This window comes from Suncus etruscus, chromosome 9 (genome assembly GCF_024139225.1).
Source record: "Suncus etruscus isolate mSunEtr1 chromosome 9, mSunEtr1.pri.cur, whole genome shotgun sequence".
Lineage (NCBI taxonomy): Eukaryota > Metazoa > Chordata > Mammalia > Eulipotyphla > Soricidae > Suncus > Suncus etruscus.
Window position 1 is genome coordinate 47,298,642 of NC_064856.1, and position 71,083 is coordinate 47,369,724.

General features: G+C 48.6%; 1 protein-coding gene across 1 annotated transcript; it reads left to right on the top strand.

The window, feature by feature from the left end:
- Window positions 1–9,800: 9,800 nt before the first annotated feature.
- LOC126018417 (guanylate cyclase D-like) lies at window positions 9,801–54,239 on the top strand. The gene is made up of 19 exons (XM_049780558.1): window positions 9,801–9,826; window positions 11,889–12,541; window positions 16,871–17,154; window positions 18,225–18,579; window positions 20,299–20,383; window positions 21,645–21,741; window positions 21,935–22,063; window positions 23,037–23,117; window positions 24,223–24,399; window positions 25,563–25,719; window positions 25,967–26,116; window positions 30,279–30,427; window positions 34,167–34,330; window positions 34,679–34,871; window positions 45,878–46,052; window positions 46,722–46,820; window positions 47,739–47,833; window positions 50,241–50,326; window positions 54,131–54,239. Exons 1-19 carry the CDS (start codon window positions 9,801–9,803, stop codon window positions 54,237–54,239), a joined length of 3,264 nt encoding a protein of 1,087 aa, XP_049636515.1.
- Window positions 54,240–71,083: the final 16,844 nt, after the last annotated feature.

Genomic DNA, 71,083 nt, shown 5'->3' on the forward strand with positions numbered 1-71,083 from the left:
TAAAAGTATGTTTGTGCCAACTTTCATTCATTCATTTGTTCTGTTTCTTTATGTGCCAGGTGGGGGTGGGATCATATGTGGTTTTTGGGTTTTTTCTTCTTCTTTGGATTTAATTTTCTCTGTCTGATTACTCAGCTAGTGAGCCCCCTGCTGGTATTATCACCCCTTCTCCCTGCTATTGCAAAGACAGAGTTTCTTTGTTTTCCCTTCTGTTTTGAGGAGCTGGGAGTGTTCCAGTATGTATCCGCTCGTTTCTCGGTCACTGGGCACGTAGGTGATGGCTGATTTGTGCTGAATAACGGTTGCAAAGAACATGGGGCACAGACGTCTCTTCAGATGAGTGACTTAATGGCCTTCAGATGAATCTCCAGTAGCAGGAGAGCAGAGTCTCTGGCAGTTGCGGCCTTCAGTTTTGGAGAACTCTTGACCTTCTTTCCAGAGTGACACCGTCCATTGGAACCCTCACCCCAATGGAGAAGAATTGAGCTTTCCTGTTCATGAGCTAGCATTCTTGTTTCTTGCCCTTTCTTGTCCATGCTCTGGGTGTTAGCACATGGCAGTGTTGGCAGCCCTGACTTCAAGGAAGTCAGAGGGCCTGAGCAGCTCTGTATGGCTGGGCAGAGGTCTGGCTGCTGAGCTGATTGCAGGACTCATTGTCCACACCTCTGGGGATCTCCTAAGGCCTCCATATCTGCGTCAGTTTCCTGTGTGGGTTCTGCTCCCAGTCTCTGGGTCCTGGGTACTGGACAGTGACACACTACACTGTAAACTCACAGCTCATGTTCTTTGGAACTCCCCAGCTATGCAGCCTCACTTCTGCACTGAGTTTCTCCTTGCTATGGACTGTTCAGAGGAACTTTCTTGCTCAATAGTCTTGGCCAGCCTTCTTCTATTATCTCTGTCATGCTGCCTCAATTTGAGAGAGGTTAGTGGCGATGCCCTAATGGGCAGGAATACACACAGCCCAAGGGGGATCTGAGTCACAGGTTCTATTCCAAAGAGACTGCTCCCTATATTTTGAGTGTATGTACTCTGGGCCCTGAGTGCTCCCCAGCTCCTGTGTGTACTCTAGGCTGTGAGTGCTCCCAGCTTCTGTGTACTCTGGATGTGAGTGTTTTCCCATATCCTGTGTGCCCCCATCTCCTCCAGGCCAGGCTGCAGCCTTCTGCCTCTCCTCTAGATTCTGGCAAGGTTGCTGGCTTCATTACTTTTTTTTCCTGGTAGCAAGGTGTGAGCTGGCCTGGAGGAAGCAATTCCAGAGAAATAAAGGGAGAATCTCAGTCAGCTACTCCCCTGGGACTCCATAAAGCATGAACGTCTGGGGCCTAAGGATGAACCAAAGGACTAGAATATGTTCTTGGCCTGCTCGAGACCCAGGTTCCACCCTATAGTACTGTATAGGCAACTGAACATTACTAGGGGTGTCCCTCGAACAAACAAACCCCCCAAATCTAAAATGAACAAATGCACTGATCCTGTTGAACCTGGGACAGGGAGCGTGGGGAAACACCTGTCTCAAACCCTGGTGAACAATGCTGAGGGCACTGAAACCCAAAGGTGGTCTTGGGTGCCAGCAGAAGAACATGGCCATGCTCAGCTCCACAGTGACTGGCAGCACCAGGGAAGGTTCTAGATGCAGCCTTATGGGAAGAAAAGGGGAAGGCAGTTAATCCATATCCTCTCCCCCTACCTTGTAAGTCCCCTATTGGGTTCTTCCTGCTCTCCAAGCCTGCCTTGTGCAAGCCCCTTTTTCTGAGGGGAGCACTATGGGACGTTGGCTGACTCCTGAGGATCAGAGGCAATCAGAGCAGGAGCCAGGCCTTGCAGCCCACTCGTGGTTTTGTGGTCTGGACTGGACGCTGTCTGGGCCCAGCTAGGCTTTTGGCTCCAGTGTCACAGAATACTGGTGCTCCTTGCTGCAGCCATGGCCAACTAGATTCATTCTGAGTCAGTGGCCATACATCCTTGCCAGAACAGCAATAAAGAAACCACCAAGGGAATTCACACTCAGTCAGCAGGTGATGCAAGTCAAGTTCCACAAGAAAACGCTCATTTTTCCCCTTTGATCATAGCCAACTGGAGTGTTTGAGGGCTGCTTAAAGTGTGTTTGTGGAACCTTGATGAGCTCACTGAACTCCAAGAATCCCCCTCAGCCTCAGAGCAGTTGCCTTTTTTGACCAAAAATCACCTAGAACAGTCTCTCAGTGGGGAAGGCCTCCAGCCGTCCCCTAGCATATCTCACTGGGCCCTCACACAGCTTCAGAAGGGATATTTCCTGATCTCACATGAGAGAGCAGTTCTGGCATGGGAAGTACTCCTCCAAAGCTTCCAATGCAGTGGGCAGAGGCAATACCTCTAAATCTGTGTTCTTGATATCTTCCACAGAAACCCCAAGAATGTTTCCCCACAGACCCTGTCAGATCTCAGCGTCTCTCACCAGAGCCCAAAAAGGCCAAGCTACGGGCCAGGACCAGACTTTGAGCTTTTACCAGTTTTTGAAGCCTTAGTGACCTCTGCTGGATAAAGCTTAAAATACCAGCCTAAGGCCACATGGGCAGTGTTTTTCAGATGCTTTTCTTTTTCAACCACTTATCCTTCCTTTCATTTATCCACCAATCAAGCCATCTGCCTAACCATCTATTCATTTGTCTAACTTTCCATAAACCCATCCATCTATCTACTCATCTCTTTACACACCTATTTATCCTTCCACTGTTGTACACACCCTTCATCTATCCACTCATCCTACTCACCTACTACCCCCACCTCCTATCCATTTACCTGCAATCCACCTACCTTTTCTTCTATCCATCCACTCACTCACTGATTCACTCTTCCACCCTTATATACACCTATCATCCATTCATTCTACTGCCCTACTCATCCACTCACTACTATTCATCATCCAGCCAGCTACCCCATAACTTTCTGGCATATACCTCTCTTTTTCTTTTTTGGTGTTTTTTGTTTGGTTGGTTGTTTTTTTTTTTTTTTTTTTTTTTTTTTGGCCACACCTAATGATGCTCAGGAGGATTATTCCTGGCTCTGAGCTCAGAAATTACTTCTGGCTCGTGGGACCATATGGGGTGTGGGGGATCAAACTGATGTCCATCCTGGGTCAGCCCTGTGCAAGTAAATGCCCTACCACTGTGCTATCACTCCAGTCCCCTCTTTCCCTATTGAAGTCTGTCAGTAACAGACTTCCCCTAATGGTGAATTGCTACCTTTGGGCAATTGGAGGGAGTCTATATTAGGTTGGAGTGGGGTGGGGGGAATTCTAAAGCCTGCCTATTGGCCTACCAGCCGACCTACTTGCCAGCCTGATGCTGCAGTGAATCAAGTTCAAAGAAAACCTGCTCCTGCTGTTGCTATTACTGCAATAAATAATTACAATTATTTTATAATTATATATAAATACATAATATTATAATATAATCATATACCATCATACTAATCATATAATATACGATATAATTATCATACATAATAACATAATATAATAAAATAATATATAATATAATATAATTTCTGTGTGTTGCTCTCTTTCTCTCTCTGAAGGTCTGTGGCCTCATTAAATGTTGCTTAAGCCCTCTTGCTCTTGGTTTCTCTCTCTCACTTTCTGTCTTAGACCCTTTTGTTTTCATTTCAACATTTGTTGGGGGTGGATTTAGCCTCAGCACTACCCATTATCCACATTGCTTACTTTTCCATCTGTAATCTATATACCCATCATCTATGTATCTACTCACCTGCCCACCACCCAAAGATCCTCACATCTACACCAGGAGCAGAAACCCAGCAAACATACCTTTGTATTAAGTATTTTCTGCTTCTACATGAGAGAAGAAAATGAGGAAGCCCCATATCTGCATGCACTTTCCGTTCTGCATACTATCTTCATGTCACCACAACAACCTGACAGAGTCATAGGGTCCTTATTAAATTGATGAGAAACTGGGGCCTAGAGTGGCAGGATGACAGGTACAGTAGAAACAGTCTTTGGGCCCAGACACTAATTTTAAATCAGGGCTCTGTCAGGTTTGGCATGTTGAATGGACTAAATGAACAGGACTAAAAAGACCACAACTGCCCTGAACTTACACTGTGGATGTTTTAACCATCCATCCATGCATCTATTTATGAGGCTCAAATGAGATAAGATAATGTCACAGGGCCATTAGAGTGCCTTTATGTTTTTATCATTGTCACTTCCTATCTGAGGAAAGGAATTAGGAATGCATTTCTGGTGAAGAAGGGGGTGATGGGATGGCTGACATTATGCTTTGGATGGGGTGAAGCCAGGGATTAGTATATATTAGGGATGAATGTGAACTCTGGGGGTTGATTGGGCTGGGCCTTTCCCGGCGGTGGGGTGCACCTAGCAATGCTCAGGAGTTGAGTTTTTCTGGCTCTGCCTTCCTGGCAGTGCATGAGGACCTTACAGGATGCGGGGTTCAAATCTGGAAGGACCATGTGCAAGTCAAGCATCCTACCCACTAAACTATCACTCTCTCCCATTCCCTTTTTAAAAAAATATTTTTGGGCTACACTCAACAGTGCTCATTGCTTAGTCCTGGCTCTGCCTTCAGGGATCACTCCTGCTGGTGCTTGGGGGATCATATGGGGGTGCCAGGCAAGTGCTCTATCTCCTCTCCAATCCCTAGTCTGCCTCCTTCTAAAGCCCAGTTCTGACCCTTAGGAACCTCTCCTCCCTTAGAAGTCCTATAGGTGCAGTTGGAACCTATCTCTAGCTAAGTATTTCCTTTTTTGGGACAGATTGAATGGCCCCAGAGAGACCCCTGAGGTGGAGAGGAGCCAGCTAGGTTACACTGTGTCTTGATGATACTCACCAAAGCCTCTAGATGCCACCCCCAGCCTAGGCCCTCTGCCTGGTCTCTGTCCCCTAAGACTTAGGAGCTCTAAGTGGAGGCTCAAACCCCTTCCTTGGATTGTTATTGCCTGGCTTGCTAGGTGAGCTGACCCTGGCAGGTGTGATGTGAGCCAAATGGCCTTCCCTGCTCAGCCAGATCCAAATGTGGATTCCTGAGATACAGAAATAGCCAGAGTGATGGTACAGTGGGAAGGAGCTTGCCTTGCATGCAGGCGACCTGGGTTCTATTCCTGGCATTTTATACAGTACCTTGAGCACCTCCAAGAATGATCCCTGAGTTGAGCCAGGAGTTAGTCTTGAGCACTCCTTGGTATGGCCCTAAAACATAAAACAAAACAGAAAAAGAAACTATCACATTTACAATTGGCTCTGAACTGGAGTTGGTTCCCAGATACACTAACTAGAGCCTCACTTTGTTTTGCTTGTCTCCCCCAGAATGCAAAGCTGGAGCATGCTTTGAGAGTGGGTGCCCCCCCCCCAATGGAGGTCACTTGCTAAGTGACCTGAGTCTCCATTTCCCTATCTGCAAAGTGAGAACTGAGAATAATGTCTTGGGAGCACACATCTTTCTATGCATCTTTCTGTGCGCATACATTCTGGCCTTGCCTCTTTCAGTTCACAGATTGCTTGTGGTGGGCACCATAGATGGCAGAGATGCCAGGATTATTCTCAGCACAAGGGGGTACCTTGTGAGGTGAGGGAGACTCATCACCTCGTGTAGGAAGTGATCACTAAACCATTCACAGTCCCCTAATTCAAGATTTTCTTTTTGAAGTAAAAACTGGTTTTACTTGGAAGTTCCAAGTAAGGGAAGAAAGAGAGTGAAAGAGACAGACAGACAGACAGACAGACAGACAGACAGACACAGTGACAGACAGAGCACTCAAGAGAGAATGCAGGCTCCAGAGTGAATAGAGGGCCCTAGTGTTAAAGTATAAAAGTATACATCTCAAAAGGGGAGATGTGGTGACATGTGCTTTGGTATCATGTACCCAGGCAATACATGTATGTAGGCAACATGTGTGTCCCCAATTATACCCACCTATCTTGCTAGAAGACTTTCTCCATTGCTGGCTTTGAAGTAACAAAAATAAACAAATGCTACAGCCAGCAAGGCATCTTGGAAGAGAATCCTTCCCCAGTATAGCCTTTCAGATAAAATCTCAGCCCTGGCTGATATCTTAAATGTAACTATGAGTCCATCTCAGACCCCAGTTTCAGATCTACAAATGCTGTAATACAATTTCATGGTACTGTTTAAACCTCTGGTTTGTTTTGTTTTGTTTTTGCCATAGTTATTGTGTTTAGGAGATATTCCTGGATATGTGCTCAAAACTGCAGGCGTCTTGCATCTCAGAATCTCTAGTAGGGACGAAATCCTTCATAAGAGGGAAGCGGGAGCACGAGTAGCCAAATATGAAATATGAAATAATGAAACTACACAAAATAAATAGTATGGGGACCACATCTTCAATGTGAGACAATTTTACTCTTCACGTTGGTGACATATATACAAGTGTCTGGTATGAAAGGGATTTCCACGTTGACAAAAGGCAGGCCCTAAAATATACATATCAAAAACTAGCCAATACAGGTGAAAAGAATCCTGAGCTAAAAGGGAGAAAGTAACATAAGGAGAAGGGGGTGTTCTGGTTTAGAAAGGATGTTCTTATGACAAAGGATGAGAAACTTTTTTTGCTACAATTTGGGGACTAGCCCATAGCAGCTAGCAAGGAAGATAGGAACTGTTTGTTTACCGACTAGAAGCTGAAACTAGAAAAGCTGTTTTGCATTTTCACTGACCATTATGCATTAGAAATGCACATTTATCTGGCCAGTGGGGGAAACTCTTAGCAGACTTTTGGGTGCTGAAAATTTCTGAGTCATAGACTGAGGACTGTAATTTTGGCCCGTATTTTTGCAAGGGAGAGAATGTACCAGATAGTAAGAAAAAAATTGTAATGTCACTATCATGTGATGAATATCAGAAATATTGCCAGTAATCTATGTAGGGCAGAGGTCTCAAACTCAATTTACCTGGGGGCCGCAGGAGGCAAAGTAGGGATGATCCTTGAGTGCAAAGTTAGTAGTAAGCCTTGAATATTGGGGGGAGTGACCCAAACAACTAAAACAAAACAAAACAAAAAAAGAGATTTCTCTAGGGCAGGGCCGCAAAATGTTGTATGGAGGGCCACAAACAGCCGGCAGGCCGCAAGTTTGAGACCCCTGATGTAGGGGATATAATTAATGTCCACCAATGGGTCTGCTGGATAAAATATTTCTTGGGGAAAATATCAGCTCACTCCACCAGGAAAGTCAATAGACACATCTAGTGGGCTTGCTTCCCCTATAATGGAGACATCTATGGTGCATGGCATGGCATAAGCTCTGTCCCTCCTAATCTATCTCTCCAGCAATAAATGATTGCTTATTATAAAAGATAATGATTATTATAGTGTACGATGTTTGAGGAGAGAGGCCACTCTCAGAGGTGCTTGGGAGACCATGCAATGCTGGGGATTTACCCGAGGGCTCTCACATGCAAAACCTGTGCTCCAGCCTTTTGAGTAAGATAATCTCACATAATGCAATGTGATCTATAGTAACCATCAGCCCAGCCCCAGTGTCACTGCTCTGATGTCATCATCATTGGGAAACAGCAAGATTCTAAGAACTCTGGCTTTGGAGACAAATCAATGTGGATTTAAATTTTGACTCATATGGGGTTGGAAAGATATAGTACAGGTATGAACACACTTGCTTTGCTTTGCATTCAGCCCCTTCACTACCTTTTTCTTGGGAGTCCAATTAGGTTTGGGAGGTCATAGAATGAATCAAGGAGCAAACAAATGTGTGTCTGATACATCCAGAAGTAAGTTCTAAGAGCCAGAAGTTAAGATTTTTTGTTTTTTGTTTTGTGTGTGTGTGTGTGTGTGTGTGTGTGTTTTGGGCCACACCCGGCGATGCTCAGGGGTTACTCCTGGCTGTCTGCTCAGAAATAGCTCCTGGCAGGCACGGGGGACCATATGGGACACCGGGATTCGAACCAACCACCTTTGGTCCTGGACCGGCTGCTTGCAAGGCGAACGCTGCTGTGCTATCTCTCTGGGCCCCAGAAGTTAAGTTCTAAGAACTAGGATATGGCCCAACACCCTCCTACAAATGAAAATAGTTGTGCCACTAACACATGCTTGCCAGAAGGCACACACCTCTGTGTAAAATAAAAATATAAAATAAATCCAGGCACCGTTTTTCTAACCCCTCAGGCAGACAGGTCTGATGAAGCAGGGAAGCAGTGGAGAAATAATACATCAAGCAGTCAAAAAATATTCACTGAAATCAGCTTGCTTTATTTCTCATGACCTTTCTCTGCCATGTGCTTTTCTATCTGCTGTGTGCTCTCACTGCCTGGTGCTGCCTATGCCATGTGCTTTTTCTTTCACTTATGAGCTCATTTTTCTGAGTCCCAAGGCCAGACTCCTTTATTATCCAGAACTCCACCCACCAGAGTGGAGGGAGGTCCTGTAATCCAGGTGGGCTTTTATATACCAAAAGAAGTTAGGGGGAAAAAAAGAAGCTGGGGGAAGGGTTACATCTCTGTGCTGGCTGTGGTGCTCAAACTTTCTTTAAGGTGCACTGCTGGATGTGCCTTCTTTAATTTCAGCAGAGTTATCAGGACAGTACAAGGGGCATGTGAGTGGCACTTGGGATTAAACTCTCAGTCTCACATTCACAAGACCACTGAGCTTTCTAACCACTCCTGATTTCTAACATAAAATAAGAACCACTGATATGCCACATTGATTGCTGGTGCACACACACACACACCATTCCCTGCTCTTGTGAGAAAGTTACCTCTCTGTCAATATTCTGTGTTCAACCCTGGGTTCTTCCTGAATGTGTCTCAAATGCCCAGAGCAGCTGCAGAAGCATCAATGTCCAGATCCTGGGGCCAGAAACAGAGGTCTCAAGTGCCAAAAGCACAGTAGATGCCCGTGATGATTGGAGAGTGGATAAAGTGAAAAGCAGGAAGCAGGAATCAGCTCCCACTTGCAGGCTGGAACTACTGGGAGGTGAGGTTGGAGCATGTCTTTACACAGCATACACTTGCTTTATGGAGTAGGCCAGGTTTAGTAACCATCAATGGGAGCAGCAGCTGGAGGAGGGGTGCACACATTGTGAGTTGTGTCCCTGACAGGGAGCCAGAACTCTTGTTGCTATATTTCTTCAGACTCAGTGTAGATGCTGACAGGAACGGCTCACCCTAACCCTAACCTTGCCATCTCAGGCACCCTTCCCTGTCTATGAAGACAGTAATGACAGTTGTCCTGGAGGGCAGTGTGCGTAGTGCCCACGTGGGCTTGGCACTGAGTGGGGAGGGGAGGGCTAGGTCCTCTGGGTAGGTTCCTCCTCGCTTCCTCCCCAGGACCAGCATGACAGGAGCTGTCCGGGGTGCTGAAGGCATCCCCCCTCCCACTTCCCTTTCCTCTCTCCTCTCCCCTCCACATCCCCACTCTCCTTTCTCTTTCTTTCCTTCCTTCTCCTTTCCCCCTCTCCTCTCCTTTCTCATCTCCCCTTTCCACTTTCTCTCCCCTTTCCCTTCTCCTCTCAATCTCTTCTCTCTTCTCTCCTGCTTCCTCGCATCTCTTCTCTCCTCTCCTTTCCCCTTTCCTCTCCTCACTCCCCCTCAGTTCCACCCATTCCTCCTCTCTCTCTCTCATATCCTCTTTCCTTTTTGTGCATGGCTCCCCAGAGCACTGGGGTCTGAACAGATTAAATTTTCCAAGTGGCTTCTCTGGGCCCTTGGAGGCAGTGTGGGGATGAGCTGTGAATGAGGCACTCACTCCCCAGCCAGGAGACTTGGAAAGCTGAACAAGCATAGAACTGGGGAGCACACACTGCAACGACTATGGAGCCCTCAGGCAGCTGGCTCAGGTGGGCTGATGCCTGAGGATGCTGGTGTGGGAGTCAGAGGGGCCACTTGGAGGCAGGAAGCTGGTCTAGCAGTGCAGCATGGCAGGTAAGTTCTAGATCTTGCTCCAAGGAGAGGCAAGGAACAGACTTGGGGGCAGGGGATGATCCCCAATTTTGAGGCTGGGAGAACTTGGCTCTGAAGGATCCCCTATTACCCTTCCCTGGGTTACTAACATCCTATTTGTGCTGCAGCTAACTAAATATGTCCTAGTTCATTTAAGCCAGAATTTTATGGGGATGAGAAGCTCATGAACTCAGCTCCAAGTGTGTGTCCAGTTGCTGAGTCTCAAATGCTCCACAGGGGACTTGCATACACCCACGGTGCCCTGGAGGGACCTTGGCCATCCCCACTCTAAAGGAGGGGTTGGAACAAGGGACCTGGCCATCCTAGAAACTAAAGACACCTGTAGATTATTCCATTTCATGGGCCCTCCTGTACAGATGGTGAAACTGAGACAAGGCATTCAAGGGTATGTCTCCTCACAAGGATAGGGTTGGGCCATCTGGGTGAGGCATTCACATACCTCTCTGTGCCTCAGTTCCCTCATCTCCTCATCTGTCTTCAGGAGCAACTTAAGGCTTGAGGTCTTAGGGCTATTCATTTTGAAAGTGGGGACTCTTATCTTTAGCTGAAAGCTGTCTGGGTCCCCCATCAGCCTGATAAGTTCTGCTCCTCCATTTATTTCCGTCTCTGAGGGTGAGAGCCTCAGGGTCTGGGAACACAACAAAGTGATGACTTGCAGGAGCTTTGGGAAGCACCAGCTATGGAGAGGAGAGTGGGGGTGGGGGGGGCAGGGGCATTGACCACGGTGAACTCACCCCTCCAAGAGCCAGTGCTGTGGCCACAGAAGCTCAGCTGATGATAGGCATAATATAAATCCCTTGAATCATGTGTTAGAAGAGAAGGGTGCAGGGGACCCCAAGTAAGCAGTCCTTAGTGTGAACCTGTCTACCCCAAAGCATCTCTGGATCACATGGGACTTCTGCCTCTAGAGTTATTGTGGATGTTGTATTCTGGGGGAAGGGTATTGGGATGGAGTTCTGGGGGGTGTTGCTGGGATTGGGGAACTAGGATAGAGTGCTGGGGTGGGGTGTTAGAGTGGGATTCTGGTGTGGGATGGGGGTCCTGGGGTTGCTGAGGTAGGAGGCTGGTGTGGTGGTTCTGGGGACGCCACATGCTGTGGGTGATGTCGGGGGTGGGATCCAAGCCCTCAGTTGTAGGAGGGGGAGAGGCTATTCCATGTTCTCCCTAATGAATAGACCTCAGCACCTAATTATTTGTCCCCCTGTTTCGTCCTCGGGCGTCTGAGTGGAAAATCTCTGTCTGGGCAGGGTTGGGGGCCTCAGGAATGTTTGTGAGTTTGCTGGGAGTACCCTGAGCTGCAGGCACATAGAGGGAGCTGCCTCCCTCCCCTTCTGCTTCTCTGCACATCCTGGGATTCTGCAGCACCCTGTGGGGTCTGCAGGTAGGTGCTGGTTTGAGGGGAGACTTGGGAGCAAAGGAGCTCTAGCTGGAGGATGAAAGAAGGAAGGGTCTCAGGTGTTTCTGTCTACCCGGAAGGGATGTGGGGGTGTCTCTGTGTTACCTCTGCATAAAGAAGGGCCCACTTGTGGTTGTTACTCTGAGGCAAAGGCTGAGGGGCTTTGAGATCTCAGAGCTAGTGAGCCAAGGGGACTTGCTGGCTCTAAACCCAAAATCACAACAGGGCACCTCTGAGGTCATTTGTGGAACATAGAGGCTGTGAATTATGCTGGGGGATCCTAGGACCTAGGCTGGGTGTCCCCTGAGACCAGGTTCTGAACCCCTATGTTCCCCAAGAGGAGGTTGAAATACTGGGAACTGGTGTCACCTCAGAAGCAATCAGCAAGTGCTGACAGAAAATGCTGGAAAATGAACCTTGTCTCCCCCTTCCCTAGGATTTCCAGGGGGACTGTACTCTGAAGGTCAGTCCTGGATGCTGCCACATGAACAGATCTGCCCAGCTTGCTGGGGCTCAAGGGAGACTGCTTTCGTGGCTTCAAGGACAGCCTGCCGATGGCCTCTGCTCTCGGTGACACTTTGGGGGGTTCTCCTCTGGGCTGGCTGCTTCCTTGACTTATCCTGGGGGACTGGTACCTTCACTGTGGGGGTGTTGGGTCCCTGGGACTGTGACCCCATCTTTGCACAGGCCCTGCCCAGTGTGGCAGCCCAGCTGGCAGTGGATCGAGCCAATCAAGACCCATCTCTGGTGCCAGGCACACGACTGATTTCCGTGGTGGTTCCCACAGGCTGTGACACTCCTGGGGCCCTGGGCACGTTCCTGACCCACAAGGACACTGTGGCTGCTTTTGTGGGCCCCACAAACCCAGGCTACTGCCCTGCAGCAGCCCTGCTGGCCCAAAGCTGGGGCAAGACCCTCTTCTCTTGGGCATGTGGGTCTGTGCAGGGGAGCGGGGAGCTGGTGGCTACCTTGCCTTCAGCTGCCCACGTGCTGCTCTCTGTCCTGAGGTACTTCGGCTGGGCTCGCATGGCCATTGTGTCCTCCCACCAAGACATCTGGGTGGCCACAGCTCAGCAGCTCGCCACAACTCTTAGGACGCTTGGGCTTCCCGTGGGGCTGGTTACCTCCCTGGGACCCGGGCAGGAGGGAATCACAGAAGTCCTGCAGCAGCTCTGCGGTGTGGACGGCCTGAAAAGTAAGTGGGTGCAGGGGATCCCTCATCCTGGTAGGCAGCTATGCTCATCACTATACCACCAACATCTCTCTCATCCTGAACAGTCTTCCCCGAGGTCCTTATGAGACACTTGCTCTGTGCAAGACCTGGCTGCACCCTGACCAGAGACTGGCCCCCCAACAGGCTGTGCTCAACTTCCCATAACTTGGGGGCTTGTCCTGCTGATGCAGCTGCTCGGTAGCTTGGGGGAGGAATTTGCTTAACACGACACGTGCAGACTTTGAGTTCTGCTCAAGCATGAGCTATAGAACAGAGCTTTGGGTTTGCTTAACTCTTGTAGTGAAAGAAATAGAATTCAGCAGCACCCCAGGAAGGAAGTTAGAGTAGCACTGAAAGGAAGTTAGAGTCGTGCTTCATTTCTTGAGATTAGAATATGAGTTCTATGGATTGTTTGATCCCTCACTTCCTGCCATTGTCAGGCCTCACGGGACAAACCGGATGAACATGGTGCTGGTCGTCAAGGGTAAATTGAGGGGGGATGATATATGGGCTGTTAGGGCTTCCCCCCAAAAAGAGGCTTCAGCAGCTGGGAGAGGCTTGGGGCTGGACTCTAGGTCTAAGGAGGCCCTTTGTCAGAGGAGTCCTTCACAACCTGTTAAGAAAGCAGTTAACCACAGAGGCACAGTGGATGGGGTGTAGACAGGTGCACAGGGAGGACAGAGGGGCCCTGCTTTCCTGGGTTGTCAGATTATGGCTTGTGGCCATTTGGGAGGAGAAGATGGTTTAATGAGCCTCAGGAGGTTTCAACGGGAGAGAGGACAGAGCAGAAGGTGATAGAGAGGAATGAACAGTGCAGGGCAGAAGGGTGTGGAGGGGGAAGCTAAGTGAGCAGGGCTGGGAGCCAGGTGCATATCACCTATAGAATGGCTCTGCACTCAGCCCTCAGTGTTCCCGGGATGAATGCTGCCAGCTTTGGGGGTTCACCATGTCAACCATCTCCCTCCATACTTTCCTCCCCTTTGCTTCCTTATTCTTCCCTTCTCTTTCCTTCCTTTCCCTCCTTTTCCCTTTACTCCCTTCCACTTCCCTTCCCTTCCCTTCCTTTCCCTCCATTTCTCTTTCCTTCCCCTTCCCCTCCACCTTCCCTTTCCCCTAGCCCTTCTCTTTCCTATTGTTGCTGCTGTGATGGTGGGATGGAAGGGACCCCCAGCCCTGCTTATGGTGACTTCATTTTCTGCTTTGGAGCTCCCAGGAGATTGGAAGGTTATGTGTTTGGTGTGGGGATGACTCTGGCCATGGGATTTACTTTGCTGGCTATGTGCTTGCAGACAGGAGTATTGCTTCCCTTTAGCTGGCTTGCTAATGCACACCTGTGAGGCCATGGATGTCAGGGATTACAGTCAGGAAGCTGCCAGATCTAAATAACAGCATCCTTGCAATTTTAGCATATGTGGAAGACATCAGGAGTGAAACTCATAGCCTTATGCTTGAAAGGCAGAGATCAAGCTATTGAAATAGTCTCTGGGCTCTTCAACACCCTTTTCATAAAGGCAGTAAAGTTAGGTAGACTAACATTTAAGGCACTTGCCCTGCATGCAGACAATGCAGGTTTGATCCTTGGCATCCCATATGGTTCCCTGAGCACCATCAGGTTTGATTAATGAGTGCAGAGCCAGGAGTAACCCATGAATAACACTGGTGTGACCTATGCCCCCATAACAAACAAAAATAAACGTTTCAGGTTGTTAGAGTTGAAAGGGGGGTTAGGTGCTGGCCTTGCATGGGACAAGTGACCAACCTGGGTTGATCCACTGAGTCCCACCAGGAGTGACCTCTGAGCAGAGGAAGAAAGAAAAAAGCACAGAAAAAAAATAAAGAATGGAGGTAGAGAAAGGAAGGAAGGAAGAAAAAGAGTGAAAGAATAAGAGAAAAAGAAGAGAAAATGAAAGAGAAAAGTGAGAGAAAAGAGAAAAGAAAGGAAACATGAGAGAAAAAGAAAGGAAAGAAAAAGTGAGGGAAAGGAAAAAGAAAAACGAAAGTGAGAGAAAAGGAAAAGGGAAAAAGGGAAAAGCGAGAAAAAGAAAGAAGAAATAAAAGAAGGGAGGGAAAGAAAGGAAGAAAAGAAGGCAGGAAAGAAGGAAGAAAAGAAAAAAAGAAGAGGGGTCGGAGAGATAGCACAGTGATAGGGCATTTGCCTTGCACATGGCCAACTCAGGGTGGGCCCAAGTTAAGATCCCTGGCATCCTATATGGTCCCCAAGCCTGCCAGGAGTGATCTCTGAGCACAGAGGCAGGAGTAAACCCTGAGGGCTGCCATGTGTGAGCCAAAAACAATAAAAAAAATTAAAGAAAAGAAAAAGAGAGAATAATGAGAGAGAAAGAAGAGAAATGAAAAGATGAGAGAAAAAGAAAAGAGAAAGAAAGAAAAAGTGAGGGGAAAAGGAGAGAGAAAAGGAGAAAGAACAAAAAAAGAGAAGAGTGAAAAGAATGAAGAAGAGAAAAGTGAGAAAAAGAAAAATAAGGAAAGAAAGGAAAGAAAAAAAATAAAGAAACGGGATGTGGTGAGGAACACCAGGAGGGCTGTGAGTGACTTCCTGGGCTTAGGGGCTGAAAGTGAGGAGCTGGTTGCAGGAGTAACCCCTGGGCACTCTGGGTGTGGCCCAAAACAAATAACAACAACAACAACAACAACAGCAACAACTAAATCAAGAGCCAGAGGCCAGTTAGGGCACATTCTCTGCAGTCAGAGACAGGGGCTCCCTCCCTGCCCATCTCCAGTCTCCGTGTGACCTCAGGCCAGTCACTGAATCTTTGAGCGCAGAAGCCACCTCATCAGTGATCCAATGACATACGAAAGGTATATCGCAGAGCTCAGCCCCGCTATGCTCTGTCTCACCTCCAGGGGACCCCAGCGCCCTGTCTTTAAACCTTACCTGTCCTGGGGAGCAGCTTCTCCTTGTGGCCAGATGCAGAACAGCAAGTGCAATTCGTGGGAAAAGTCTACAGGAAATTGGAGGCATAGTCCTGCGTCAAAGGTTGCCCTACTTTGACTTCTGCCCAGCCCTTAGCAGAGTCTCGGGTTTAGCTAGGCTTTCACATGACAAAGGGTCTTCAGGTCTTGGGCTTTTTTCTGTTTTAGCAGCCTGGAGATGAAATCGGCTGCTTTATCAACAAGGGCCCATTTCTTTTGCAAGGGTGAAGTATTCCTATCTGCTTCAACCCCAAGGATGCCTCTTCAGGTCATAGTTGAGACTGAAGCAGATGATGAAGGGAAAAACAAAATGTGGCTCATCTGGGGTTGGAGAGATAGCATGAAGGTAAGGGGTTTGCCTTTCATGCAGAAGGACGTGGTTCAAATCCTGGCATCCCATATGGTCCCCTGAGTTTGCCATGAGCAATTTCTGAACATAGAGCCAGGAGTAACCCCTGAGTGCTGCCAGGTGTGAACCAAAACAAACAAAAAAAATGTGGCCCATCTATATACTGAGAGACTTGGTGAGGCCACGAAAAGGACAAAGTATTGTCACCTGCCACTTAAGGCTTCATGGGAGAGGCCAGGACCACAGCACACCCTATGGCTGATGGTTCTGTTATGGGAAAAGTGCAGAATCTGCTGATCCATGGAGATAGACCAGAGGTGGGAAGGAGCACACAGGCATTATTCCTGACTCTAAATTCAGGAGTCACTCCTGGAGGACTCAAGGGACCATTGGGATCTTGGGATTGAACAGGTTAGCTGAATGCAAAACAAGCACCCTACCTGCTGTACTATCATTACACTATCACTCTGTCCCCATCTATAATCTTAATGAGTGAAATCTATGGTATATGAATCATCTTATTAAAACAATTTAAATATAAAGGATTACAAACTTGGACCCATCTATCTGGCTTCAGATCTGGTTTTAATTTCCGTGGTTATGAACTTCAGGATTACTTAGCGTCCCTGCTCTGGCTTCCTTGTGTAAAGTCAACTTCAGGATAAGCACACAGCTTAGAACTATAGTTGTCGTGGGACTATTTTAGGGCCACATTGCAAACCATTGATAAGTATCAGTGGGTCCAGCAGGGCAGGGGTTGGGAAGCTAATCAGCTTTGAAGGTGGAAAGGCTTTGAGGACTTAGGGCCCCAAATGTCTGCACAGGTAGGAGGAGTTGTTTTTTGCCTCAGGTTTGTTGACTAGCTGCTGTTACAAAGGAGATGATGGGGGAAATTCCATTCCTTCATTCCTGGGACTCATGATGGGGTTCTGGGAAGGAGTTGAGGAGTAGAAGCAAAAGTGGGGCACCTCCAGAGTTCCCCTGTCTGAGGGCTCAGTGAAGGGTGTATGGTGAGCCCCCTCTGCCTGCAGCTGTGGTCCTGTGCATGCACTCGGCACTCCTGGGGGGCACAGAGCAGACCTTCCTGCTGAGCCAGGCACAGGCCCGAGGCCTTGTGGATGGGAGGCTGGTCTTTGTGCCCTACGATACCCTGCTCTTCGCCTTGCCCTACCACAACCGCACCTACCCTGTACTGGGTCCTGGCGGCTCCCTGCAAGAGGCCTATGATGCAGTGCTCACCATCAGCCTGGAGTCAGGGCCTGCAGAAGCTCAAGGTGCTGGTGGAAAGGATTCTGTCAGTCTGGAACCACAGCAGGTAAGTCACTGCCCACTCTCCCAGCCTAGAGTGTGGGGCTAGGGACTGGTGAGAGAGTGGGGGGTTTCCAGTGGGTCTGAACCCTCCAACTTTGGCCAGGACCTAGCTGACCTGGCACTTCTAGTCTGTGCTGATAGCCTGTGTTAGACGAAATTTCTCTCAGGGTATTTTCTCTACCTCTCTCTGAGATGTGTGCATCTGTGTGTGTGTGTGTGTGTGTGTGTGTGTGTGTGTGTGTGTGTGTTAGGTGGTGCCATTGCTCAGTGATAAGAAACTGATAGTTTCTAGAGGGATGGCAGGAAGGCAGATGCTGATACTTGTGTAACCTAGGCTCCTCTTTTTTTTTTTTTTTTTGTTCTTGGGCCGGCCTTGTGGGCACAGAATAGACCACACATGTCTAGTCTCTAGGGACCTCACATTCTGTTTGGTGGAGACTGACAAAGACCAAGACGCCTGATAGCAAAGTTAGGAGTGGTGATGCCATCAAGAAATGAACACATAATTGAATAGGGAGAGGGGCCAGAATGAAGCAGTGGGCGACAGAAGAGATGGGCAAAGATGGAAGAGGTGGCACTGAGTTCTGAATGATAAAGAGGCATCTATTGAAGGTCTTGGGGAAGATCAATCAGCAGGACAAATAACCAGTACAAAAGCCCTGAGGCAGTGTAGACTTCAGTGACCAGAGGAACTGCTCAGGATGAGTGGCTGTCAGGCGAGGCCTGAGAGTCTCTGAAAGTTCAGAGAGAGGCCTTACAACTTAAATCAATGAAGTGGGACATCAGGAGACATGTACCTTGCATGAGGTTAAGACCTTAAGATACCAAACACCACACATGGTCCCAAGAGCATGGCCAGGAGTCAATCTAAGCACAAAGGCAAGGTGTGTGTGAGAGAGAATGAATGTGTGTAGTGAGTGTGTGGTGTGTGTATGAGTGTTATTGTGAGTGGAGATTGGTAGTTGGGGTTATAATTTTATAATTTTAACAATTGATGCTATTAACAGGCCAGGACTCAGATATCTGAGAGCCTGAGCCACAGGGCTACAGGGTTAGAGGACCCTCTTGTCTTAGGTGTCTCCCCTTTTTGGAACCATCTATGATGCTGTTGTGTTGTTGGCTCATGCTCTGAATCACTCTGAGGGCCTTGGTGCAAGAGTCCCTGGAGCCAGTCTAGGGGATCATACAGGGGATTTGGATGTGGCTGGATTTAACCAGAGGATCCGGACAGATGAGAAAGGCAGAAGGCTGGCACAGTACGTCATCTTGGACACAGACGGCCAAGGAAGTCAGCTGGTCCCCACTCACATTCTGGACACAGAATCATGGCAAGTGCAGCCCCTCAAGCAGGCTATACACTTTCCTGGAGGGGGCCCTCCAACTCGGGACTCCAGCTGCTGGTTTGACCCTAATACACTATGCATGAGAGGTAATTCATTTCTTCAGCTTTCTATCCATTAATCCCTTCACCCATTATTTATTCAACCACTTATCCATTCATCATATACTTTAACCTACCCACTCATATAACTTTTATCCATCCATCTATTCATTATCCATCCATTCATCTATCCTTTCATTCATATACAAATCCATTCATTTGTTCATTTTTCCATTTATTTATTCATCTATTTATATACATGTCTATTCATCCATCCATCCATCAACTCTCTACCTATCCATTCACTCATCTATCTACTCATCCATTCATCCACTCACCTTTCACTAAGATTCTCCATATGGACAGTATTACTTGGGAATATGAACATATACAGCTAAACTTCATATTCTGGAGAAGATTAGATCCATAGTTGTCAGGTACCAGGGAAGACCAAAAGCTTTTCACAGCTGCACAAATCTAGAATATTCACAGACAACTTGCCTCAGTGGCACTGGCACTTGAGGCAGGCAGGCTATTACCCTCCAAGGCCTGAGTGTAGCTAGGGCATTAACTGTGCAATGGACAGGCTGTAAGACAGGCTCCAAGTGGGAACCTAGTAAAGGCCTGAGCAGTCTCTAAACTTACCTCTTGCAGGGATCCAAAGGCAATCTGGACTCTGGTTCAGGATTTTTTTTTTTGGTTTTTGGTTTTTGGGCCACACCCGGCGGTGCTCAGGGGTTACTCCTGGCTGCCTGCTCAGAAATAGCTCCTGGCAGGCACGGGGGACCATATGGGACACCGGGATTCGAACCAACCACCTTTGGTCCTGGATCGGCTGCTTGCAAGGCAAACACCGCTGTGCTATCTCTCTGGGCCCTGGTTCAGGATTTTTCTGGCACATCCATCACCCAAAGGGTCATGCAGTACCCTTCACTAGCTTCAACCATAGTTCAGACTGCTGTCCACTAGCTTGTGACCAGGCAAGGGGCCACCTGTCCCCTGTAGGTTCCTCTCCAGGGCACCCCCTGATATACCTCTCTTACTCACCTCTACCCTTCTCAGCCCCTGTCCACATGCTTTTGGGTCAGCCACATGCAAGACAAGAGACCTATCAGCTGTATTATTGCTCCAGCCCTCACAGGATTAGGTCTTAGCTTCCTTTTCTCTACAATTATGATACAGATTGTGCCATCTTCTAGGCCATGGTGAGGGGAAAACACATCAAGTCCTTAGAATAGGTGCTAGATAAAGGCAATATGCAGTATAATGATCCTTACCACAGTGGTGCTGCTGTTGTATCATCTGGACTTTACTTGGTCAGACACTTCACTTGGTCCCAGTAAAGTGTCCCCTCCCTGCCTGAACTGAGGAGTGGGAATTTCTGCCCAGTGTAAGCAATTCTCACCTAACAAATGAACGATAAAACAGATAGTAAATGACCCATTGTGGGAGGCATGCAAGGAAAAAATATAAAGCAAGCAGAAAGTTTCATGTTCATGACTTGGTCCTGTGCCCAGTGGTGTTCTCAGTCTAATGGGATGGGCCTGGCACTAATGGAATGGGACCAGAACAGGATCTATGGGGTATTGGAGACCAAGAGTCTATGGTGAGATCTCACACAGCCAGACATAGTGTCAGTCTTTGTGCATGGTGAGGCCTTCAGCCTCCTGCTGGGCAGGGTCCTGTGTCCCCATTTCCCCAGGGTGAGAGAACAAGGGGACCTTCATGTTCTTTCATACTGTTATCATTTATCTCCTTCCCCCACAGGTACCCAGCCCCTGAGCAGCCTCCTGGCTCTGGTTCTGGCCTGCGTCCTGATGCTGGCCGGTGGAGTCCTCACTTGCCTTATCAGGTGAGACCTGGAGTGTGTTCTACTCCCTGAAGATGGGGTTTCTGTCAGGGATGCAGAGTCTCATCAAACTGAAGGGACTCCTGGTCTGCTTTGCATTCCTGTCTATTCAAACATCCTGGACAAAGTCCTCACAGCCAGGGTGCCATAGAAGGGTCCACCTGGGCCTTGACGCCTGGAACCTCAGACAGGATGATCTCTCCTGAGCATCAGGCTGTGTCTCTGTATGTGAGGGCTTAACATGAATGACATGTAGTGCCCCTTCTACATCCTCCTTTCCCTTCCTTTCCCTTTGCTGTTAATATTGAGTGCCTAGATATGGTGCTGGCTGGGACACAGTTTCTCAATTTACCAGTTTCCCACCACCTTTGCTGTGTGTCAGCTTCCCTTGATGGGGTACCCCACACATACATCCTGGTTGTGCTGTTCACACACCTATGCACAAGGCCTGCACACACCTGGCTGCCTACTCCACACTTTGGTGGGTAGTAGAGTTGACAGGATGTGCTTGGTGCATGTAGGTAACAGTGTAGTTCAGACTCAAGGACTTATGCTCACAGGACAGGTACTTTGAGCTTCTGAAAACACTCCCCCATGCCCAAGACCCTTCAGTTTTGTTGTTGTTGTTGTTATTGTTGTTTTGGGGGGTCTCCAAATTAATGCAGTGCACTCAGGGGCCACTCCAAGGAATACCCAGCAAACTAGGCAGATGGCTCAGAGGCAGGGCCTGAAGATGTAGTAATGCTCAGACCCTGTGGTGTGGGGGACCACAAAGCTTCCCATTAGAGTTCAGGGCTCACCTGATGTGCTAACGAGGCTTCTGGTACCAGGAATGAAACCAGAATAGAACACTTGCAAGGCTGCACCCTAACCTCTGCACTATCTCCCCAGCTTGGGCACTTTTGCATTGAAAAAAAAAAATCTTTCTTGGGTCTCTAAAGTCTCTGTGTTCCCTGGCCCTGGCTACTCCAGGAGGAGAACCCCTTTCTGTTATGCTCACCCCAGCTATAGGCTCCAGGACATCTTCCAGAGTTCTGGAAGCACTGAGGCAGGTCTAACCAGACAGGGGTGTTCTCGGTTGGGGTCCAAAGCCTGGATGGGCTCTGCCTGGAGCTTCTCAGCCTAGGTGGGGGCAGTTGGGTACGCAGAAGGGAACAGGAAGGGGAGGGGGAGGCTCTGGGGCAGCACAGGTGGTGATGCTTGCCGATTGGGGTCTGCAGCACCTTTTCCCCTCCTCTGATCCCCCTATTTCTCTTGGCTTTAGGATTGGCATCCACCAATTGCGCCTGGTTCGGGGCCCACACAGGATCGTGCTGAGCACCGAGGAGCTCACTTTTGTTCATCAGCCCCCCAGCAGAAGGGTGGGGGATGAGGGGGTAGGGTGGGGTAGGTGGTTTTAGCAGGGCATAGGGCAGTGTGGCATGGTACAGGAGGGAAATAGCATGGTGGTTATGGCAGGGCATGGTGGGTGGGGTCAGGACCGGGTGGGACAGGGCAGGGCAGGGATCCCCTGAGCCTGTCAAACCAGGCTCCTAACATTGTTGCCCTCTCCAGAGGCTGCATATGGACAGCGCTAGTGAGTCAAGGAGCGTGGCAGATGGTGGAAGCCTGAGGTCGGTGGCCCAGGGGTCTGCAAGGAGCCTGCCAGCCCCCCAGGAGCTGCCCAATGTGGCCTTATACCAGGTGAGCCCTCTACCACCTCCATGTCCAGGCTGGGGGCTGAGTCCATGTGGGAAGCTGAAAAAGCTGGAAATATTTTCTAGGGCCTCTCTCCATGTATTTCCTGTTACAGAATAGGAAACTGAGGCCCACAGAAGGTCAATGACTTCCCTGGACTACTAAGCAAATGGGTGGCAGGGCCAGATGAAGAAAACATGCTCAGTTCCCAGATCCCAGCCTGAAAGGCTCTGACTAGAATCTTGTCTGGTAGCAGCCTCCTGATACCTCTCAAGGCTGGGGTCTGGTCTGGGTCACCCTCCTGCATGCTTTGGCAGAGATCCCATGTGGGGGCAGTGCCCAGCCCAGCAGAGCCTGTAGGCTGAGGTAGATAGCCAGCCAAGAGGGATTCTAACATCCTTCATTCTCAACTAACCCTCACTGCTGATGCACAGGGCAAAGTGCTTATACCAAGCCCTAAGGCTCTTGCTTTTCTCTACATCTCCCCAGACAAATATTGGCTTCTTGCTGAAGGCAGATTCTCCTTGCAAAGCCTGGGTTAGCCAGCAGATCATTGGTGAGGCTGGGTGGTGTGGCCCAGTCAGTGCCAAGGGCAAACATCTTGTCCTCTAGGAGCAGCAGCTTGAACTGAACTGGGGACAGAGTTTTCTTCTGATGTGCTCCTCCCCTCATTTCACTGGCTTAAAGTGTTGGGGTATCACTGACATTGGGTGACATTGCTTAAAAGTCACCAGCTTGTCAGCCCACATGATGGCTCTGTGGAGCTGAGCCATGAGGCTTAGTAGCTGACCAGAAATCTTGTGCCTGAAGTCATGGAGCTGGAGATGGGGAACTGAGGACGAGGACACGGGTCAAGCGAGGATTCACTCTGTGGTTCACATGTGGCTGGCTGGGGGAGAGGGCATTTCTGAGGTGGAAGCTGTGCTGATCACTCACGGTGGGCACAGCCATGAGTAGACTCAGGCTATTCCTTCAACAGGGTGAGTGGGTGTGGCTGAAGAAGTTTGATGTGGGCACAGGCTCCGAGTTGCGGCCCAGCTGCCTGGGCCTTCTGAGAAAGGTAGGCTATCGGGGGCTTGGTGGGAAGATGGGGTGTTGCCAAGAGTCCCCACTGCCCGAGCTTGGTCCCTACTCAATGAGGAAGCTTCCTGCCTGAGTCCTAGTTATAACCACCATGGCCACATCATGCACCAGCCATTCCAAGCTGCTGCAGCATTCCATGTGGTCATCACCAAGACCCCCAGACAGCAGCTCTGCCCTCACTGTCACCACTAGCACCAGCATGTTCACAAGGTCTTTACCTATATCCCCCATTCTTCCATCCATGTCACCAGTCCTCATTGAACACCACCTATGACCTAGCCCAGACTAGTTTTCACATGAAGGGGATATATATATAGAGAGAGAGGGGGGGGGAGGTTTTCCTCCTTCAGGGAACTTCAGTCACTGGTCTTCAATAAATCCTACAGAATTGTCACCATCTTGAGAGGCATGGTGGGTTAGAAACAGTAGGGAGGACCTCAGATAAAATCCTGCTTATGTGGACTCTCAGTTTCTTCTAAAATGAAGCTAAGGTATGAGGGAGGTAAGACTGGAGAGACAGTATAGAAGTAAGGTGCTCATTGCATTTATCTGTTTAACCATCCATCCATCACCTGACTAACCACCTATTCTCCATCTAGTCAGCCATCTACCCACTCATTCTCTATTCATCCTTTCACTCATTCTCTATCAGTCCACCAGTATATTCACCACCCACCCATCCATCCACCCATTCATCCACCTACTTACCCATCTACCCACTCATCATCTATTCATACATCTACACATCCATCCCTTCACCCACCCACCCACCCACCCACCCACCCATCCATCCATCCATCTATCCACCCACCCATTCATTGATTCATCCACTCACTCATTCTCTACCTATCCACACATCCAGCCATTCTTTATCCATTCATCCATCTTCCATGCATGCATGCATGTATTCGTCGATCCATCCATTTTCCATGCATCCACCCACCCTCTACCCATTCATCCATCTATTTCTTGATATCTATCTGTACTCAACACTGTGCTAGGTGCTAAGATCTGGGGTAGATTGTACCTGGTTCTGTCTTCAAGAGGTTCCTGGGAGCTGCTAGGAACTCTTGCCTCAGCAGATGCGGGAGTTGCGGCATGAAAATGTCACCACCTGCCTGGGTTTCTTCCTGGCTCCTGGATTCAGTGCTCTGGTGCTGGAGCACTGTGTGCGGGGCAGCTTGGATGAGCTGCTGAGGAACGACGCTCTACGGCTGGACTGGACCTTCAAGGCCTCCCTGCTTCTAGATCTCATCCGAGTGAGAACCCTACTTGGGCCTGGAGTTGGTGTGGGTGTTGGTGTTGGGGGGGGGCATCATGAGATAAAAGTGGCTTAGAATTCCCAGGTGGGCTCTTTCCAGTTGTTTAAGAAGATCTGAGATTGGATAAAAAGGAACTATTGTACATCTATACAGTGAAATACTATTTAGCCATAAAGAGAAATTTGCTGGTAGGTGGAGGGACCTGGACTGCTGCAGAATGATCTCTCATATGTGAGATATAAAGAAACAGTGGTGGGGGCTGGAGTTGTAGCCCAGTGGTAGGGCATTTGCCTTTCACAAAACTGACCCAGAACAGAAGTGAATTTGATTCCCAGCATCCCATATGGTCCCCAAGCCTGTCAGGAGCCATTTTTGAACATAGATCAAGGAGTAAACCCTGAGCACTGCCAGATGTGGCCCCCCCGCACAAAAGAAAAAAAACAAAGTGGTGGAATAGCAAATACTGAAAGACAGTGGAAAACAAAGAACATGAGAACCGGTTTCAGTAGGAAACAAGTCCTTGAGGGGGCTGGAAAATGGGTGGGGTGTGGGGAGCCACGGTGGGAAACCCTATGTGGGAGAAAAATTTAACCTGGAGCAGGAGGTGGTGCTGAAAGGTGGTGAAGTGTTATTTGTGAAACCCTATCAGCAACAGTACTGCAAACCACAGTGCAAAACTTAAATGGAAAAAAGTGTCTTTCCTAGAAGCAGACACCATGGTGGGAGGCAGATGGGGCTTGGGAGGCATTGGTAGAGGGGAGGATACTAGTGAAGGTATCAATGTTGAAAGGTTGTATGCCTGAAACCCAATCATGAATAACTGTAATTTCATGGTGACTGTATTAAAAAAATACTTTTTAAAGAAAATCGAATAGGGGCAGGAGCAATAGCACAGCAGGTAGGGCGTTTGCCTTTTATGCGGCTGACCTGGGTTCCATTCCCAGCATCCCATATGGTCCTCTGAGCCTGCAAGGAGCGATTTCTGAGCGCAGAGCCAGGAGTAACCCTAGCACCACCAGGTGTGGCCCAAAATAAAACAAACAAACAAAAAATCTAATAAAATGACAAGGAGACAGTGAGGAGAGAAGGATAGGATGGCTTTCTGAGAGGACCTGAGGTCCTTCCTCCTCACAGGCTCCTGGATCCGCTATGTCCTCTAGGGCCTGCGCTATCTACACCATCGCCACTTCCCTCATGGCCGCCTCAAGTCCCGGAACTGTGTGGTAGATGGACGCTTCGTCTTGAAAGTCACTGACTATGGTTATGGGGAGCTCCTGGAAGCTCAGCGTGTTCCCCGTCCTCACCCAGCCCCAGAAGGTCAGCTCAGGGGTGACCAGGGCTGTAGCTGTGGAGGGGGATCTCTATTTAAATGGGGTGCTGGGGGGAGGTCTGGAGAACTGTGTGCTGGCATGACCTGAGACAATGATGTTTCTGGGCTGGAAAGGGGGGGGTCGTCCTAGAAGAATCTTCCAGTTCTGGGGCTCAGCAGAACACCATGACCTTCCCCTGTGAATCATGTGGTCAGAACAGAAGGACGCACTATGACCTTTCCCTATGCTTGCAGAGCTCCTGTGGACGGCTCCGGAGCTGCTGCGAGAGTCTGGGGTGCCTGGGCAAGGTACCCTCAAAGGAGATGTCTTCAGCCTTGGCATCATTCTGCAGGAAGTGCTGACTCGAAGTCCTCCTTACAGCTCCTCAGGACTCTCAGCAGAAGGTACCCACCCCCCACACTCCAGCCTGCCACTGATTGAGCTCACATGTGCTCATGAGCTCTGGGCCTATCGGAAGACCCAGGCCTGGTCAACCAGGAGAGCTGAGTTTCTTCAGCCTAGATCCAGCATGTTTGTCAGAGTGGGGATTGCCCACTAATGTCATTCCATGAGTGTGGGTGCCAGAGCTCTCTACCCAGCAGTCTGCCCAGCCAAGCTCTTTACCTAAACAAGGCCCATCTTTTGGCTCATCTGCTACCTCTTACATAACTTAGCATACAACCCTCACCCTCTCAGGGCCCTGAGCTTTTGTCTTTAAAATGGGAACCGGCTCTGGAGATGCAGAGATAGTACAGTGTGTAGGACACTTGTCTTACAAATAGCCAACATGAGTTTTATCCCCCTGAGCACTGCCAAGAGTGCTCCCTGAGCAAAGAGACAGGAGCCAAGTCTTGAGCACTTCTGGGTGGGGCTCAAAACCAAATAAGAAAGCAAATCAGATCTTAGGGAGGGCCCAACTGTGTGCTTTGCCTGAGGCTCCATCTCCAGTACCTCATGGCTTCCAGATTAGTGCTCCAGATTCCCAAGTATAGAACTGGAAGAACCTCTCCTGCTAACATTCCCAAAACAGACATGTTGGAGTCCCAGAAAAACTACACTTAGACATGTAGCTGTGTGGTCAGGCTGCTGCAAGAGGGTGTTTAGTCCGCTGCCTGGTGGGCACCTTCTCAAGCCTGTGTGTCTCCACACAAAGGAAGGAGACTCACTCTCAGCACCCCCTGCTGCCTGGTCAGGGGTATTTTCCCTCCGGATTCTGCTTCATGTCTGAGAGATGCTCCCATTCCCTTTCCCGTCCCCTGGGTAGTTAGCTGTACCTCTGGAGCCTGATGGGATCCCTCTACAGCCTCTCCACTGCCCCTGGGTCTGTCCCACAGACACACCCACCTCGAAGCCCACAGTTAGAGCCTCCATAAGGCTCAGTTACCCCCTCCCACCCTAACCCATGATCTGGAACTCGGGGGGCAGGCAGAGGTCAGCCCTACATCCTCTCTCCACCAAAGCACAGCTCTAGAGTAATGAACATTCCAGGCCCTGGATTTATGAAGTGGGGGAGCAGCAAGAGGGGGCTCTGTCAAGCCATTTGTGCAACACTCCTCCACTCTTGCCCCCCTGCTCCATCCGCCTGTGAGAAGGAGGGACCCCAAGATGGGGCCTCCCACATGCCCCCACCTACCTCTGAAAGGGAAAGGCCACTCACAGGGCCTTTTCTCCCAAGCTAGGGCTCCCTTGGTGCTAAGGGCAAGGACAGGTCCTGGTATCTAGAGCCCTCTAGGTTTCTACAGTCAGTTCAGGAGCCTGGGGAGTTGGGGGGACTTTCCCTGGTCTTGGGGAGCTTGGCTTTGAGGGCTTCTAACCTAAGCCCAGCTCTTACCAGTTCACCTCAGCACTTTGTACACTTACTTTTGGTTTCCTTCTCTGTAAAATGGGAACCAGAGGTGGGGGGGGGCAGGGAAGAGTCTACAAAATGCTGGTATATAGCAGGCACCCAGTTAGTATCAGTGAATAGCCTTAAGGGCCTTAGAAGCCCCATTGGTGAAGATGTTGGTGAGGGACTTGCTGTCTCCAGGGTGTTGCTCTGCAGCACTTGCCCTAATGTGGCTGCTGTTTCCAAGGTGACCTTAGTGGGGTTCAGTGTGTGGCAATGGGGCTACCCCCACCTAAACTCCAGAGTAGACTATGGCACCTCCAAGAGCCTGCCAGTCCCCTGGAATGGAAAAAGCTGGACCAGCTAGGGCAAGAGACAGGGGGTTCACTTCCCCCACAGCCCCATCTGTAGCCCACCCCTCCCCAGGCCCTGCCAGCAGCAATGGGAAGGGGCCCCATAGTCTGATCTGATTCCCATATCCGGGGCGAGGAAGTGACCCAGGGCAGTATCTGTTCTGAAATCAGCCACACTTTATAAAATGGATTTGTATTTTACTCATCCCAGCCCCCTGGAAATACTTTTACCAAAGAGTCACAAACGTGTGTGATGTTTTATCGATTCCATCTGCACACGTGCAGCTTCCCAGACCCCTGGGGGCTGTGTGTCTGGTGCCTGCAGCTCAGGATCCTGGGGTGGAGGAAACTCTGCAGACACAGAGAAGAGTTGCTTTTGTGAACCAGCCCTCAGGCTGTGGGCCCCCAAAGAGCCTCAGTTTCCCTGTCTGTGAAATGGAATAAGGACTAAGGACTCTGGCACGTTTCAAGCAGGGAAGCCAGGAGAGAGGGAGGATGGGGAGATAGAAATGGGGGAGAGAGAGGAACAGAGAGGTGGGAATCTAGACAAAAGTCTCACCACTCCCCAGCTCCTCCTTCCTCACCTATGCTGGGTGCTGGGTCCCCTCAGAGCAGATGAATGCCTACCCCTATCATGGCCCTCTGTGGCCTATACTTGTGTCCTCCATTTTTTTTAACTGAAGCCCTTTTTACTCTTTTTTAAGCTGAAGACTGAGATGATAAGGCCCTGGTTTTCTCTTCTTTCTTTTTCTTTCTTTCTTTCTTTCTTTCTTTCTTTCTTTCTTTCTTTCTTTCTTTCTTTCTTTCTTTCTTTCTTTCTTTCTTTCTTTCTTTCTTTCTTTCTTTCTTTCTTTCTTTCTTTCTTTCTTTCTTTCTTTCTTTCTTTCTTTCTTTCTTTCTTTTTTTCTTTCTTTCTTTCTTCTTTCTTTCTTTCTTTCTTTCTTTCTTTCTTCTTTCTTTCTTTCTCTCTTTCTTTCTCTCTCTCTCTTTCTTTCTTTCTTTCTTTCTTTCTTTCTTTCTTTCTTTCTTTCTTTCTTTCTTTCTTTCTTTCTTCTCTCTCTCCCTCCCTCCCTCCTCCCCTCCCTCCCTCCCTCCTTCCCTCCCTCCCTCCTTCCCTCCCTCCCTTCCTTCCTTCCTTCCTTCCTTCTTCCCTCCCTCCCACCCTTCCTTCCTTCCTTCCTTCCTTCCTTCCTCCCTCCCTCCCTCCTTCCTCCCTCCCTCCCTCATTCCCTCCCTCCCTCCCTCCCTCCCTTCCTTCCTTCCTTCCTTCCTTCCTTCCTTCCTTCCTTCCTTTCTTCCTTCCTTCCTTCCTTCCTTCCTTCCTTCCTTCCTTCCTTCCTTCCTTCCTTCCTTCCTTCCTTCCTTCCTTCCTTCCTTCCTTCCTTCCTTCCTTCCTTCCTCCCTCCCTCCCTTTTCTTTCTTTGGCAAACTCAGTAGTGTTCAGGGGTACTGGAAAGTAAAGCCAGGTTGGTAGCATGTAAGGGCTGACCTTTTGACCTCCAGTCTTCTTCACTCTGGTTTCTGCACCACACATGACCATTCTACCCTTTTTTCAGATGGGGACTCTGAGGCACATTTGTGACACATGAATGAATGCTCTGGAAGGCCCTTTTGGAGCCAGCAAAACTTTTATCCTGGCCCCTGGCCCCACTCCCAAGACTGTGTTCCACCAGTTCTTCTCAATTTTCTGAGGCAGGGGGTGGGGTTCCACCTGACAACAGTTATATGGGGATACTGAGGCACAAAGTATTCTGGCTCTGTACTTTGCAGAGCCAGAATAACATTGCCTTTGTCCATACTGATGATCTTTCCCATGGGGCTTGAGGACAGGAAGGCTCAGGGCTCCACTGTCTTGGGAGAATGTTGATGATAATGAGAACAAGTATAGTAATGAGGACAATGTCAACCAATTTTGCTTCAAACTTGTGAAGAGTTGGCACCAATAGCCTCTAAGGAGTGAAGCTGGGCTAATGGGCACCAAGATGGAGTAGTTACTTCGTGGGAACCAAATAGCTAACAGAGTATCAGCATTTTCTCGAGGTCTTGGGGTGTGAACAAGATCCAGCTAGCTGCCAGAACTGACACCCACCCTTTTTTCTAGAAGACTCATTTCACAAAAAGGGATATTGAGGCACTGGCCATCAGAGCCAGGTACACAATGATTGAGAGGTAGAAGTGAGACAGTCTGCATGATAGGAATCCTTCTGAGACAGAGCTAGGGAAATGGCTTTATGTCCAGGGCCAGTCCTCCCCAGAGAACAAGTAGGACTCTGGAGACGGAGCCTCCCTCTAGCACTGCCCTAAAAGCCCACCCTTTCTTCAGCCCTCAGGTTAGTCCTTTTTCACAAGCCCTGTGTGCCCTCAGCCTGATGATTCTACTCATTGCAGAAATCATCAGGAAGGTGGGCTCTGCTCCTCCGTTGTTCCGGCCAATGGTGTCTCCGGACCATGGGCCTTCCGAGTGCATCCAGCTGATGGAGCAGTGCTGGGAAGAGGCTCCCGAAGACAGGCCCAGCCTGGACCACATCTACACCCAGGTTGGTGGTCCCTAGAGGAGCTGGGGACATGTCAGATATGGTTATTCTGCTCGTTCACCTCCCTGCCCCGTGGGAGCCACAAAACCCTCTGCAGAGAAGCTGTAACAAGCTCCCACATCCCTAAACAGCGCCTTCCCAAAGTCTAGTGAGCTCTTGCTTGGTGTTTCCTCTGTTTCACTTCCACCTCGGCCCTTCTCAGAGAAAACAGTTTTGTGATGTTGGGTTTGCAGGGGTGAAATCAGGCACAGAGTGGTGACGGGACCTAATTGAGGAGGTGAAAGATGTGACTAGATTATTTTTAAAAAATGTTAAGTATTTTATTTGAATACCATCTTGCAGCTAGGACTTTAGTTTGTTTGTTTAGTCTAACTGTTTTTTTTTGGGGGGGCCACCACACCTGGAGGCGCTCAGGGGTTACTCCCGGCTATCTGCTCAGAAATAGCTCCTGGCAGGCACGGGGGACCATATGGGACACCGGGATTCGAACCACCTACCTTAGGTCCTGGGTCTGCTGCTTGCAAGGCCAACACCGCTGTGCTATCTCTCCGGCCACTATGTTGTTTTAGTTTTGGAACCAAAGCCAGTGGTGCTACAGAACACCAAGGATCACTCCTGCCAGGGCTCAAGGGACCAAGTGCAGTGTTGGAGATCAAACCCAGGATAGCTGTGCTCAAGGCAAGCACCTTACCCACTGTACTATCTCTCTCACTCCAGTGGAGCAGGATCTTATCTAGATGGCCATGATGCTTGGAAGCCCAGCACATCCAGGGTCTCTGGACCAAGCCAAGAGTCCTTTGTGGCTGGGGAACAGCATTAGCTCCCTGAATCAGTGAGTGGAAGATGTGAGGGCCTATGGGGCCCCCTAGCGACCCCTGGAGACAGGCACAAAGAAAGAGGCAAATCTGTGCCTGCAAGGTCGCAGAGGGCAGTGTGGGCCTGTCTGGGCTGGTTAATGGCTCTCACAGGCCCATCTTCAAACCTGAGGTGATACCTTGGTGCCACACCTTCCTGTCCTCTACTCCCTGCCGCCCTAGGATGTTGTCAAGGAGATGATCAGACAGGTGAGAAGGGAGCCAATGGCAGAAAGATAAGACACCCCCAGGGTCCAGCTCTCTTTTCTCCACATCCCTTCCATGCCTCTGCCAGGTGTTGGGACACTGTCTGCAATTTCCAGATGGGATCAGAGGCAGTTTCATTCTAAGAGGTCCCAGAAGCATAGCCACAGAGTTTGGATGAGCTACCTGTTCTTCAACACCAGAGCAGCCTTTCCAGATCAGAGATTACCTGTCCAGAAGAGGAAAAGGAGGTTCTTGTCCTGAGCAAAGGGACACTGTAGGAGAAGGGCCATGGCTGCCTGGAGCAGATAGGAAAAGCATTGCCCTGCAGGGATCACAATGGCTCAGAATGCTTTGTGGGGAATCTTCACTGCCTGTCAGTGCCTGCTCTTCTACCTTGGTTGAGTCGTTTATTCTGTTTGGCCTTTGACATTCCCTTGAAAAACAAAATCAGCCTAAATTGCCTTATTGGAATAACCATTAAGTAAGAGAATTAAGTTTCCCTTTTATTTTTGTGGTGCCAAGGATTGAATCCAGGATCTCAAGACAGGTGGTTCATTGCTGAGCAGTGTCCCAGGTCCCCTAACTTTCTATTTAAAAAAAAAAAAAGTAATGTCTTGGGGCTGGAGAGAGAATATAGTGAATAGTGTGCTTGCCTTGCACTAGGCTAATCTGGTTTCAATCCCCAGCATTCCATATGATCCTCTAAGTACCACCAAGTGTAATTCTTAAGTGCAGAGCCAGGAGTGAGCCCTGAGCATTGCTGGGTATGGCTCAAAATTAATTAAGTGGGGCCGGAGAGATAGCACAGTGGTGTTTGCCTTGCAAGCAGCCGATCCAGACCAAAGGTGATTGGTTCGAATCCCGGTGTCCCATATGGTCCCCTGTGCCTGCCAGGAGCTATTTCTGAGCAGACAGCCAGGAGTAAACCCTGAGCACCGCCGGGTGTGACCCAAAAACCAAAAAAAAAAAAAAAAAAACCACCCAAAAAACCCCAAAAAACTAATTAAGTAACTAACTAAAGTAATTATAGATAAATAAAAATCAATGTCTCTGAGGGCCAGAGCAATAAGGCAGTGGATAAAGTGCTTGCCTTGCACATGATTGGCCCTGGTTCCAACTTCAGTACCACATATGGGCCCGCAAACACTACTAGGAGTGATACCTGAGCACAGATCCAGGAGTAAGCTTTGATCATCACCAGTTATAGCTCAGAAAACAACAATAACAAAATAGTTTTTTTGAGAAGAGAATGAGAGAGGTATGAGAAAAAGAAAGGCCACTGACCTTGAAATAAAAAGACTTGAGTGTGTATTCATTTGACATCACAGAGAGTATTTTATCCAGTGCACCTAAACCAGAAAGTGAATATTAGGAAGAAGAAAAGGATTATCTGTTGAGACTGTGAATGTGTAGTTGGGAAACTCAAATCAATAAGAAAGATACCCCAAGTGATAAAAAAATAATTAAATGGGAATGATCAATGCTAAAATTAAACATATAAAAGACCTCAACTGGAAACTAAAAACCCCTTTTATGTGGTCCTTGGAATGTTATTCCCTAGCTTCTTTGTCTCTTCAACTATAAAATGGGACTCCTCCTTGCAGAGGTGACATTGTCAGCAGATGCTTCCTGTCATTGGGGCTCACAGGTCAACAGCTGTCACACAACCTTTTTGGTCTTTAAGGGTGTGTCTATCCTGCTTTCAATGGGCAGCACAAATTGGGGGCTCCAGAGGGTTCTCTCCTTACAAACATTGGATGAGAAGTGATATGCATGGAAGTGGGGTGCATGCTCTCTCTCTCTCTCTCTATTACACACACAAACACACACACACACACACACACACACACACACACACACACATACTCAGGTGCCAGATTAGAGAAATAGGTCCTTCACTTTGACCATCATTTGTTTGCTTCTACTCTGCCCTTTTGGAAAATGGTGACCACATGGAGAAGGACCTGGCAAATGTCCTTAAGGAAGTTGCTTCCATCTTTCTGCAAAACTGTTGAAGATACAATTTATTATACGAGTGTCTTTCTTGAGAAACCTGAGTCTGCTCAGGATTGGCAGTATATGTCATTTACTTGCTTTTGAATCTGGTGCCCTTAATATTTATGCCTTTTTTGGTGTTATTTTATTTTATAAGTATTTAAAATATTTGAAACAAGGAGAGAAACAAAGAGGTTGTACATATATATATATATATATATATATATATATATAATTTACTTACATTGAACTTATCTGTTGTCACCCATTCATTCATGTATCATAGCTACTAACATATTTGTTGTCTGCCTACTTTCCTCTTTACTCATTCCTGTACCCATTCTTGTACCTATCCATCTATGGACCTATTCATGTGTCTTCTATCTTTGAGACAAAGAATATCTGTTCCAAAGTGTTGTAAGAACCCTTACAGCATTTATATATTTGTTGACAAAAAAAGGTTGCTTTCTCTGCAGTTTATCCCCATCTGCTTGCCTCATTCTCCATCCCCCCTCATCTTCACTTCTGCTGTTTGTGCTCTCCCCATCAGACCAATCTCCTTCTTGTCCCTTACTTGTTTTTCTCCACTAATCTAGCTACTCAAGATAGGGACTGTCTGTGATCCAACTTCCCAGCTGAATATGTGGCCTTTCATGAGTGAGCTGAGTCTCTGTTTCTTTCTGCAGTTCAAAAGCCTCAACCAAGGCAAGAAGACCAGTGTGGTTGACTCGATGCTACGAATGCTGGAGAAATATTCCCAGAACCTAGAGGACCTGATCCAGGAGAGGACAGAGGAGCTGGAGCTGGAGCGGCAGAAGACAGAAAGGCTTCTCTCTCAGATGCTACCTCCGTGAGTGTCCCTGGGTCCCTCAGGGTGCCTCCAGTCATGGTGGCTCTGAGCCTAGGGAACAGGTGTAAGAGCTGGGAAATCTGGGTGCATTCATCCAATTCCTCCAACAGATTTTCCCAGAGTCCTTATGTGTGCCAAGCATTGTGCTGGGCACATGTTTACTGCATCTTGGCTCCCTCAAGACCCTTATGTGCAACATATAATGCCTTGTATCAGCTCAGAGGAAGTATTTCCACAGAGCATTGCCAGGTCCTCTGAGGCTCATCCTAGGTCTTTCCTCAAATCTACTCTCTCACTTCCACACTATGAAAAGGGGTCTTGTTACTCTGGCCCTTCCTTTTCCTTCAGCTCTGTGGCCGAAGCTCTGAAAATGGGAACAACTGTGGAGCCAGAGTACTTTGACCAGGTCACCATCTACTTCAGCGACATTGTTGGTTTCACCACCATCTCAGCCCTGAGTGAGCCTATTGAGGTGGTGGGCTTACTCAATGATCTCTACACACTGTTTGATGCTGTTCTGGGCAGCCACGACGTGTATAAGGTGAGGCTGGCATTCCATCTCTTCTTTCCTTACTACAGTGTTTGTGTCTACCTGGACTTCTGGTGGTTCTCATAGGCCTCATAATGGTTTGCTACTGCTATGTAGCAAGTAGTTACCAAGCCCAGTAGGGTAAAAAAATCAGTAGTTACTCTTGTTCACAGGTTTGTTGGTCAACTGGGAGGTTTTCTGGCTTCAGTTGGACTTATTGCTTATGATCAGCTGTGAGTGAGGCAGGAAGAAGCTCTGCCAATCTTGCCTGGGCACTCTCAGATCTTTGCAGCCTTGATGGAAACTGTATGGTTCCACTCCCCACACTCTCTCCCAACTGCCAGCAGGCTGGTGGGCATTGCTCACTTGATGATGATGGTCCCAAAGAGAAGGCAGAAGGAACATAGCCTCTTGAGTTCCCAGCTAGGATAGGACCTAATGCTATTTCTTACTTCATCTATGTGCCAAAAAAAAAAAAAAATTAAGCCTGTATTTCAGTTGTGGCTGGCTGGAAAGTGAAGGGCAGGCAGAGATTTTTACTTTCTTGTGGATAACCTGGGTTCAGACCCCAGCACTGAGTGCAGAACCAGGGGTAAGCCTTGAGTAGGACCAGTGTAGCCCAAAAATTAAAAAAAAAATTCCACCTCTGGATGAGAAAAGCTTAAGCAAAAGAGGTGTCTAGAGAACAGGGCAGAAACTGGGCCATTTTGCCCTTCATTGACCACCTGTTCATTCTTCTGTCCTCTTAAACAGTCCATATTTAAGATGTGTCAGCACCTGACCCTGCTCTCTAGGAATTGTCTAGCCTGTAGTTCAAGATGCTGCAACCTACAGTGAGAGTGAGACTGGGGGACTGGGATGTGCACCACTGAAGAGCATGGCAGACTTCTGAAAGAGGAGTTGGTGCCAGTACAATCCAGCCTGATGGCAGCTCCATGTGGGTAGTAGAGGAATGAAGCTAGAGGCTGGGGCAGTGGGTGTGGTGAGTGTGGAATCTGATGGACATGAATGGCACGAGGGATCAGGGAGTGAACAGGTGGGAGCTCTGGATTTGGTGGTGTCCAAGGTCTTCTGTGATTGGCCCTGACCACCCCTGATCCTGGGTTTGCCTCCCATCCTCTCTTACCCCCACTTCTGTGTATCTTTGGGCAAACAGCTTCCCCTCTCTGGTCCCTGTGTCTTCAGTTCTGGGGGTCACAGTGCTGGGTGAATTCTGCTCCTTTGTAGGGAATAAACTTCCATATCCCTCGATCATTTAGCTCTGTCCCTGCACGGGGACCTCCCCTTATCTTGCTCCTGAGCTTGCACCAGCTTCAGGGGTCTTGGACTAGCTTCAGACACTGACCCTCACCCTTTTTGCCAAGTAGGACAGAGCACCCATGACCCTCCAGAAGAGAGGGTCAGAGCACTAACAGTATTAACACAATGAGCCAACAGCAATAGGCACCAACACTGACCGGGGTATCCTCTGATCTGAAAACTTGTCCAAAGAAGAACCTAAGTCAATCTCCATCATCTATGGGTCTGACAGTGACCGGGACCTTGTGATCAAGCAGGAAACAAATGATTAAGTGACTTGACAAAGAGGAGAGGGGAGAGGGAGAGTGAAACTGAAAATTGAACGTGGGCATTGTGGACCCAAGATCTCCCTTTGGCCATGGTCCCCAGGGTGGTGGCCTGGCTGTTCTCAAAATAAAGGGGCACAGTGGCTCATAAGGCCTGCAGGACCAGCTCTACCTACCCTGCCCCTGTGCTCTCCTCAGTCCACCCAACCTCTATTGACTCTGCCTCCCCAGACATTGCTCTCTCTAGTCCAGTGCTTCTCAATTATTTTCTGTCATGCCCCCTAGGAAGAAGAAAACATTTTTCGCGCCCCCCCCACGCGACTGTAAATAGTATCTTTATTAAAAATACTTTAACCTGCAAAACAAACATATATAAAATAATTTGAGCTGATTTTTTAATCAAAGGTGATGTCTGGATTAATGTCTACACGTTTTGCAATGCATAGCTTTTTGAAGCGGGGTTTGAAGCAGGACACAGCAACTCTAAGCTCCAGAGACATACAGAGACATAAACACGGAGCTTAGCTTGTTATGACAGAGTATGCCGAGGTCAAACGCGCCACCCCTTTAAGGAGCCTCGCCCCTCCCCCGGGGGGCGCACCCCACTATTTGAAAAGCACTGCTCTAATCACACTAGGCCTATGCACAAGCTCTTTCCTCCACCTGGAACTCTCTCTTTTCCTGCTTCCCTCCTGTAGTTCTCACATCATCCCCAGCATAGGTGGGCACCCCAGGGCACTGCTTTCACTACTGATTCCCAGATCACACAGCCACACCCGCTTCCTGCTTCCAACTTCCACCACTTTCTCCCTTGGGTGCCCACCACATGGCCGGTCCTCATATAGTAGGCTTGGACTATATGAGAAGAGCCCATGGAGGCTCAGAGAGACAGTCATGGGGCTAAGATAGCATGACTGGTAGGGCAGAGCCAGGACAAAAACCTGCAGTTCAGCCCTTCTCTATCCACTTGGCCCCACAGTCCCGCTCTGACCCTCGTTGGCCCCTGAGCCTCAGCCATGGCTGGACACGGCTTCCTTCCTGCCCCCCTCATGGCCTGCTTGGCCGCGGTTCTGAGCTGCTGTCTCTCACGCTGACTTTCCATCTTGCCTGCAGAGCTGCGCTGGCCCCATGGGCCCCCGGAAAAGATTCCTCATCTCATCTGGCTGCGACGCACAGCTTTGATATGCCCTGAGTCACCCCTGGCCTTGTCTCTTCCTCCCCTGCTAATCTTTTCTCACACATGTGTTCCTCCCAGCTCTGAATCACGCCTTCTGGTCTGCTCTGAACGCTGGCCAAGAGGTCTGCACTTTCTGGCGGAGTGAAATGAAATGAAACAAGGCCCCTTCACCCCTCCAGATGCGGGGGGACGGGAGGCCGCGCGCCAGGATGTGTGAGCGCCTCGCTCATCACTCACGCCCTTCGCCTTGCTTTCCCCTCAGGCCCCAGCAGGATCTGGTTACTGACTGCCCTTTAATCCGGAATGGGCTGGGAGAGAGCCAGGCCGTCATTTCCTGGTGCTGCATGGCTCTGTGATCCCTCCCAGGCCTTGCTGAGCGAGCACTTTGATGGCTGGAACATTCAAGAATCATGAGGCTTTAGGGGAGAAGAGGACTTAACCCCAGTCGTCAGGCAGAGGCGGATGAGACAGGCACTCTATGCTCAGGGGCCAATCCTGGCTCTGTGGGTCAGAGGACCCACAGGGGTCAGTGCTGGCTCTGTGCTCAGAGGACCATATGTGGTACCAAAGATCGAACTGAGACCTGTCACATGCAAGGACCTTACCCCGCTGTGGTATCTCTGGCTGCAGAGTGCTGCTGTTCTTGTTGGTGCTGATGTTGGTTCAGTGATGGGGATCTCACATATGCCCAACCATGGAGCTGTGAGCTTGACATTGGTCACCTTTCAGTCTGCAGTGCTTGAACATGCAGCCATGGTGCTCCCTGAGGTTTGTATTTCTGGAGTTGTTTACATACTTGTTTTGCCATCGTTCGTCCTCACTGAGGTGCACTAATCATGGCTGTGTTCTCATGGGGATTTACTGGGGTGCTCATATACCTGCTTGCAGAGCTCATATGGCACTCACATAGCTTTTTCTTTCCCCTTTGTTTGGGGACCTTAGCTGGCTATGCTCAGGACTTAGTCCTCTCTCTCTGTGCTCAGGATTCACTCCTGGTGGGGCTCAGGGGACCATACGGGGTGCCAGAGATTGAATGCAGATCAGCTATGCGTAAGGCCACTGTACTATGGATTTGATCTCCACACAGCTTTTTTTAAAGTAGTGTTCACTGGGGGTGTGGGAAGAGCACTTCTTTTTGTGGTGCTTATTTATACCTGGCTGTGCTGGAAATCCACTGAGGTGCTGGGGATGGCAAAGAGCAGAACTGGCAAGTTTGAACTCAGCCTCTGTGGGACAGTAGGGGGTTAAACTTGTGCTCTTAGCCCTACACAATTCCTCTGGGCCCTTCACAGGCTTTGGTTTAGCATCTCCAGAGAGCTCCCATATTGCTATCTTTTTAACCCTTGCAATGCCCCTGGAGGGATGGACCATTTTCCTTTCTGCTCTATCTCTGGATGGAGACACAGGCTCAGAGAGGGAAGTATCCTGCCTATGGCCTTACGGCAAGCTAATGATGGAGTCTCATCCACAGCCACGTTGCCAGCTGGGGAATTTTTGCTCTTGCCTTCCTTCTGGCTGCATTCTCCCATGTCAGAGGATGACCTTTGCTTCCAGTCCACTGTGATCGGATCTTTGTTTATCTCTGAAGACTCACTTCTAAGCCATTTACTGACCATCTGCATGTTGCTAGGGTACTGATGGCAGGTACTACAACAGGGAGGAAGAGGGTGAGGTGAGCTTCCACATCTTAGAGAGTGTGATGTGGGGTACAGCTGCTATGGGCCACCCTGCCATTTCTCCTTTCACACCCAGGCCTTTGTGCCCCCATTGGAGCCACCCAATAGCCCTAGTGCACATACTGCCCCAGAGTCACAGCTACAGGCTAATGGGACACCACAAGCAGCCCATCTCTAGGTCATCCTCAGGGACATGGTCACACTCCTGCTCCACCCTGAAAAGATATGCCAATCACATGCAAGGCAGGGACAGGACCTCCCTGGTTGCTACAAGGCCTCCCCAGAAGAGTCAGAAGGTTTTCTAAATAGAGTATCATGTCATCTGCAAACAGTGTGTGTTGAATAAGATATTAATTATAAAGTCCTGGATGGAGGTGGATGATGGTGAGATGGGTGGAAGGATGGCCTTTCTCCTCTAGCTTGGGCCATGTGCCTGCCAGCCCCTCCAGCATGTGAGTCTGGATAGCCACAAGGAAATGATCCACAGACAGTCGGGTTTCAGGAGACATCAACTTTATTAAGGCCTTGGCCAACATGTGTGGTCTATAATCTTAAACCTATTAAGCAATCTCCATAAGTAGCTCTGCATTCAAGCCTGTCTCTTCTCCCTCCATCCTGCTTCTCCCTGAATCTCTCTCTCTCTCTCTCTCTCTCTCTCTCTCTCTCTCTCTCTCTCTCTCTCTCTCTCTCTCTCTCTCTCTCTCTCTATCCTTGAATCTCCTTTACACCCTTCAAACAATCCTTTTGTTACCTACCAAGAACCTCTCCCAGAAAAGGGCTGATCTTATCATCAGGTAAGATAACACCAGAAGATGGAGTGTGGGGTAACAAGTGAGAGCTTGACTCTTCCTTTTCTATCTGGATACCCTTGATATCTTTTTCTTGCCTAATTGCTATGGCAAGTACTTCCAGTACTATGTTGAATAGGAGTGATGAAAGGGGGCAGCCTTGTCTTGTACCAGATTTTAGAGGAAAGGCTTTATAATTATCTCTATTGAGAATAATATTTGCCATTGGCTTGTGGTAGATGATCTTCACTATACTGAGAAAAGTTCCTTCTGTTTCCATCTTGTTCAGAGTTCTTATCATGAATGGACCTTATCAAATGCTTTCTCCATGTCTATTGATATGATCATATAATTTTTTTTGTTTGTTTTTGGGCCACACCTGGCAGTGCTCAGGGGTTACTCCTGGCTATCTGCTCAGAAATAGCTTCTGGCAGGCATGGGGGACCATATGGGATGCTGGGATTCAAACCAACCACCTTAGGTCCTGCATAGGCTGCTTGCAAGGCAAAGGCCACTGTGCTATCTCTCCGGCCCCTAATTTTTATTTTTCCTTTTGTTGATATGGTGTATTATGTTGATTGATTTATGTAAGTTAAACCAACATTGCATTCCTGAAATGAAACCTATTTGATCATGGTGTATGATTTTCTTGATGAGCCATTGGATCCTATTTGTCAGAATTTTGTTGAGCATCTTTCCATTTGTGTTCATCAAGGATATTGGTCTGTAGTTTTCTTTTTTTTTTTCTTTTTTTTTTTTTGCAGCCTCTCTGTCTGGTTTTGGTATCAGTGTGATGCTAGCTTCATAAAAACTATTTTTTTTTTGTTTCTTGAGTTTCCTGAAAAAGTCTTAAAAGGGTTGGCAGTAGTTCCTCTTGAAAAGTTTGAAAGAATTCATTAGTGAATCCATCTGGGCCTAGGCTTTTGTTTTGGGGAAGACTTTTGATTACCATTTTAATTTCCTCAATAGTGATGGATCTGTTTAGCTATGCTAGATCATCCTGATTAAATTTTGGAATATAATAAGAGTCCAAGAATTTATCCATTTCTTCCAGGTTCTCATGTTTTGTGACATAGAGTTTCTCAAAGTAGACTCTGAATCTCTGTATTATCTGTAGTGATCTCTCCATTTTCATTTCTAATCCAGTTTATTTATTAAGTTTCTGTCTCTCCCTTTCTTTGTGAGTTTTGCTAGTGGTTTATCAATTTTGTTTATTTTTTTTTAAAAGAACTAACTTTTGCTTTCATTGATCTGTTGGATTCTTTTTTTGGATTTCCACTTCATTGATTTCTGCTTTAAGCTTTGTTATTTCCTTCTGCCTATCTTTTTAGTTCCATTTGTTGACCATTTTTAAAATTTTATAAGCTATGTCTTTAAACTATTTATGTAGGCCCCTTCTTCCTTCTTGATGTGTGCTTGCTTGCAAAGCTATAAATTTTCCTCTGAGTACTGTTTTTGCTGTGTCCCACAAATTCTGATAATTTGTGTCTTCATTGGCATTTGTTTCCAGGACTGTGTTGATTTTCTTGTTGATTTCATCTCTGACCCATCGGTTGTTTAGTACTGAGCTGTTTAATTTCCAGGTTTTAAAGTTTTTCTTCTGTGTCCCTTTGTAGTTCACTTCTAATTTCAGTGCATTGTGATCTGAGAAGATAGTCTGTACAACTTTTTCCTCTTGATTTTATGGAGTTATGTTTTATGGGCCAGCATGTGGTCTATCCTGGGTATTGGAGAAGAATGTGAATCCAGTTTTCTGGGGATGGAGTGCCCTATATATATCTACTAGTCTACTTTCTTCCATTTCTCCTTTCAGAGCTAGAATATTCTTGTTGTGTTTCAGCCTGGTTGACATATTAAGTGGTGACAGGGCAGTGTTGAGGTCTCCCACTGTTACTGTGTTGCTATTGATGTCTTCTTTCAAATTTGTCAAAAATTGTATTAAATATTTCCTGGTCCCTCATTGGGTGCATATATGTTTAGGAATGTGATTTCTTCCTGTTGTAATCCCTTGCTTATTACGAAATGTCCACCTTTGTCCCTTATAACTTTTTTAAGGCTAAATTTTGTGTCATCTGATAGTAATATGGCCATCCAGTTTTTTTTAAAGAAGTTGTTTGCTTAGATGACTGCCCCCCAACCTTTGATTTTGAGTCTATCTTTGTTCTGACTATTCAAATGTGTTTCTTGTAGGCAGAAGAATGTTGGATTCAGCTTTTAAATCCATTTTGCCACTCTGTGTCTCTTAACTGGTGCATTTAGTCCATTGCTATTGAAAGAGATAATTGTCATGGGTTTAGTATCATCTTTGTGTAAGAGTTTGGTGTGTCTTTTGTATGTCTTGTCTTAAAGTATACCTTTCAGTTTTTCTTTAAGGATGGCTTTGAGTCTGTAAAGTTTCTGAGCTGTTGTTTATCCTTGAAGCTATGTATACTTCCTACAAACCTGAAAGTGAGTCTGGCTGAGTATAGTATTCTAGGTGAAGCATTTGTTTCATTGAGTTTTGTCACTATATCCCACCACTGCCTTCTAGCCAATTTTGTGACAGATCTGCTATAAATCTTAAGGATGCTCTGTTGAATGTAATTTCTCTTTTTGATCTTGCTGCTTTCAATATTCTATCCCTATCTGTGGGATTCACCATTGTGACTTAGGGTGCTTTTATATTGGATCTCTTTTAGCTGGTACTCTTCAGGCATGCAGGATTTTGTTGCATGCAGTCTTTAGCTCTGAAAGTTTCTCTGCAGTAATTTCCTTGACTGTTGATTCTTCCTGGGGATTTTCTTCCTGGGTCTCTTGGATTCCAATGATTCTTATGTTGTTTCTTTTTTTTTTTTTTTTTTGGTTTTTGGGCCACACCCTGTGATGCTCAGGGGTTACTCCTGGCTATGCGCTCAGAAGTTGCTCCTGGCTTCTTGGGGGACCATATGGGACGCCGGGGGATCGAACCGTGGTCCGTCCTAGGCTAGTGCAGGCACCTTACCTCCAGCGCCACCGCCCGGCCCCTCTTATGTTGTTTCTATTGAGTTTATCAAAGACTTCTATTTTCATCTGTTCACATTTTTTGAAGATTTTTTTCCTTTATATGATCATTTGTTTTAAGACTCTTTCCATTCTCTTTTGTTTTATGAAGTTGTTATGTATCTCATCTTCCAGCCCATTGATTCTGTCCTCAGGTGCTATTATTCTGTTGGAGAGGCTTTCCAGTGAGGTTTTCATTTTGCCTACCACATTTTTTTCAATCCTGCTATTTCAGTTTGGAGTTTTTTGATTTCTATTTTTATATCCTCTTGATTCTTATTTGTGGTCCATTCAGCTCGATCTATGCTTTCTTTGAGTTCTATGAACATTCTCCATATTTCTTCTCTAAACTCCTTATCTATAAGTAGGTGGTTGGCACTTTTCAGGTCATCAGAGCTTCCATCTTCATTCTCTATACATGGTGTTGGCCTGCGTTGTTTCACCATTGTCATGTCTATAGTGTGATGTTTTCTGCGTGTTGTGCTAGGGTTCATTGACTAGGAGATGTATGCGGCCACTGAACCAAGAGGAGTATCTGGGCTCCTCAGGCTCCACCCTTTTTGGGCAGTGCCAGCTCATCTCTGATTATGTGGCTTCTGCAGATACTTCTGGGCAGGTTCTGGTGGCTGAGGCTTGGAAGGTGGTCGGTTGTGATCAGGCTCTCACAAGAGTCAGCAGGTATCTGAGCTGTGTATGTTCAGAAGTTGCCTGTGTGCAGGCCCTCAGGCTGCCTGAACAAGGTCCACACTGTGCTGTGTGATGTTGGCAAGTGCCTTATCCTCACTGGCCTAGTTCCACCTTCACACTAGCAGTAGTAAAAGTACCTACCACACAGAATTCTTGAGAACTACTATGTTCATGTTTGGAAAGGGTTAGGAATAGTGGTTGGCATGAGACAGGAGTCTTGAAGGGATTGCTTAGTCTTTCCCATCTTGCCAGTGAAAAAAGATGTTCTTTCTCCAGTTTTAAGAATACTGGGGCCTTCTGTGTCTTCCCTCTTGGGGTATGGGTGGAACTCTACTACCACTAGCTCACAAATGTTGGTGGAACAATATTTGGAGGTTAGTACTCTGAGAAGGGAAGCCATCTTTTTTCCCCCCACTGGGAACACAAGGATTTTATGGGTTGGTGAAAGTGAGGAGATCTGAGGGAGAGCTTGGCAGAGAGGGATTAAGGGGGGAATGTCCTGCAAGGCCTCCTAGTGGGCAGGTGCTGAGGGTCTCTGTGGAGTAGAAGCAGCAGGCTGAAGCAGGGAGACCTGAGAGGCAGTTAGTAATGAACTCAGGAGGTCCTGCCAATAAAAGGCACCCCTACTGGCTGAGCTGGGCCTTTAAAAGGTAGCAAAAGGGCCTGAAGATAGTGCAGGTAGGGTACTTGCCTTGCATGATTCAGCCTGGGTTTGACCCTTGGCATCCCACATGGACCCCCAAGTACTGCCAGAAGTAATTCCTGTGTGTCATATGTGATGAGAGCCATATGTGATCCAAAAACTAACAACAACATCAACAACCTCAAAAAGGGAGCAAAAGGTCAATCTCTAAAGGTGATAAGACAGTTCAGGGGACTGAACACATGATTTGCTTGTACCAGACCTGAGGTTAAACTTGGCACAACTGCCATGAGTAGTCCTTGAGCAACAAACTCAAAGTAACCTGAGTACAGCTGAATTTGACTTTAAAATTTACTCTCCCCACCAAACCAAACTAAACCAAAATGTATCTAAGCAGAGTGTGACCTGATTAGGGCGGTTCCTTTCTGGGTGTTAAGTGTAGGACAGCTCATTGAGGGAGGGTTGGGGGCCAAGGCTGTAAAATAGTTTTGTTTTATTGAATACAGCATCCCTCTGGCTGGGAGCAGCAATACCACCATTGTCCAGCAGGAGTGAAGGGAGCACAGGTGGGGCTGTTTCTTTCTGCAGAAGGCAGGAAAGAACCGGAGCTTTAGCACTAAGAAGGGACCTTATGGGGTAGGGAGGGTCAAGGAGGGTTGTGGCCTGGGAGAAGTCTCTGCTCATTTGTATCTGTAGTCCCAAACCCAGTGTTCCCAGGATTGAGAGATACTCAGCAAAGTGGATGGTGTTCAGGAGGGATGGCTGAAATCAGCAGGGGAGAAGCGGTTTTATCCTTTTCTACTCAACTTCCCAAAGTCACTGTTGGCAGTAGTGGATTGGCCACCTCCTAAAGGGAGGCCTTCTGATCACAGAGATATGAGCAGGCCAGGCCTGCCATTGTACCTGGAAGTGTCCCCAGGCCAATTCTGAGACCTTGAGGTTCTCTTCTCCAAAACCATTAGTTAAGAAAGTAACAATAGTGCAGATGTGAAAGACAAAAATCTCTGCTTATGGAACCTCTGGAATGAGCTTGTGGTTTGAGAGATTATTTTGTGTGTAATAAATAAATATTTTACTATGTATTCCACATAGAAGGAAATAGACCAGTACCAGTAAAGGGCTCCATATGCACCCACTACCAACAAATCAACATTCTTCCCAATTCACTTTGGGAGGTTGACGGGTTTGTAAAGTAGGACTATTACATGCATGTGCTGCTTCCTGGATGGAGTACATCTATCTGCCTTGGAGGCCGTGTGTTGATACACCAGTCTCAGAGATGAGACTGGCCAGAAAAAGGGGCTGACAAGAGTCAGTCTATTGAGTGCTGTGGAGCTAGAAGGATGGCCCCCAAGGAGATGGCTTGTGAGCCACAAGGATGAGTCCCTTGAACCCAGAGGCCTCCCTGCACAGATGTGGGTGAAGTGGGGGAGTCCTCGAGTGTGATGAGGATGTAACTTTTAGGTAGAGACCATCGGGGATGCCTACATGGTTGCTTCAGGGCTGCCTCGGCGCAATGGCAGGCGGCATGCAGCAGAGATTGCCAACATGGCCCTGGACATACTCAGCTCCGTGGGTGACTTCCGCATGCGGCATGCTCCCGATGTGCCTGTGCGCATCAGGGCTGGTCTGCACTCAGGTGAGGGGGTGGGAATCAGGGTGGTTGTGGGGAACTGAGCCCTCTTCTCTTTCTTTCTTTCTTTGGGGTTGGGACTTCTAAAACCCTCTGAGAGAAAAACATGCTACGTTTTCTTCTACTACTTTAAGATTCTAAGATGTGACAAAGCACAGAATCTGGGGCTGCTTAGACCCTACCTCGTGTGCTGATTGGTTTTTGCTTATCTTAGCAATGATCAAAGCATCTTAGCTAATACTAACCCTTCTAAATGAGCTCTGCATTCTTGGACAGACCCTTCATGTGACCACCTGCCTTGCCAGTTTTGCTTCCAGAGTCAGAACCCCAAACTCCAGAGCCTCCAGCCCCTTGCCCATCTCTCCACCCTCGTCTTCTATCATTTCCTGCTGGCCTGCTTTCTCAATCACCGGTGGACCCCCAGAGATTGTGGGCACACACACACAGATACTCACTCACCTCTTTGGTCATTCTTAGACATAGCTCATGTATGACCTCTCCCAGGAAGTCCTCTGGGCTAGTCAGAGTCCCCAATCTGGGTGGTACAGAGTTTATCCTCTCCTCCCAGCTGGAGGTCTGGCTGAAGGCTGAGAAGGGTAAGACTGTGGCATTGCCACAGGGACCTGTCTGGAACCCACAAAGAACCAGTGCTCACCAGACATATTTGGATTTCAGGGCCCTGCGTGGCAGGCGTGGTGGGCCTGACCATGCCTCGTTACTGCCTCTTTGGGGACACTGTCAACACTGCATCCCGGATGGAGTCCACAGGCTTGCGTGAGTGTCTCATATTTCTCTCCTGGCAGGGACACGACTGTCAGTGACCCCTCTCCACCTACTATCGGAAATGGTGTTTAGTAACGGAAGCACCACCTGGTGGTTGAGTCCCTGAGGTTTCAGTGGAGCAGCTCTTGGTATTTTTCACCTTTCTAGGGGTTTTGCAGTGCTGTGATGAGAATTATCAGAGAAAGGATGACTTAGACACTTGCCCTGACTGCAGCTGGCTAGCTTTATAGCTGTGAGCTAAACTTCTTCCTCTGGGCCTTGATTTCTCAGCTGTGCTTCAAGGATACTCGCTTCCATGTAGCACCATTATGTGTTCCTTGGATGAAGTAGCCAGAGCTGCTGAAAACACAGCAATCCCACTTGCTCTGCTTCTCCTGAGCATTACTGAGCTTCTAGGAGCCATTGATGCCAGGACAGCTTATGCTGGAAAGCCTAACTCTTAATAAGAAAAGCCACTTATCTGGGACCAGAGAGATAGTACAGTGTACAGTGGGTGAGGCTGGGTAAGGCTCCTGCCTTGCATGTGGCCAACTCTGATTCAATTGCCAGTTGCACTTGGTTCCCTGAGCCTCACCAGGAGATTTCCTGAGCACAGAGCCATGAATAAGCTCTGAACATCCTGAGTGAAACCCCAAAAGGGAAAAAAAACAGAAACAAATATACTTCTCTGTCCTGCCTGAACCACAGCTCCCGAGCATCTACAGATAATGTCCCGAGTTCCTCATCAGAAGCTAAGTCATTTGCTTTTCCTCAAGGCCTCTATTTTAGTGACCTCCTCACTGCTAGAGGACTGAAGGCCTGGACAAGTTACTACAAGAATCAGAATTGTGATTCTGTCAGGACTGGGGCTGGGGCAAACTCTACCCCCAGGAACTTCATGGTGGGTGGTGATGGGCCCAACTTTCTCAGCCTACAGAATTCACGTCAGCCGAAGCACGGTGCAGACACTGCTCAGCCTGGATGAAGGCTACAAAATTGATGTCAGGGGCCAGACTGAGTTGAAGGTGGGTGTTGTCTTAATATAAATTAATGAGTCTTAGAGTTGGTGTGGGAATGGTGAGGCCTTTCTGGGCTCTTGCAGCCCCTACAGCCTGGCAGGTCTGAAGGTTGCAGGGTGAGGGTGGAGAGACTCACAAAGCAGTCAGATGAAGTTCCAGGAGTCAGCCAGCTTTATTTCACAGTCCCTACTACCATGTACACCTCCTCACCTCTATACTAAGCCTTTTCCTAGCAGCTACTTCTCTATTCCTTCTGGCCCTCTGGGCCCCTGTCTCCCTTTCAGCTGCTTTTTCCAGGCTTCCTAACTGGCTTCCAGGCTGACTAACTCCCATTTGCTGATGCTACTGCTGCTGAATCTGTTGCTGAATTGCTGATACTAAATTTCTCTGTTGAATCTTGCTGTTGATTCCTGCTTCTGCCCATCCTCACTTCTGCTAAAGTTTGCCTCTCTCACACTTCTCTAACTCTCCTTTTTATCCCCTCTCTCTCCCCATGCAAACTCCTTTACCCACCCATTCCAGGTGTGGGCAGTTCTGATCATTCAGTGGGATTAAAAAGAAGTTGGGGAAGGGGATACCCATAGGTGGGAGATTTTCTTTTCTGTGATTGCTGGCGGAATTTCCCAAATGTCCTTTTATTTAGGGGGGGGTCCCGACATGTCTGACAGGGTTGCCCGCCTGGGTTTGTAGACATATATCCCAAGTCAATAAAAACTCTTCCACATTCTGTTGCAACAGCATGAAAAGGCCCAGGGCAGAGCTCTTTGTCTATAGAAGACCTGCCTGGGAAGTACACAAAAAACAACACATGTGGATGGATGGGGAAAGTAAGGTCAATGTGTCTGTTTTCCTGTAGAATTGCTCCCAGCTCATGGGGACCTGGGCCCACTCTTGGCAGTGCTCAGCCCAGCTGTGCAGTGCTCAGGTCTGAAAGTACAGTGCTGACCACCGGGGCCACACCCAGCCACTGAGCTGGGGATCCAATTCAGAATTTCTCATAAACTAAATTCTCCCAGGCCTTTTAAGTGCCTGTCCTACAGTTGGGGGATTGAAATGAGAGAGTCAGGGTAACATCCAAAGTCACACAGCTGATGTTATCAGCTAGTGGCTCCAAGCCTGTGCATACTCTCCAGCACTGTTGGTCCCCTACTCATTCCTCGGAGCTCTAATCTGCATGTCCCCTCTCTACAGCCTGTTCTGACCAAGGAATACTTCTTGCACACCCAGCAGTAGTTATCATACCCACTCTGGGCATCTTCAGTCTTGGGACCAGCTCTCAGCTTCTTGTTTGCATGGTATTGGGGGAAATCTTGCCTTTGAGTACCCCAAAGCTCTGAAATTCAAGGCAGAAGCTACCCTCAAATGTAGCTGTAGCTTCTGCCTTGTGTTTGAGTGTCAGTATACAATAAAGGGAATGACATGTTGTCCTTTTCTTCTTTACTCCTTATACATAGCCCCCAGTTCAGCTGTTAGAGCCTGGCCTAGGAGAAAACTGCAGGACAAGGGCAACGAATGGCCCAGGGCAGCAACTGGCCCCAGCTCCTTCCCCACACAAAACCTGGCACAGAGAGGACTGTCAATTTGCTGCTGTAGGCAGAGCCAGGAATTCGGTGGAATTTTTGTCTCAAGAGATGGAAACCTAGAGAGACTGGAGGAGCTAGAGTTAGTGAGGGAGCCAGTCTTGTTCTAGAACAGATGAGGTATCTGAGGAACAGAGGACCCCAAGAACAGAAAGTACAGAGAAGCAGCAGCAAGGGACACACCCTAACTCATGACCTCCAGACTGGTCCAGGGGGCCCAGGAACAGTACTCATCCCTGGTCCAGGCTGGGGTATAAAACCACCCTTTCCTACTCTCTGAGCAGCTGTATCATCATGGGATGGGGAGCTTCCTGATCCTTCAATAATTGGAAAGAATCACAGGCCATCAAATCTTTATTTTGTTTTGTTTTGTTTTGTTTTTTTGGGTCACACCTGGCAGTGCTCAGGGGTTACTCCTGGCTCTAGGCTCAGAAATCACCCCTGGCAGTCACAGGGGACCATATGGGACGCCGGGATTTGAACCACCATCCTTCTGCATGAAAGGCAAACACCCTACCTCCATGCTATCTCTCCAGCCCCGGCTGTCAAATCTTAGTGTGGAGCCAAGCATCCAACCCAGGGCCTCATCTAGGAAAGCGAGGCACTCTCTTTCTGAGCTGTGTCTCCAGGCAGTGTTAACTTCTTTAAGCTTCATAGTTCTCTGAAGTGTGGGGACATGGAACATAGTGGCCAGTCACATGGCCAGCAGTGATCCATCAGGATGTGGACTTCAGGTTCTAGGCTGTTCTGCCAGAGCTCTGGAAATGGTGCCTCTGTTAGTGGTGGTGGAGCTGTTAGGGAGGAGGGCTCTACTGACTCCTCTCTCTCTCCAGGGAAAAGGCATAGAGGAGACTTACTGGCTGGCAGGGAAGGCCGGCTTCCCCAGGCCCCTCCCGCCACCTCTGCATATCAAGCCTGGGTGAGTAAGAGGAATTTCCCTCCAGAACTTGGCACCTGTTGTTTGATATTTGATATTTGTTGTTTTTCTGATGATAAGTATTAGCTGTCTTGAGTGGAAAGCTGGGAAAAGACAAAATTCTTTGGAGATGAACCAAGAGCCATCTCTTCATATAGGACGATACCTAAAGACAGCAGGGCTGTGTCCTGGTGAGGCCTACCCACACCAGTCTGGCTTGCCCTGCCCTGGCGGTGTTGAGTGTTCCATCACCACTGTGGTTGGCTAAACATGTGGGTTGCCCCAGTGTCTGTGCCGATCAGCATGGCCCTGCTCTTGATGCTGAACATATAGCAACTACCCATTCTGAGCTGATCTCAGGTCATGAGGGAGTGCATATTTTACTGTCACTTGTCACCATTCAGATGGTTTTCACTAACGAGGAATTTAAAGAGCAAAGGGCTCCCACAACTTGAACCTCAGAGAGCTCTGGCTCCTCCATTTGTCCTTCTTTTGAGGCCCAGGCTCCTCGCTGGGGGCAGCAAAACAGAGGTATGGGAGAGAGCAAGAACATCTTAAAGCAATGTGCTGTACTTCACTGTTCCCACAAAACTCAGGGCCCACCCCGAGAGGTAGGGGACAAAGGCAGAAATGTTGCCAATGGCTGAGATTCTCTGCTGGATGAGAAAGCTTTGAGTTGGCTGGGAGACTTATTTCTCTTTCTCAGGGAGGTGCTGGAATTAGTTGTGGGACTAGACCCCTGCAGGTCCTCCCCACTCTCCAAACCACACCCTCTGTGACCTGACTCTCCTCCTATTTCTCATCTCCTGTGACTTCACCATCTAGACCCTATCATGGAATCTTCCCATTATAACTCCATTCTGTCATCCAGCTGCTCCATTGTGACTCACCCTGTCACTTCCTGTCCCCACACCATGTTCCAGGCAACTCTGCCCCCTTTACTCATGGGGTCCTCCACCCATTTCCACCTGGAGCCCTCCACCCATTTCCACTCAGTGCCGGAGGGACCTTTAATAAAATTAAATGAAGAACTAATATTTTTGTACCACACAGCCACTCTTAGAGCTACCAGGACAACTTCTGGCACAGTGTTGGGCTGGGGGTGGGCATGTGATATTGGGGATCAAACTCAGCCTCTCACTTGGTGGGTACATGCTCCACCACCATTTTGAACATCTATCCTGAAAATGATTCTTAAAATAAAACACAAAACTCAACAGGTGAGTGTTCCCTGTATCATACATTTGGAACTTTCCAACAACTCTAGGGCTCAAAGTCAAGCTCTTTTATTTTATTTTATTTTATTTTATTTTATTTTATTTTATTTTATTTTATTTTATTTTTTGCTGGAGGTAGGGAGGACACACTTAGTGACTTAGTGGGTGACCCTCAAGGCTTACTTCTGACTCTGTGTTTAGGGATTATTATGGAAGAGACTGCAGGACAATATAGTGTGCAGAAGATCAAACCTGGGTCAATCATGTACAAGACTACATCTTACTCTATTTTTTGACTTTTGGGCCACACCAGCAGTGCTCAGAGATTAATCCTGGTTTTGTACTCAAGAATTACTTCTAGCAGTGCTCAGAGTACCATATGGAATGATTGGGACCAAACCTGGGTTGGCCTCAAGCATGGCAAGTACAGTATCCATTGTGTTATCTCTCCAGCCCTGCCTTACTTTGAAAAATAAAAAGTGGGAGAAGGGGACTGAAACAATAGTACAGGAGGTTGGCACTTATCTTGCATGCAACTGATCCAGGTTTCATCCCTGGCACATCCATATGGTTCCCAGAACCCTGCCAGGAGTAATCCCGGAACACAACCAGGTGTGGCCCAAATGCCAAACAAATACAAAAATATAAACTGGGGGGAGCAGTAATTCCCCAGTATTACTCAGGGCTAGATCCATTCCTGGGTTACCTGTGCTTCTCAGATTTTGATGCAACAATGGGATGCTGGAGAAAGAGTAGACAGCTCTCTGAGCTGACTCTATACCCCTCCCATCCAAGCTCCTTCACATCATCTCAGGGGCCCCTCTGGTTCAACCTGCTCCCTCCACTCTCCCCTCCCTTCCTCTATGCATCACAGCTCAGGTCCTTCTCAGACTTCAAGTACCCCAAGCTGCTTCCTGGCCATGATCTTTGCTCTTGCTATTCATCGTTGTCTGGCCCCCATCTTGCTTTAAGAACACTGTCATCTCTGTCCCATATCCCCTCATTCATTGAACTGTGCTTTGTTTTGTCTTGTTGGTACATTGGTGGAGCTTTGCCTCTGTGGCTACGAAGCCTGGGAGACCCCTCCAGTGACTATGCCTGCACAGTCGCCTCAGTGAGGAGTGAGTCTCCCCCGCAGCCTGGCTCACACCCCTCCTCTTCTGCTATCCTGGGAGTAGGAGTCGGCATGGCTAATCTCATGTGTCATCCCTGAGCAATCTTAGCTGACAGCTTTCCCACTTCAGAACAGAAACTTCAGAAAGTGCCAGAAATGTTTTCATCTTGTTGACCTAGGGAGTGAGATAGTGGAGATTATCCCAGTGTACTAAATGGAAGCCTGCCAGGAGGCCTGGCATGATCCTTACCCTCCTAGACTTAGAGATTCAAAGCCTGCATATGTACACATGGGGCCGTGCGCTCCCATTTGGGCACACAGGACCACAGGGACACAAATGTACACACATGTACACAGACTATGTTGGTGTACAAGATCACATGATTATGCAATCACACTCAGGACCATGTGCATGAGACCACCTGTTCACATATGTAGACATGGGATGAAGTATTCACATCTGGGCACATGGGATCATGAGTTCACATATATACACACACAGAATCATGTGCTCACATATGTGCCCATAAGACCACATGTTCATACATGAACAAGTGGGAACATGTGCTGACACATGTGCATGTAAAATCATGTTCTTATGCATGAGAATATGGATCACACCTGTACATACAAGATCACATACCCACACATGTGTATACATACCATACTTCTTGTGGGCACTCCACACAGGTAGATACAACCCTGCCTCTCACCTTATCTGACTCTGATATCAAAGACAGACAGACAAAATCTCTATGGAAAGAAATTAGGGTGCTAGGGTTGGCATTTGTCTGTGTATATAAAGCTGATGCTAAGCTTCAACTTCAATTGTCTGTATGCTAAGCTTACTTTTTGAAAAAAGCCAAGTTGTCAAAACTTACATACACTGAATTTGTCCCATCTGCAGAAATTACTAGATCCTGGACATCACTAGAGAGAGAAGAGAAGGGGATGAAAATTCTCTCATCAGGGTCTAGGCTGCAGAGGCTACGGAGAGGCCCTTTGTCCTGTTTCCGGGGACAGTCCACATGGGGCTGCTCCCTTCCTGCCAATCAGTTTCACATGTGTCCCCAATCTGTCTACTTTGGCTCTGGTTGACATCAGATCTCCTGCTGTAAAGGAGATTTCTTGCTCTGTCCTTCTGGGAACACGTGGGAGACAAACACAATAAAAGAATGTGGGGGTGGGTGGGAAGGGGATAGGATCCCTGCCCTAAGTTTGCATGGTATACTGAGAGTCTCAGACAGGGCCTCCTAGCCTTCCTGATAGCTCCTGGGCAGGCTGCAGCTGGGACAAGCTCCCATCTCCAGAGAGGTCGGGGTTGTATGAATTTTCTCACTTCACAGAGCCCTTGAAGCTGTGCCAGTCAGTGCACAGAGACTAAAAGCTAGGCAGGGAATGGCCACTTGTCAGGGTGGCGTCTCTGTGCTCTGGGCAGTGAGTGTTCACTCTTGTCTCTCTCTCTCTTTTCTCTAGGGAACCCTGGCAGGACCTCATCAACCAAGAAATCAAGGTGGCTTTTGTCAAAGCCCGCCAAGGCACTCAGGGGACCAACAGCTCCGGGAAGGCCCCAGCAGGGTCATGAGGAGGAACGGCCTGGGCAGGACAGCAGCCCAGAGACACTGCCCCGGGCCTCGTTTCACTCTGGCCAAGAATTCTCTGGCTGAGCTCCCTGAGGGCCAACAGGCGCTCATTAATCAGTGCCCTGGAGTGAGATTAATTGTCAGTTCCGCAGGAGTCCTTTGGGTAAACTTGCCTCTTGACACAGAAGCAGTAAAAATAGAAATGTTCCCTGCCTTTTTCCCAGTGCTGTGTTCCTGATAAATGCTTCTGATTCTGAGAGCTTGTTAGAAGAGGTTCTTTACTTCTCACAACACATGACAAACCCAGTCCCGGGATGCAGGGCCCAGAGGATACAGGGCTCCTTCACCCAGCCCTGCTTTACAGTGCTTCTCACAGCCTCCATTCCGGGCTTCTGAGATGACTGTGGACAGGCCCATTCCGGCCTGTTCCTTAAGCCTGAGCAGCTCTCAGAGGATGCGCCTCCTTCCCACCTTTCCTTTGGAAACTGCCTCTCTGTGAAGGTTGGGACTTGGGGCTAGGACATGGGTTACAAGAATCTCAGGAGAATGGAGTGAGGGATTGCTAGTTCATCAGTTCCTAGGAAAACGAGACTTCTCTCTTGCAAGAAGACATGATCTCAGTGCTGGAGAGATAGTACAGCAGCCAGTAGGGTGCTTGCCTTGCATGCAGCCCACATAGTTTTGATCTCTAGCATCCCATATGGTTCCCTGAATACTGCCGGGAGTAATTCCTGAGTGCAGAGTCTGAGATCCACCAGGTATCACCCCCTTAAAAAAAACCACCAGTGCTCTTTCATACATATTTTCAAACACATACACTGCCACCCCCCTCATATGCACACCCCAACCTCATAAAACTGGCTCCTGACATCAAAGAATACTCACCAGCCCTGGGGGGAATTAAAGGCACAAGGCAAGTGTAATTCATTTCCCTCATGTGGGGAGAGAGTTGGGGGCCAAGGGAGGGGCTGAGTCTTAAACCAACTCATTCATCTTCAAAATACCCTAAGCTTGCAGGAGTTTGAAGTATGTATTGAAAGTGACCTGGACACCGGTGCTCTCAGAAGCAGGCACACACACACACACACACACACACGTGTGTGTGTGTGTGTGTGTGTGTGTACGTGTGTGTGTGTCTGTGTGTGTGTGTGTGTGTGTGTGTGTGTGTGTGAGAGAGAGAGAGAGAGAGAGAGAGAGAGAGAGAGAGAGAGAGAGAGAGAGAGAGAGAGAGAAGAGATGTGAAAGGATCAAAGGATTTGGACCAGGAGTTTACAGCACACATTGATAGTACCCATCTGGGGGCCAGAGAGATAACACAGCTGTAGGGCATTTGTTTTGCATTCACCAACTCAGCATGAACCTGGGTTCAAGTCCCAGCATCCCATATGGTCCCCCTAGCCTGCCAGGAGTAATCAATTTTTGAGCACAGAGCCAGGAGGAACCCTTGAGCACTGTGGGTGTGGCCCCAAAACAAAAACAAAAACAAATTAGTCCCCATCTGCACAACATTGGGCCTAATATCATCATCATTGCTATGATTTTATTAATTTTTAGGCCACACCAGAGGTGCTAGAGCTGGTTGCAAGGAGGTCACTCCTCACTCAATGTTTGAGAATTGCTTTTGGTAAGCACAAGGATCAAACCCAGAACTCCAACACAGAACATGTATTCCGACTGCACTATTTCCCTGACCCAGGCCTCACTTTCTCATGCCTCAGTTTCCTCAAAAGCAAACTGGATTGGGTATGTTCACACCGTGAGGAGGATGGTGTAAGTGGGATTGCCTGAGCCAGCCCCTGCAACATTAGGGAGATCTAATATCCATCAAGGGACTTGCCTGGCTTGGGTGTGATGATGCCTGTGCCATGCATTGGTGGCATGGGAATTGGTACTGACTCTTCTGACCTCCATGTGGTGCGCTTGAACCCAGTGAGCTTTCTCTTGGGACCTCAGTCTTTTTATTTATCAGAGGAGTGTTGGACATGGGGCTGGAGCAACAGTGCAGTGGGTAGGACACAAACCTTGCACATAGCCATCCCAGCTTTGATCCTACCACTCCAAATGGTCTCCTGAGTCCATGAGGAGTGACTCCAAAGCACAGAGCCAGGAATAAGCCCTGAGCTCCACTGGGTTTGCCCCTCACATAAAAAGGTGGGGAAGTTGATGGGTTTAGGTAACTTTGAGGTCCTTCTGGACTGAGGTTTTTGGGGAAATGGACTCAGCTGATCAGGTAGAGGCAGGATTTAGTGCTATGCCCTGAGTTGGTGGATGGGCCTTTAAGCACTCAGCATAACATAACCGGCTGCCAGCCCAGCCTGCCTGGGGGTGGGCCAGGGGTTTGATGGGGTGTTAGGTCAGAAGAGGCACCAGCTGTGCACGTGGCTGTGGTTTAAGGGGGCCGCTGCAGTCATCATAGATTGCGTGTGTGAACGTGCATGACTCTGTAAGCAGATTGTGACTGTCAGAGCTCAGTGGGCCCCAAGCAGGCTTGTGACAGTGTCTGCATGCATTCTTGTACGTGTGTTTTTCTGTGGGTGTCTGTATGCATGTTGTCTGTCTGAAGATTCAGGCACTCCTCGGAGACAGGGTGGGTTGGGTTCCAGACCACCACAAAGAGATAAATCCTTATATCATGAGTCACCACCTTTGGGGTTTCCTAGTGCATATACAATCTGGTTATACTACAGTCTATTAAGAGACTGATAGCACGGTGCCTAAGAAAGAAAGCAAGGCACAGCCCTTCAGTAAACGTGACCCAAGAGGCCCAAAGCAAGCACATGCGGTGGGAGAAGTGTCAGTAGCCTGACACACAGTTGTCACCAGCTTTCATACGAAATATAATCTGTAAGGCACAATAAAGAAATGTGCAGTAGGGCTTGAAGAGGTATTATAGGGTTTAATGCACTCGCCTTGCATGCAGCCAACCATAGTTAAGCCTCCAGCATCACATGGTGTCTTGAGCATTACTGGGTGGGGCCCTGGAGCTCCTGAGCTGCCTGGGTAGCTGATTCCAGATAATGGTGTACTGAAGGACCAGGCAGAATACATTCCTAGCATGAACTGCCAGTCTATTGAATCACCAGGAGGTGCCTCTGGAGTACAACTTAGGAGCACATTGCCCATAAGCCCCCAATGTACAATCTAATGAGGTGCATGTCTGTGCACATATGCATCCATGTGTGCTTGGCTTAGCACCATGCACAGAGGCTTGGTACATCTACACATTACTGCTTCAGCCATATATGCACTGCAGGGGCCCACACAGAGCCTGGAGTAGCAGCTGCTCTCTGGGTCTGGTGTCTGAGCGAACACAACATTCATGCCTCTGATGCATGTTCACATGGCTACCAGTGCATATTTAATTGTCTCAGAATGAGCCTCACTCCCATGTGGGTCTCCTTGCACATGGGCCCTTTGTGTCCTCTTTTGCTTTGCTTTTCTTTCTTCCTTCTTTTTTTTCTTTCCTTCCTTCCTTCTTTATTTCTTTTTCTTTCCTTCCTTCCTTCTTTATTTTTTCTTTCCTTCCTTCTTTCTTTTTCCTTTCTTTCCTTCCTTCCTGCTTTTCTTTCTTAATCTCCTTCCTTCCTTCCTTCCTTCCTTCCTTCCTTCCTTCCTTCCTTCCTTCCTTCCTTCCTTCCTTCCTTCCTTCCTTCCTCCCTCCCTCCCTCCTCCCTCCCTCCCTCAGGGATCCCTTCAGCTTGAACACATAAGGAATATCTCATGTGTTGCTGGGAGGATGAAACACATGTGAGTGGCCATAAGCAAGGCAAGTGTCATTTATACTATCACTCCTTCCCCTCAGAAGGTCCTCTTAGGAACCCCCAAACCTTCCATCTCAAGTCTGGAACAAGTTCAGCGAGATGGAAAAAAATCTCTGGCTCCTGTGATAGCACCCCCTCCTGAACCCTTAGATAGCCTCTGCCCTGGAATGCTTGTGTTCATTTATTCCCGTTTCCTCTTGCCTGCAGTGGTTGAACCAGCCCTGCCCTGCCATGTTCTTATGGCTCTTATGCCAGCCCCAAGAGACAAAAGACAAGAGTTAAGTACATGCTCATTCTTCAAAAGAGCAAACAGAGACTCCATGAGGTAGAAATTTGCTCATGAGGTTTGCCTGATCCTAGGTCAAGCAAGCCCAGAATAATCAGAGGAGTCATGAGTAGGGGACTCTTTTCTCACAGGACTAGGATTAGGGCAGCTCACTCCACCCAGGAGGCCATGGGATTGGGAGCTGATGAGGTCAGGCCAGCCTTTGTAGCCCCAAGTCCAGGAGACATCTCAGAAATGGGGCCCTGGTCATGACTATCTTGATTAGTCAGTGTCAACTGATACTGAGATGCTCCCTCCATTTTGCCACCCACAGCCTGGGGTTCTTTTGTGCTTTGGTAGGTTTTCAGCATGGGGACCCACCTGCACGCTCAAGGAGATGGGATTCAAGCCATGACTGATGGACTCCTTACCCAGTTGATTACAATAGGGCTGTTATCTGGAACTGCTTAGGTTCAACCTGGAGAATTCACTTCAACTTGGTGTTCTAGTCTTCCACATTGGTCTGGTTCCATCTGCCCCCTTCACAGCTAGCTCCCAGGCATCGCAGACTGCTTACTCCTCCCTATATCTCTCCTGAAGCCACATATTGCTCTTTTTTTCTAGATCTGCATTTTGCCTTTGTCTTTATCCTCTTCCTTCCTTCCTTCCTTCCTTCCTTCCTTCCTTCCTTCCTTCCTTCCTTTCTTTCTTCTTTCTTTTTTTTTTTTTGGGGGGGGTCACACCCGACAGCACTCAGGGGTTGCTCCTGGATCTATGCTCGGAAATCGCTCCTGGCAGGCTCGGGGGACCATATAGGATGCCGGGATTCGAGCCACCATCCTTCTGTCTTACCTCCATGCTATCTCTCCAGTTCCTGACTTTATCCTTTTTCATCTTCCTACAAATCCACCTCCTCCTGAAGTCTTTTCTCCATCACCCTCTTTATATAATCAGTAGTCATCATGCTTGACCCTCACTCGATGACAGGAACTTTAATTCATTTACTTAGCTTAGTGCCATAAAGAGTCAATGTATGGGGAGGAGGAACTGCTGAATAAATAAATAAATGAACTAATTAGATAACAATCTTTGTTCGTTTTTTGTATTTGGGCCACACCCTGTGGCAGCTCTCAGAGCTTACTCCTGGTTCTGCCTCAGAAATCACTCCTGGCAGGCTCCAGGTCCATATGGAATGTTGGTGATTGAACCTGGGTTGGCCACATGAAAAGCAAATGCCCTCCCTACCTGTTGTGTTATTGCTCCAGCCCCTAGACCAAATTGTAATGAACTATCTCCCCTTCCACAAGTCCAACTTCCCCAAACCCCCTGCCCCCGTTCTCTACACTCAAGCTTGCTTAGATATATGCTGCTCTGGAATCCTGCATATCTACTCTGGGTAGTATGTCCACTTGGGGCCTCCCCAGCAGCCCCATCTCAGTACATTTCTCTCACCAGGGACATGCATCACCACCAGCACCTGCCCCAGCTCTCTACTTCTCTCATTCCTCTGGCCAAATCCTCCAGGCTTTTGCTCCTTTGCCACTTTCTCCAGGATATCTTCCCTGAGCTCTCTGCCATCTCAAGTAGCAGGGAATCACCTCTTTTCTGGTTTCTCCATTCCCTGGCCAGCCTGTGCAGACTTGAATCTAAGCCTTTTCTTTCCTTTTATTTATTTATTTATTTATTTTTGGTCACACCCGGCTGTGCTCAGGGGTTACTCCTGGCTCTGCACTCAGAAATTGTTCCTGGCAGGCCCGGGGAACCATATGGGATGCCAGGATTCAAACCACCATTCGTCCTGGATTCACTGTGTGCAAGGCAAAAGAGCTACTGCTGTGCTATCTCTCCAGCCCCCGATCTAAGCCTTTTCTATGTGACCCAGTAAGAGAATTGGAACAGGGCAGGGAAATTGGAAAGGGCCATGTGTGGGCAGGTGCATGTGACTTTAGAATATATACCTGCATGAGAATCCAGATCCACCTCAAGATAGTTCAAGCTGAGGCTACATTCTACCAGAGAGGCGAAGAGGGCACCTGCTGACTGAGCATGTGATAGAGGCTCAAGGAGCATGACCCAGTGCCCACTCTGACTGACTTCACTGGGACTGTATGGTAATGGGGTCTGGGTTCTGCTTTAGGAGCTCCATCTTGTCTCAGCTTTGCCCCCTGTCATGGACCAGTCACTTCAGCTCAGGCTCCAAGCTCCCTTTAGAACTAGGGAGAGAGGAGACTGAAATGCGCAGCTTTCAAAAGCCCACTAGGGGGCAGGCATGGTGTTCCAGAGAGAAGCAGGGGTGTCTAGCGCAAGCCTGGATTCTTAAGTGGCTCAGCTGGAGGGAGAGAGGTGCCAGTGATGATGAACTGACACACTGACTCTGGCTACAGTGAGAAGACAGTGGCTGTCCCCATCTCAGAGGCCTGGCCCAAGAAGACACATGTCCAAGACTTGTCTAGTCTCAGCCACTTACTTTTCCTTCCTTCCTTCCTTCCTTCCTTCCTTCCTTCCTTCCTTCCTTCCTTCCTTCCTTCCTTCCTTCCTTCCTTCCTTCCTTCCTTCCTTCCTTCCTTCTTTCTTTCTTTCTTTCTTTTTCTCTTTCTTTCAGGGTTATTTCTGGCTCTGCACTCAGAAATCACTCCTGGCAGGCTCATGGGAACATATGGGATGGCAGGGATGGAACCTGGGTCCATCCTGGGTAGGCCATATGCAAGGCAAACATCCTACCACTGTGCTATCACTCTGGCTCCAGCACTTACACTTTCCATGAAACAATACTGGGTGTTCTCCATCTCTGCTTCAAGAATGTTTGGGATACCAGGCTGCTACAAGGAGGTGAGGAGTAAGTCCACAGCCAGGAAGGCCCTGCATGCAAGTGTCTTTCATGGCCGACCTGCCCGACTGTGGGGTATCACTCCTATAAGCCCTGGACATCCATTTATGCTCTCCTATCAGAACAAGGGTTGATCCTTCTTTCTTCCCTCTCTCTCCTTCTCCCCCTCTCCATAACCCTTTGCCAAATCCTTTCCACAAGTAGAACTACCACCACAGTCTCCACACCTCTCCTCTAAACCACCCAGGAAGCACTAGCCTCAGGCCACTCTCCTGCTCTAGTCCCCTCCAGTTCATGTTGTCCAGTCAATCCTGCAGCAAAGAGCCTCCTGCATTAGTTTCCTCTCTGCACACCACCTCCCACTGAGGACCAGAGCTTCTGATGGAGAGTGAGCTCCTGCCAGCAGACCCTCCCACCTGTCCTGATATCCAATCTTTCCCACCTCCATCCTTAGGCACATCTTTCCTCTCACATTGCCAAGACCCTCCCCTAGTTTCAACCGGAAAGTTATTTTTCTAAAGAATTTTCCTGGAACAGGGTGGTAATTTAAAGAGCTGGAGTACATGCTTTGTAGGCGCAAGACACAGATTTGACTTCTGACACCATATGGTCTTCAAGTACTGCAGGAGTTAGTCCTGATAAGAGACTGAAGTCGTCCCTGAACATCTCAAGGCATGCCCCTCCAATCAAAAATGTTTCAAATTAATTTCTGTAAATGGATCCCAGTCCTGGAACCAGTGCCTGTCCCCTTTGTGTCCATCTGCAAAACCTTCAGACCTGAGCATATCAAAAGCTCCTCTGGGTCCATTTTCAGAGTTGTCACATGCATGATCTAGGGGAAACAGGACCCTGAGAGACCACATCCCATTCTTTGGGCCATCAAGGATGTGCTATGGACCACATAGGATACTGGGCACTTGGCATCACATTGCAACTAGCTCCAGCTTGCTGGTTCATCCAGGAGACATGAAAGTTTGTTGGGGAAGAAGAGTGTCCAGAAACCACACAACTAACATTACAAACATCTTTTATTTTTTTGTTTGTTTTTTCGGACCACGCCTGTTCGATGCTCAGGGGTTACTCCTGGCTAAGCGCTCAGAAATTGCCCCTGGCTTGGGGGACCATCTGGGATGCCGGGGGACCGAATCGCGGTCCTTCCTTGGCTAGCGCTTGCAAGGCAGATAGATACCTTACCTCTAGCGCCACATGCCGGTCCCAAACTTCTTGATCTCACTCTTTCTCTTCCAAGTCCCCTTCCTGGTTGCTCCTCCACTTACAGCTGTCCTCTTGCCTGCCAACCCAGCTGCAGTTCCAAGCCAGCCAGCACCCAGCTTCCTGCTGTCTCAGCTGTTACACAAAGAGAACCACAGCTCTTTAAAGAACCAACTCTGGTCTGGGGTAATGGGTAGGAAGTGTCTCTGCAGGAAGACCTGGAGAGGATCCATATCCCTGAAGAGGAGAAAGTGATTATGTGACTGTGAAATAAACCTGCTTTAGGGTCATCACTACAAGGGACATATTACATTCTTGTGAGTTCTAAGAGCTTGGACACTCTGTCGCCCAGAGAACTGGATGGACTAAGCCTTATTTTTGCAGAGTATGCCCACACAGAGAGCTGATCAGTGGAAAAAGATGAGATGATGCAGCAGAAGTGGTGACTGGTGACCATTCAGTCTCCAGCCAGCGGGTGAGACCAGTCAACGGAAACAGGGTGGGGGCTGGAGAGGCAGTTGGGTGAGGCTGGGGCAACAGTCAGGTGTGTCCGGAGGGCAAAGGTGGAGTGGAAGGGGATACATTAGAGCATTTGTATGGTAGATACATGTCAAGCCTGGGTGCTGCAGTATGGGGTGGGTGGTGGGGGAGTGGATGAGCAGGAAGGCTGATAAACTCAGATGGCCCTGGAGATATTTGGAGGGCAGAGTCAGGCCTCCATGTGCCGAGCAGGCCACTAGAGGAATCCCGGAGATAGTGTTTTCCAACCTCCTGTACAGCCTCCATATTCCATTCCTGACACAAACAGAATGCTCTCTTCAATCCACTTTTTTTGTTGGGTTTTGGGCCACACCCGGTGGTGCTCAGGGGTTACTCCTGGCTCTACACTTAGAAATCGCTCCTGACAGGCTTGGGGGACCATATGGGATGCTGGAAATTGACCGAGGGTCTGTCATGGGTCAATTGTGTGCAAGGCAAATGTTCTACTACTGTTCTATCACTCCACCCCTTCAATCATTTTTTGTTTATTTGCATTTGAGACACACTTGTCTATGCTTAGGGCATTTTCCTGGCTTCACACTCAGGAATTACTCCTGGAGAGCTAAGGGGATCGATCATACAGAATGACTGAGATCAAACCTAGGTCAGCACATAAAATACAAACACCCTACCCACTGTACTATCTCTCTAGCCCCATATATATACTTTTTTTTTAAACAAAGAAAATTATTGTGAGAGGAAGGGAGAATCTAGATCCTGGAGCAGAGGAGGACATGTGCTCAGAACCCCCAGTGCCATCAATGGGAGGAAAGAAGGCAGGTGACTTGCGAACCAGGAACCCGAGCATCCACCCACAGACATTGGACTGCCCTGCTGGGGTGAAGGGTATGGGGGCTGGGAGGGAGATATGAGGAGAATAAAGGGTAATGGGAAGAGCAGGGTGGGATCCAGCCTTGCCAGCCGTAGCTGGGTACCTAGGAGGCAGGAAATAGGGATTGTTCCTATGTCTCAAGAGGTGGGGCAGGGCTGGATGTGGATGGGCCCGAGGGTGGGCTTGGGTCCCTGATTCAAGTGTCCTGGTTCTTCAGGACACAGATGTCCTGATTCTCCAACACACAGGAGAGAAAACATAGAGGAGAATCCCAGGCTAACTTAAAGAAACATTGCAGAGAAAGAACAAATCTCAAAGGCATTAGAAAACAAGAGCATGAGAAATGGTTTCCAGTAGGAAGCTTGCCACTGGGTTGAGGCAGGAAATAGAGAAGGGAACAGTACAAAATGGGTGGAGGAACACACACTCTGGGGGAGTAGAGTGCTAAAAGGTGTATAAAGTAGAGAAAGGCTGGGGGAAGCAGAGGGAAGCTGGGGACATTAATGAAAGAAAATGGACATTGGTGAAGGACCAGTGCTTGAGCATTGTACAACTGAAACCCAATTATGAATGTCTTTGTAATGTACAAATTACAATTATTTTGGGATCGGAGAGATAGCACAGCTGTAGGATATTTGCCTCGCACATAGCCAATTCAGGACAATTTTTTTGGGGGGTCACACCCAGCAGTGCTCTGGGGTTACTCCTGGTTCTACACTCAGAAATCGCTCCTGGCAGGCTCGGGGAACCATGCGGGATGCCGGGATCCAAACCATCGTCCTTCTGCATGCAAGGAAAACGCCCAACCTCCATGCTATCTTACCGGCTCCCAGACAATTATTATATTTTTTGTCCACACCCGTTTGACACGCAGGGGTTACTCCTGGCTTTGCGCTCAGAAATCGCCCCTGGCTTGGGGGGGGCGGACCATATGGGATGCTGGGGGATCGAACCTAGGTCTATCCTAGGCTAGCACTTGCAAGGCAGACACCTTACCTCTAGTACCACCTCTCTGGCCTCCCCAGGACTTTTTTTTTTTTTTTTTTTTTTTGGTTTTTGGGTCACACCCGGCAGCGCTCAGGGTTTACTCCTGGCTCTATGCTCAGAAATCGCCCCGGGCAGGCACAGAGGACCATATGGGATGACGGGATTCGAACCACCATTCTTCTGTATGAAAGGCAAACACCTTACCTCCATGCTATCTCTCCGGCCCCAAGGACAATTATTTTTATCAATAAAAATAAACAGAAAAATATAAGTAGAATTTCAGGTCACAGAAGAAGCCAGTGAGCAGCCAAATGGGGCAGAACAGTCGTTCCCTCATTTGCAGGCCTTGGGAGTCAGGCCTATATGACCATCTCTCAGGAGACAAGATTCTGGCCCTGCCTAGATGCCAAGCTCGGGGTCCTGGGCACACCTTCTCACTCGAAGGCTACTGGGAAGCCACAGACATATGTGCAGGGGCTTTTCCTCCCACTTAAATCTGTGAAGACATGCTGGTGTTGCCACAGGACCACAGAGGGTTGGCTTCTAAGGAAATGGGCCATACCAACTCCACGCCCTGTGCTCTCTAGTGGGTGCTGGCTTTCACGGGTGCATGGTTGGGAGTGGGAGGGGGTTTAGGAAGTATGTGGCATGAGTGCCAACATTGCCCGGGGCAGCAGAGTGCCATACCTGTTTGTCATCTTCTGTCTTATCACTGCCCCAAGCTGACATTTGACTTATTCCAGGAGAAAGTCATGTGAAAGAGACAAGAAGGGGTTCAACGGAGCTGTGCTAAAGAGGACCGTAGCCCTGGAGGGCTCTGTCTCTTTTGCTCCACACTCACTGTCTGGGAGAGAGTGGGGTGCATCAGTTCTGTTGTCCACCTTTTTTTGGACCATACCTGGCAGTGCTCAGGGCTTACTCCTGGCTCTGCACTCAGGGATCACTCCTAGCAGGCTCAAGGGGCTGTTTGGGGTATTGAGGATTGAATCTAGGTCAGTTGCATGCAAGACAAGTGCCTTTACCACTGTAGTATTGCTTTGGATCCAAACTTCCCACCTTTATCTCTATCCACTCACATCACCCAGGCATGTCAAGAGGGAAGGGAGGGGGCAGCACAAACCACAACAAATCGGATGCAAGGGGAAAGCAGGCCAGATACAAGGAGCTTCCTCTTCAAACTACTCTAACTCACCAAGCCCTTGTATCTCATCTTCAAGAAGGCCAACAGCCATCACATAGATATGGGGATCTGTGACAAAAGCCAGCTGGGTCCCTCTCTGAACAGAGGAATAGGTTTGACTGGAATCCCAGGCTGGGCACCTCTGTGCTGGCAGTGCAAACTCTGGGCTTCCTTATACATATAATGGAGATACAGCAGTGAATGTAATTGTAGGTAATCTCTTGTAGTAACAACAGCATGGACTAGAGCGATAGTACAGGGGTAAGGCATTTGTCTTTGGGTGGCCAACCCTAGGTTCAAACTTGGCATCCCATATAATCCTCCGAGGCTGTCAGGAGTGATTCCTGAGTGCAGAACAGAAGTAACCCCTGAGCACTACTGGGTGTGGCTCCAAAACCAAACAAAACAAAAAACAAAAAAAGCCCAGAGTGGTTATAATGACATCTTAATAGGAGTGGAAGGACTTCTTTATTTTTGGTTTCCCAAGTGGTGCTCAGGAGGCCCCAGGATCCCTTCTAGGGATTCTAGGCCGACCAGGCTGGAAGTTCAGCTTCAGACCTGGAGGAGCTTGGGGGCCCCAGGTGACTGATACCCAATGAAGCTCAGGGATCCCTGTGGTGTCGGGATCAAACTGCATGTGCCTTACCTCCTGGACTCTCTTCAGTCCAGAAGTCGAGGAGTGAGGGTATCACACAAGGCAACAGCTTCCCTGGACAGCACCTGGGCCAGCCCATCTGGCTCCCACCAGGCGATGTGCAAAGTCCACATCTGGTCTCAGGATTCTCCAGTAGGAAAGATTCCTAGTCCTTTCACCCCTTACTCTGGCTTCATTCCTTCATTTCTAAAGCCCGGGGGAAGGGGGCTGAAGGGTGATGCTGACTCACCTCACTGCGGGCTGAAGGCTGCCTTGGAAGCATTTTCCACAGATCTCATCTGCTCACACTTCACCTATGCACTGAGGGCCCAGGCAAAAATTTGCTTGAGATGCAGATTCTGGGTCCTCTCACACACCCTGAACCAGTAGCTAGCATCCAGGTAGTCTCTCAGTCTGGCTGAACAAGCCCTCAGGAACTTCAGGAACCCATGTGAAGCTATACTTGGAGCAAAGTTGAGCCAGGTGGGAAAAAATGCCTGTATGACCTCAGCTCCTCAGCAAAAATCTATGTCCTGCCAGGTAAAAGCTGAAGATTCAGTGAGTCTCTGCAATTGTGGGGGTGGGGACTATTATCCTGAGCCTATGTGAACCAATTTCTGGAAAGTCCTGGCCTCAGGGTATGTACCCACAGTCAGTTGAGAGTCCAGCACTGCTAAGAACCCAATTTAGGAGGATCAGGATGTTGGGGAGCCCAGGAAACAGAGTAACCCTACCCTGTGATACCTTGCTAAAGAAGAGGCCCTTATTTGCCCTCAGCCCAGAGCCCATGGGGCGCAGTCCCTTTTTTCCTGGCTTCCCATAACTGGGTACCCCACTTACCAACAGTTTCCCTTCAGCCTGCTGCATGGTCACAGACATTCAGGGGAGGAAGCCAGGCTCTATAATCAATAATTACTAATCAAAGTGATCTAAATCTCAAGAAATTTCTTGGGTCCCCATCTAACACCCTCACACAGCTGGCAGAGTGGGTTGTCATATAGGAGACATGGACAGAATGACTTGCCCATGACCTCTCAAGAGGGCACGTGGGGTATGATTTCCACATGGTTAACTTGGACACAAATGCCTGGTGGCTCTACAGGCTAGAGTACAGGTTCCCAGCAGTGCAGCCAAAGCTGTGCACTGTCTGTGGCACAGCACAGCTGACTGTCGAAACAGCTCTGCTCTATCCTGATTCTCCCAGACTCATATTTTTGGCCCTCACTCTCTTCCTCTCCCCTGCAACCTTAGGGAACCTGATAGGGGGCAGAGTCCACTGGGCCTCCCTGGCATCCATCTTTATCGCAGAGGTCAAACCTGCTTGAGTTGCCCCCTACACAGGGATTTGGGGTCAGAGGTTTCAGGCCTGTGCTTTGCACTGGTAGCTGTGTGACCATGCAAAGGCAAGCCATACAACTTCTCTGAATCTATGTCCCTTCTGGAAAAGTCCTGCCTTCATTCATGCCTATAAGAAGAGTCATTTCAAGTAAAGAATAGGGTACTTACCAGTCTTGCAATCCTCAATATTTCTATTTGCCCTGCCCCTATTCCTTGGAGCATTGCCCACACATGGTCTTTAAGAAGTATTTTTAGGAGCTGGAGTATAACGGGTAGGGTATTTACCTTGCGGCCAACCTGAGCTCAATTTTTGGCATCCCATATGGTTCCCTGAGCATCACCAGGAGTGATCCCTGAGCATAGAACCAAGCATAAATTTCGAGCATTGCCAGATTGCCAAATGAAATAAGGACAATAAGGTTCAGAGAGGTTTAGCGACTTTGATGTCACACAGAGTGTGCACATCACTGCCTTTCGTGGCCGCTTGCCTCTGTTGAAATCACAGATTCCTCCTGAACAGAGACCAAACCTTCCAGGGAACCTTGTTCCTGACTTAGTGCCAGAGGTGTTTTCTCTTGTTAGAATGGTTGTTCTGAAGATGCCAGAATACATGCCTTCCACTTCACTGTGAGAAGTATGCGGGAACAGAAGCACCTCCACAAAGTTGCTGTCCTGTGAAGGCTGACATGCCACAGGTAAGCAATTCAGGATGTGTGGAATCAGAAGTCACACAATACTATACAAAAAATTGACCTTGGGGGCCTTTACTTTTTGTTTTTGTTTTTGTTTTTTTTTGGTTTTTGGGCCACACCCGGACTTGCTCAGGGGTTACTCCTGGCTGTCTGCTCAGAAATAGCTCCTGGCAGGCACGGGGGACCATATGGGACACCGGGATTTGAACCAACCACCTTTGGTCCTGGATCGGCTGCTTGCAAGGCAAACGCCGCTGTGCTATCTCTCCGGGCCCTGGGGGCCTTTACTTTTTAATTAATTTATTAATTTTGGTTTTGGGGCCACATCTGTCAGTGCTCAGGGGTTACTTCTTTTTCTGCACTCAGAAATTGCTCCTGGTAGGCTCGAAGGACCCTAACGGGTGCCGGGGATTAAACCCGGGTCCGTCCCAGGTTGGCAGTGTGCAAGGCAAATGCCCTACCTCTGTGCTATCACTCTGGCCCTACCTTTAAAGAGGTGACCTTTTAAAGAGGAGCTCCACACAACCCACTGTCAGGCAAATCCAGTGGCCCTTATCTTGAGGCTCCTCCTCCTTTTGGCTAAGTTTAGGTTCCCACACTTGGCCTTCAGAACCCTGCACTCAATTATCCTGTGTCCTCATCCGCATCCCCTCTGGTTGGGGTTCTCTACCAGGGTAGGTCCCAGACATTTTCATTCACCAGCTGTGTGGGTCCCCAGGGAGAAAGGCCCTGTTTACTGAGCAAGAAAGGCCCTATTTACTGAGCAGGGCTGGGGCCCCTACAGGTGCTGAACACACATTCTCTGCACACTGAGCCAGCCAATGGGGGGGGGTAGTGGTTATTATTAGTCTAGTTTCTCAGATCTGTAAACCGAGGTCAAAAAGGTCAGTCAATCAGAGTCACAGAGCAATGTGACTAATCAAGGAGTGGTGAAGGAAGGAGCAATGAAGAAGGAAGCTCAACAAGTGGGGTTCCCAGCTTTTAGCCTAGGAGGCTGCAGCAGGTGGTATGCTTGGTTGTCCAGCTCTCTAACTCCTGGGGAGTCCCATCCACACATTGAGTAAGCAGAACCCCATGAATTAAGTAATCCTAACCATAGCTTTGGGGGTAATGACGGCTGACCATGCCCCACCTCCCAGAACTGCAGCATCACCCTACAAAGATCCCCATGAGAGCCCTGCATTAGGTCAGTAGTTTCAGCCTGCGGTGGGGGCAGCAGCTGGGGCAGAAGAGCCTTGGCAGTGCTTAGCTGAAGCGACCATGGAATCAATCCCTGGACTTTCAGCCCCAGGGACCAGATTATTAGTTGATAATAAAAGCAGCCTTATTAGTCAATGCAATTAAGTCATCAAGAAATTCCCTAATGGACACAGTACAGTGTGGGCAACAGGTTGGGCCCTCAATATTCTGACCTGATACTGACTCTAGAAGCTTTACAGACAGGAAAAATGAGGTTTCATCCCTGGGAACCAGTCAGAGAAGGGACTGAGATCATAACCGGGACCTCCATAAGCATCCATCTGAGGTCTTCCTATCTGGGTCCTCCTTGCAGTGTCAGCCCAGCTCAAGGGAAGCCCTGGTGTCCTCTGGAATTCCAGCAGCTCAGTCCTCTCTAGCTGTTCTCTAGGCTAGAGACTAGTCTTGTCCAGGTACTTTCAAACGCAGATGCCTATGAGGAAGAAAGAAAAGCCAGGGCCAAAGATTCAGGGAACCCCTACCTGGAAACCTCACTTCACTTCATACTAAAAACCACGGGCTCCATGCGGCGCATCCCCCAGGTGAAAAGGGGGATTCCTATGTGCTAATCTGGGCTGATGACCAGGAAAAGAGAAGCCGGCCTGGTGGCCAGCTTGAGCCTTTCCCCCAGGGACCCACGGTATGGGCCACACCCTGCAAGGCAGAGGTCAGGCCAGGCTCTGGAAAAGAGCTGCTTTGGAAGGTTCAACCTGTGATGTAGCTAGAAGAAGGAGGCAATACCATCTCGGACGTTTGCATCGTGGCTTAGCCCAAGTCCAGCAAGATGGAGCTGGAAAAGTCAGCTTAGTGGCTGGAATTATTTGGGGGGGTCCCATAGGACTCCTAACCCTGCTCTTAGAGGCTCTAACTTTGGAAAGATCATTAAAAACAGTTTTCCCCCTAACAGATCCCTTAGCCTCAGTTTCCCCGGGGCAGTTGAATAAGGCAAGGCGGATGGGTTGGGATAACTTAGGAGGGGGAAGTGTCCCGCCTGGAATTGACAGCGGGGATGGCCCGTGCGGGGGATCCCCCTCCGCGGCTGCCCCGGACTCGTGACGGGTCATTTCCTTCCGTGCTCAGTCTCTCACCTCTCCTGTTTGCCTCCGAGGAACGCGGCCACGGGGAAACCAGCGCCAGGCCGGATTTCCTCTGCGGACCTGCGGCTCCGGCCGCTCGCCGCCCCGCCGACCCCGATGGACGCGGATTGCACGTGCGGGGATGGAGCCCCGGGCGGGGTCCAGCCGGCCGCGCGCTTCCTCCGCGAGACCCCTCTCGGGCCCTAGCGCCGTCATCCCGCTCCCCAGCGCCAACGCGTCGTGGCGGGCGAGCGAGGCACGCGTGG

Bases quoted from the DNA above. Each gene is read 5' to 3' on its own strand.
- LOC126018417 (XM_049780558.1), top strand. From the start codon at position 9,801: ATGGAGCCCTCAGGCAGCTGGCTCAG. The intron at 24,400-25,562 runs GTGAGAACCCTA...TATGTCCTCTAG, and splicing joins TGCTTCTAGATCTCATCCGA to GGCCTGCGCTATCTACACCA. The intron at 47,834-50,240 runs GTGGGTGTTGTC...CTCTCTCTCCAG, and splicing joins GGGGCCAGACTGAGTTGAAG to GGAAAAGGCATAGAGGAGAC.